General features: G+C 45.8%; 4 protein-coding genes across 6 annotated transcripts in view; 1 reads left to right on the plus strand and 3 right to left on the minus strand.

Moving 5' to 3' along the window:
• The window catches only part of NLE1 (notchless homolog 1), a gene marked incomplete at both ends in the record, with an annotated part of 7,951 nt that extends 3,790 nt beyond the window's left edge, over positions 1 to 4,161 (minus strand). Inside the window, 7 exons of the mRNA XM_084237943.1 lie at positions 59 to 251; positions 494 to 591; positions 718 to 794; positions 1,869 to 1,948; positions 2,813 to 3,030; positions 3,870 to 4,013; positions 4,147 to 4,161. Coding sequence (XP_084094069.1) covers positions 59 to 251; positions 494 to 591; positions 718 to 794; positions 1,869 to 1,948; positions 2,813 to 3,030; positions 3,870 to 4,013; positions 4,147 to 4,161 — 825 coding nt within the window. The remainder of the gene's footprint in view (positions 1 to 58; positions 252 to 493; positions 592 to 717; positions 795 to 1,868; positions 1,949 to 2,812; positions 3,031 to 3,869; positions 4,014 to 4,146) is intronic.
• A 2,207-nt stretch (positions 4,162 to 6,368) lies between these two features.
• Positions 6,369 to 32,123, plus strand: UNC45B (unc-45 myosin chaperone B; the record flags this gene model as incomplete). 3 transcript variants are annotated; one of them, XM_084239083.1, is made up of 19 exons in its annotated part: positions 6,369 to 6,633; positions 7,157 to 7,193; positions 8,283 to 8,458; positions 10,867 to 10,956; positions 12,105 to 12,272; positions 12,807 to 12,975; positions 15,055 to 15,225; positions 15,682 to 15,853; positions 17,542 to 17,842; positions 19,230 to 19,324; positions 19,493 to 19,640; positions 20,568 to 20,708; positions 23,136 to 23,263; positions 23,945 to 24,011; positions 24,813 to 24,926; positions 25,281 to 25,396; positions 26,499 to 26,616; positions 28,906 to 29,061; positions 31,863 to 32,123. In XM_084239083.1, the coding sequence occupies exons 1-19, from the start codon at positions 6,466 to 6,468 to the stop codon at positions 32,121 to 32,123; spliced, it is 2,796 nt and encodes a 931-aa protein (XP_084095209.1). In that variant the 5' UTR covers positions 6,369 to 6,465. The 3 variants fall into 3 exon arrangements, with proteins under 3 accessions (XP_084095209.1, XP_084095210.1, XP_084095211.1); XM_084239084.1 differs by having other exon boundaries at positions 19,493 to 19,634; XM_084239085.1 differs by lacking the exons at positions 19,230 to 19,324; positions 19,493 to 19,640.
• Positions 32,124 to 40,758: 8,635 nt separating this feature from the next.
• On the minus strand, positions 40,759 to 48,208 carry LOC311173856 (schlafen family member 13-like; the record flags this gene model as incomplete). Its single annotated transcript, XM_084237944.1, has 4 exons — positions 40,759 to 41,590; positions 41,796 to 42,519; positions 46,138 to 46,257; positions 47,164 to 48,208. 4 exons carry the CDS (start codon positions 48,206 to 48,208, stop codon positions 40,759 to 40,761), a joined length of 2,721 nt encoding a protein of 906 aa, XP_084094070.1.
• A 22,892-nt stretch (positions 48,209 to 71,100) lies between these two features.
• Positions 71,101 to 71,246, minus strand: part of LOC311173538 (protein SLFN14-like) — a gene marked incomplete at its 3' end in the record, with an annotated part of 8,164 nt that continues 8,018 nt past the window's right edge. The window contains exon 4 of the mRNA XM_084237561.1: positions 71,101 to 71,246. This exon is cut by the window's right edge and continues 686 nt beyond it. Within this exon, the coding sequence (XP_084093687.1) occupies positions 71,101 to 71,246 (146 nt within the window).

Below are 71,246 nucleotides of genomic sequence, written 5' to 3' on the forward strand. Positions count from 1 at the left end.
TCCTTCCAGGCCATCTCATGACCTGGGATTCCCCAGGTAGGCTTCTCCCAGCTCTTACGTCATGAGCCCGCCAAACTTTGATAGTGCGGTCCTGGGAGGCAGAGTAGAGAAGCCCGTCGCCTCCCCACAGGAGACAGGTGACCGACTGCGTGTGCCCGGTGAGGATGCGCTCACAGCGGCCCGCCGTTGTGTCCCAGACCCGCACGCTCCCGTCCTTGGAGCTGCTGGCCACGTACCGGCACTCAGGGTTCCTGGAGGGGAAAGGGAGGTATGACCTCATTTCTGACCTGTCAACTTCTGTCTTCCCATGGTACCTTCCATTCCCAACTGAAGGCCAGGGACAATCCAGACAAGCTCCTGACCCCCAGGAGTGGCTTCGTTGCTAGGAGATTCTCAGCCCTGCTCCCAGGCAGCAATGCACGGGAAGACCTTTTCCCATGCTAGTCTTGAATTCCTGGCTCCCATCTGCCCCAGTTCCGTGAGTGTCACTTACACGTGAAGGGGCTCCCAGCTCAGGCCTGTGATCCACTTGCTGTGGCCTGTGAGGGCTCTGCCCACCTGCTTTCCCGTGCTTGGGTCCCAGAGGAGAATCTGAAGGACAGAAGCTCACCAGATAATCATCCCCAACCTGTCCCTGGTCCCCTGGCCCCTCCCCACCCCCACGAATTCTGTCCCATCACCCAGGAAGAGCACCCAGAGTCCCTGACCACCATCTACCTGGCCATTCTTGCAGCCTGAAGCCAGCTTCTTGCCATCTGGGGACCAGGATATGCTAAGTACCCAGTGTCTGTGCCCTAAAAAGCAGGAGAGAAAGGAGGGACGCCTTCTATCTTTCTCCCCAGGGATTAGTGATGCATGGCACAGTGCAGGAACTCCTAAATAGTTACTGAATAAATGAGTGCCCCAACAAGAGAGACAAGGCTTTCTCGGTAAAGGGGGATCCACCTCAAGGGCTAGAGCTGTGCGTATTGCTGCATAGGTAATACTGCCTCTCTCTAACTTTTTAAAAGATTTATTTTTGTGTACAAGAGCTGGGGTGTAAGCCAGAGGTGCAGGGGGTGAGGGGATTCACCAGAGACAGAGTAGGGAGCAGAACAGGTGGATCTACTGAAATACACTGAGGGGAGCAGGGGGTGAGACAGGAGACATCTGCTGTGCCATGTGGGTTAGCTCCCTGGCTGGGGATCAAACTCAGTCCATTGCAGTGATAGCGCTGAGTCTTCACCCCTAGGCCACCAGGGAGGCCCCCCACTTTCTAACTCTTTACACAACACATAGTTTAAAGTGTTTTCACAGAAATCATTGCTTGTAATTCCCACAATAGCTGTAAGGTGTGCAGTAAAGCAATTATCACCCCCTTTTCCAGATGAGAAAACTGAAGCTTAGAAAGGAGCACATCCTACACACGCAAAGCCACCCAGTTAGTGTGTCCTACAGTGATTCTGCAGGAGTGGTCCCTGGACCAGCAGCACCTGGGAACTTGAAATACAAATTCCCAGGCCCATCCCATATACTTAATGAAAACAAGAAATTTGGGGGGTGGAACTTAGTAATTGCTATTTTCACAAGCCTTCGGGTGATTCTGATACATGCTCAATGAGTGAAAAGCACTGTTTCTGTGTGTGTGGGGTGGGTGTAAGCCAGGCTCCCCTTGCTGCCAGCCAGCAGCTTTTCCCCACAATTGCCCACTGACTCTAAGGTTCAGTCTTTTCTCATTTGCAAGTGGTGGTTTGGACTCAAGGGTACAGTCTCTACCTGGGAACTGCATTTTAAGGAGTTGGGATCGGCTCTGGGTATCTCCAGAGGCTAAGCAAATCATCCACCCACTTAACTAACCAACAAGACCCCTTAACTAACTGCATACAGACCCTGGCACGTGAAATGCGGTGTTTCAGTGCTGAGATCCCAGAAGCGCACTGTGGTGTCTCCAGAACCACTGGCCAGGTACCTGGGGAAGAAAAGAGGCCATCTGAGCTCTACAGTGGGGCCACAGGTGATGCCCACCCCAAGACATGGTGCTGTGTGTTTCTGCTGCCTGTTGGAACTTCTGTGAACAGTATCTGGACTGGATCTGGTATCTGGACAGTATCTGGAATGTAATACTGATGTCATCTGGGAGAACACCCCGAAGGCCATTTCTCAACTCTTTCTTCCTAAAAGGAATGGCCACAGCAATAAGCAGATTTCAAACCTCTCATAACCCTCATACAATTGTGAGAAACAAATAACCCAGTTTCACAGAGGAAGAATTAACTCAGAAAGTTAAGTGTCTAGCCCACATCAATAGCTAGGAAGAGTTCAAGTGAGTGTATGGATCAGATCTCCTGAGAGTCAGTCCAGAAAGGCTCTTCCAAGCTGGTGTCCTCAGCTTCTGGGGACCAAGTCTCACTGGGGAAGTCCTATCCTTGCAACCTGAGCCCAGAGCTTGAGTCTAAGATAGGTAGACCAAGACCCTACTGGGCCTCCCCGGTGGCGCAGCAGTTGAGCGCTGGGTTGCAAAGCTGCCCGCAGCCTCTGCAGTGCCGGTTCGATCCTCAGCTGCTCCCCAGCCACCAGAGGAGAGTCCCGCATGGCGCACAGACCTCTCCTGCCACCTGCTGCTCCCCTCAGCAGTGTACTTCAGTCCTTCTGCCTGCTCTGCTCCCCGCTCTGGCTCTGGTGAATTCTCTCACCCTCCCGCGCTTCTGACTGTACCCAGTGCTTGAATAAATAAATAAATCTTAAAAAAAAAAAGGACCCTATTGACACAATCTTGGGGGTACCCTCCCCACCCCAGCCACACTCTCCTCTGCAGTTCTGCAACTGTCCTTACTTTCCTGTGGGGCTGAAAGCCACAGAAATGACTGCCTCGCTGTGACCTTCCAAGGAGCTGGTGCAGCGGGTCACAGCTCGGACCCTGAAGATAGCTTGTGGCTGGTAGATGATGTCGAGAACCTTCTCTGTCTCCACTGCCTGTGACTCCAGCGTCCTCTCCAGTGAGGAGACGATCTCAGCATCGTGGACATAGAAAGCCAGTGGCAGGGGATCCTCCTGCAGGGCAGTGGCAAAGGGCAAGTTCCCTCATCAACGGATGGAAAGGGATTGCTTCTGCAGGGTGGAGTGTCCTTTTTTTTTTTTTTCAGTCACCCGGCTTGGAACACCTCCATTATCCCCCTTTCGAGCAACATCTTTTCCACCGCAAGCAGCAACTGTAGGATGCTTACACTGCACTTTAAAATCCTTTATCTGCCTCCCACAACATCCCCAAGAGGTAGGCATCAATGTTCCTACTTCATCAAGAAAAAACAGTAACTAAGTAATGAGCCCAAAGCTCTATTTATTGCTAGTGGTTAATTCACCTTCTTTATTTAGTGTTCCTCAAAAAGAAAATCAAAGTCCTGGATTACGGTTAATAGAAGCAATGTTTTCTAAACCACCACACCATCTTGTACAAAGTATAAGAAGCATCCAAAAAGCTAGTTGAAAATACAGACTTTTTGATTCACACCCTCTCCGCCGTGGTGTAGCCGAGTCTGGGGCGGGGTCCAGCGTTGCATTTTTAATAAACACCATCACCCATCAAATAGAGGGCAGCACTTTTAAAACACTGGCTTGTAAAGTAAGAGATGGGTGTAGCGAAATGGGGGTTATGAATGAAGGGCTATGGCAAGGAACTTGACAACTCACCCACTGTGTCCAAAACGCGAGCCCATTGCCGAGGGGACCGGCCGGATGGTTGGCGCTAAAAGCCCCGAGGGAGGGGGCCCCGCGACCAAGGCGCCCCGGGTCTCTCGCCCACCTTCCGCGAGCAGTGGGGGGCCCCTGACCCCTTCCGGCTCCCGACCGCCTGGGGGCCCCACGCGGGCGGCGCCGCCGTGCCCACCGCCTACCTGGGCCAGCAGCGCGTTGCACACGAGCTGCAGCTTGTCCGGGGTGATGTCCACGGGCACATCAAAGGGGGCGCCCAGCAGCTGCCCGCCCTCATCCTGGAACTGCACCAGCAGCCGCTGCACGTCGTGCGCCGCCGTCTCTTCCTGCGCCGGGAAGCGAGGCGGGCATCAGCCTCGCCGCCCGGCGGGAGGACCCCGCTGCCGCCTCCCCTGCCTCGGGGACCCCGCGCCCGAGCGCCCAGCCGCGGCGCCCCCGCCCCCACTCACGCACACCCACCGCCGCCGCGGCCATCCTGCGTCCCCACGTGGAGGAGGAGGGAGACTCGGGGATTCGGGGACGAGCGCCGCCCCCGGGTCCGTGCGGGGCCGCGGCCCGCGGCGTCGCCCTCTGGCGTTGCGGAGGGGAAGTGTCCCGGCCCCGGCCCCCAGCGCGGGAGGGCCTGGGGTTCCGCCTCCCTTGGACTGTCGCTACCTCGCTTTCAGCCCCTCCCAACGCCGTACAAGATACCAGTAGCTTTTGTCTCTTCAGAACAGGGATTCCTTCTTTTCTTTTTTCAAAGATTTATTTATTTATGCAGACAAGAGCTGGGGTACAGGCCAGAGATGTAGGGGGTGAGAGGATCCACCAGAGACAGAGTGGGGAACAGAACAGGCAGACTGGCTGAAACACACTGCTGAGGGGAGCAGCGGGGGAGTCCGGAGGGGTCTGCCTCACCGTGTGGGTTGCTCCCTGGCCGGCTGGGGATCGAACTCGTGCTGCAAGGGTGCAGATTGCTTCATAGTGCGGTGCTTAATCCTTTGCGCCACCAGGGAGGCCCCAGAACAGGGATCCTTGTCCCATTTTATCGAGGAAGAATTCAAGACCCTGAGGCGGTAATTGATTTTCCAAGCTCACCGAGGTGGGAAACAGCAAAAGACTGAAAGCTGGATTCCAGGCAGTGGTGTCCCTGCAGGGAGTCGCTTCCAAAGCCAGAACCTACTGGGTTGAGGGCAGAATGTACTGCCTCAAATCAATGAATACTTAGTAAGTACAAAAGCAAAACATTCTCGTAGTTTTCAACACTGTAAAGCAGTAATAATAATAATAATAATAATAGGCCTCCCTGGTGGCCTAGGGGTTAAGTCTCAGTGCTGGGGTTGGATCCACAGCCAGGGAGCTGACCCACATGGCACAGCAGACCCCTCCTGCTTGCCTGCTGCTCCCCACAACAGTATATTTCAGTTGTCCTGCCTGCTCTGCTCCTGGCTCTGTCTCTTTGGGTCCTCTCACCACCCCCCCACCTCTGGCCTAACACCCCAGGTCTTCTACTCAAAAATAAATAAAAGTCTTTTTAAAAAATAATAATGACCATGGCCTCCCTGGTGGCGCAAGGGGTTAAGCACCACACTATGAAGCAATCAGGAACCTCTGCAGCAGGAGTTCCATCCCCGGCAGGCCAGATAGAAACCCACATGGCGAAGCAGACCTCTCCTGTCTCGCCTGCTGCTCCCCTCAACAGCGTATTTCAGTCAGACTGCCTGTTCTGTTCCCCACTCGGTCTCTGCTGAATCCTCTCACCCCCCGCATCTCTGGCCTGCACCACAGCTCTTGTATGCATAAATAAATAAATCTTAAAAAGAAAATAATGACCAGGAGAGTACTAAACTGAGTCAGCAAGTCCAATGGTCTTCTGAAAAAGGACACTTTCAACAATTAAGGGGGAGGGGAGCTTTGGACCCATGGGAGAGGGGCTGGAAGGTTCCTCTCTGCTTCCTTCTCTCCGCCCTCCTGAGGGCTTCTGGAAGTCTCCAGTTGGTCTGAGATGTGGGCAGCTGCTCAGTGTGTCCAAGTCTGTCAGCCCCTCAGCTGTCACTCTGCTCCCAAAATAGCAGTGGCTGGGGGGAGGGGTAGGGGAGGAAGAGGAGGTTGTTTATCCAGGATAGAGGTGGAGAAGGGGCATTATAACTGTGTCTGGGGGTTCCCATCCCTTCTGCCTCTTTCTCTCATCCTTTGGGGTATGGAGTATCCCAGGCCCTCAGGTCTGCCCTTGAGCAGAGTGCTGGGTAGAGGTCAGTGGCCATCCAGACAGGGAAGGGGAGGGCCCTGAGTATCAATGACAGACTCCAGGGCCACCTGCCCCTGTGGCCAAATATGGTGTGGAGCCGCAGGCAGAGGTAATAAAGTCTCCTGGGTAGGCCTGGGACAGAGGACTGAAACTGGCTGGCTGAGTTCTTCAGAGAAGACACACCACAGGACAGGCGGCCTACTGGGGAGCATTATCCTCTTGAGAAAGTGAGCCAGGCTGAATGTTCCTTGGACTGAAGAGGGAGGAGAGGAATTGAGAAGTTTTAAAGCCTGCAACAAGAGCTCAAGCCTTGGGTGTGGAGGGAGGGACAGACCCGGGGCTCTGAGTGCCTCTCAACTCAGACTGTGCTTCAAGCAAATGCTGTACCCACTTTTGGATGTGGGGGTGTTAGGGATGGGTCCATTCTAGGTAGAATCCTTACCTTCCATCCTGGTGGGGGCCAGGGAGGAGAGCTTGGAGCTCTAGATCTCAGACCAGGCGCCCAGTGCTGGGCCTGGAGTAAGAGGCCAGAACTGTCCTTGTCCTGACAGATGGCTGAGAAGGAAGCGGTGCAGCTGAAGGAGGAAGGGAATCGGCATTTCCAGCTCCAGGACTACAAAGCAGCGACAAAGAGCTACAGCCAGGCTCTGAAGCTGACCAAGGACAAGGCCCTGCTGGCTACGCTTTTCCGGAACCGGGCAGCCTGCGGCCTGAAAACGGTTGGGAGCTGGCAGAGCGGGAGGTTGAGGGTGGCACTAGGCTCCAGGGGTGTGGAGGCAGCCCCCCTTCCTCATAGACAAGGTCCATTGTCCCTGCCCTCTGGCCTGGAGCCCCCAACTTGGAGAAGGGCAGCTCCCATCACTTTCCTGAATCTACCTCTTGACCCCTCCTTCAGAGAGCAGAAATTCCTCCACATGGGAATTAGCCTAGTGGAGACTGGCATCACTCTGGGGGCTTTTCATATGTTATTTTGTGACAGTTTAGTAACAGCCTGTCAGGCTGTATTCATGTTTCCCAGGCCATTTTGCAGGTAAGAAGCCCAAGGATCACAGAGCTCAATAACTTGCCAGGTCTCTAGGTAGTAGCAGAGCCAAGCTGAACCCCAGTTTGCTGATAGCAAAGCTTGTCCATTTTTCCATCCCCAGGGAGGGGTGCTCCCAGCCCTCTCCCCGCATGTGGGAACCCTCTCGGTCTCTGTGTGCTGGATCCACATTAACATTCTCCTATTTCCCCATCTCACAGGAGAGCTATGTTCAAGCAGCTTCAGATGCTTCAAGAGGTGAGGCCCCCTCCACTCCACTTTGTCCTCCCCCCACACACACATAGTATCCCTGTTTTGTCCAAGAGACTCTTGATATTCACAGGAATTATAGACTGTGTGAGCACCATCCTAGGCTTCATCATCCTTAGTTAATAGAAGAGTTCCAGAAAAGTCATCCCCAAGTCTCCTTTGTGAGTGTTAAATATGTTAGGGCAGCTTTTTAAAAGATGCTTTCAGAACTCCTTTTGTCATGCTATGAGTTGGGCTATTGCTTAAGCTCCCCAGGGTAGGGGCTTCAGCCTGTGCATGGAATTCCCTGAGGGGAGGGAGGAGGTACTAGGAGGGAGAGAGACTGGCACCTCTGCATGGAGTTGAGAATTTAGGCTTAAGTGTATGATCAGAATAGAAGGCAACTCTGGGCTGCATTTTAGGGAGATAATGTGCAGAATGAAGGGAACTCTCCATGTAGTCCCATGTTGGGTTTTCATCTGGTTGCCATTCTTTTAGGAGAAACATGGATAGTCTGGAGTGAGTTCTAAAAGAAGAGAACCCTCCTGAAGAGGGGCTGGAAACACCCTGTGAAGAGCAGTGGAGGGAAATGGCAATATTTAGCTCAGAGAGGTCAACTCCCAGGTGGGGTAGGTATGGAGAGCTGCCTTCAATCACCTAAAAGGCCATCACAAAAAGGAAGGATTGGATTTCATCTGGGGGTTCCAGGGCAGGACTTAGGATACAGGGCAGATTTACAGGGAGATAGATACCAGGTAGGAAGGGGGCTTTCTGATGCAGCTGCCTGGCTGCTATCAGAAGGGGGTGTTCCCCACCCCTGGAGGTTTGCAAGCACCAGCTGCATGAGTGCTTGGCAGGGGTCATCATGTAGCAGAGAGGGAACTATCAGGAGTTGGATGGCAATGACCCTTGGGCTCCTTTCTAACCTTGAGACTATGATGCTTAGTCTCTCCCTAACAAGGGGAGACTTGGGGCAGAGTCTAGAGTGCAATGGGCGACCTCCAGTGAAGACACAGAAGTCCTGGAGTTGTTGATGGAGGTGGGAGGAAGATGGTCCGCAGCCCAGCAACTTGAGACCCTGCCTGTCTCCCTCACCAGCCATCGACATCAACTCCTCTGACATCAAGGCTCTGTATCGGCGATGCCAGGCACTGGAGCAGCTGGGGAAGTTGGATCAGGCCTTTAAAGATGTGCAGCGATGTGCCACCCTGGAGCCACGGAACCAGAACTTCCAGGAGACCTTGAGGAGGCTCAACACCAGCATCCAGGAGAAGGTGAGCCAGGACCCTGCCCCACAAGCCTTGACCATCTCTCCCTGTTTCTTTTTTTTTTTTTTTAAGATTTATTTATTTATGCAGACAAGAGCTGGGGTACAGGCCAGAGATGTGGGGGGTGAGAGGATTCACCAGAGACAAATTGGGGAGCAGAACAGGCAGACTGACTGAAATACACTGCTAAGGGGAGCAGCGGGTGAGACAGGAGAGGTCTGCTGCACCATGTGGGTTGCTCCCTGGCTGGCCGGAGATCAAACTCATGCTGCAGAGGCTGCGGACTGCTTCATAGTGTGGTGCTGAACCCCTTGTGTGCCACCAGGGAGCCCTCTCTCTCCCCATTTCTATAGGCACAAGTTAGGAAAGTGGGACTTGAGGGCAGGCCTAGTCCTACGTCCACACTAGAGAGGGAGAGAGCAGGAGCCACAGAACAGCCGGGCAGGTGTGTCCATCTGTGAGTGATCAGAGAAGCCCCGATGCTTGTTTGAGGCCAAGCAACCAGGACTGAAAGCGAGTCTTTTAAATTCCACACGGAGGTTTAAAAAAAGGAGGTTTAAAAAAAAAGTAACTGTAGTATGCCTGTAACATGATCTTCCTCTACTTCTAGAAGGACAAAGAAGCATGAGATGCCAAGGAATCAGGAAGGGCGGGTGTTTCTGGGGTGTAGAGGAGAAACAGGAACTGGTGTGAATGTGAAATCTTTTCTGGGAAAATGGAGCGGGGAGGAGAGATCTTGGGCCAATTTTCTGAGGGTGTTAGTTTCCTGTTTGTAAAAGCAGGAGGGTAAATGACCACTCAGCCCCTTGCTCCAACATGCCTGCATGCCTGGGGCAACCTCAAGGTAGGACCCCAGCATCCAGCGCACAGACTCAGGGCTAAGGAAATACAAAGGAGTGACTGGAGTCCAGGCGGCCAATGAGGCCCCTCCCTGCCATGGAAGGAAATGAGCCCAGGGTGGAAATAGGTGGGACTGTGGACCAGCAGAACAGAGTGCAGGGAGACCAGAGGGAGCTGGAGAGAGAGGGGAGGGTTGGGCTGGTGGGGTCACTTTATGAGTGCTTCAGAGGATTGGGACTGGGGTGGGAGTGTGAGGGGTGAGACTGCTGAACAGAATGTCTTAGAAAAGTAATTGAAAATTGTTGGGCCTCCCCGGTGGCGCAGCAGTTGAGCGCTGGGTGGTGAGGCTGCCCGCAGCCTCTGCAGCGCTGGTTCGATCCCTGGCTGCTCCCTGGCCACTGGAGGAGGGTCCCACATGGCGTGCAGACCTCTCTTGCCGCCCGCTGCTCCCCTCAGCAGTGTACCTCGGTCCTTCTGCCTGCTCTGTTCCCCACTCTGGCTCTGGTGAATTCTCTCACCCTCCCGCGCTTCTGACTGTACCCAGTGCTTGTATAAATAAATAAATAAATAATATATATTAAAAAAAAATCTCTTTAAAAAAGAAAATTGCTTCAAGTTTCTGGCACTGGAGACCTATTTCTGTCTAATAGTTAATTGTTTATGAGACTCCAAAATTGGAGTGATAATCCCTTGGCTTCTAAAACTTGTGATGGGGCCTCCCTGGTGGCACAGCTGTTGAGCGCTGGGCTGCAAAGCTGCCCACAGTCTCTGCAGCGCCGGTTAGATCCCTGGCCACCGGAGGAGGGTCCCACATGGTGTGCAGACCTCTCCTGCCGCCCGCTGCTCCCCTCAGCAGTGTGCTTCGGTCCTTCTGCCTGCTCTGCTCCCCGCTCTGGCTCTGGTGAATTCTCTCACCCTCCCGTGCTTCTGACTGTACCCAGTGCTTGTATAAATAAATGAATAAATCTTTTTTTTTTTTTTTTTTTTTTTTTTTTTTTTTTTTTTAAAGATTTATTTATTTATTTATACAAGCACTGGGTACAGTCAGAAGCGCGGGAGGGTGAGAGAATTCACCAGAGCCAGAGCGGGGAGCAGAGCAGGCAGAAGGACCGAAGTACACTGCTGAGGGGAGCAGCGGGCGGCAGGAGAGGTCTGCGCGCCATGTGGGACCCTCGCCCGGTGGCCGGGGAGCAGCCGGGGATCGAACCGGCGCTGCAGAGGCTGCGGGCAGCTTCGCAACCCAGCGCTCAACCGCTGCGCCACCGGGGAGGCCCTAAATGAATAAATCTTAAAAAAAAAATAAAACTTGTGATGACTAAATGGTGTGGCAGATTTTATTAGACTCTAAGTTTCATGAGGCAAGGACTTAATTTTGTCCATCATTCTATCCCTAACAATTTGAATGGCATCTGGCATGTAGTAGTTGTTTAGTAAAGTTTTGTTGAGTGAAAAACAGTGGTGGAGGAGGGGTAGAATAGATACCCTAATATTTACAGAGATAAACTTTATATGAAGCTGACTGAAGTGATGTGGACCCCGCCTGCCTCATTCTGCACTCTCTTCCCTCTCTTCAGCTCCGTGTGCAGTTCTCTACAGACTCCAGGGTACAGACAATGTTTGAGATCCTCATGGATGAAAACAGTGAAGCTGATAAGCGGGAGAAGGTGAGTGCTGCTAGGCAACCGCGCAGAAGACGAGGTGGGGACCCGCCAAGTAACTGCTGCTGCAGGTCCTGCTCCTGTCAGTGGACTCTGGGATTTGTTATACTAGCTGGAAGTCCAGCCCTGAGGCATCTCCTTAGACAAGGTGGAAGAAAATAGGCCAAAGGTTAAGCTTTTTAGAAAACAAAGTAAATTATAAGAAGGGACACCATTGAGGAGAGTACTTGTGGCAGGGTTGGATCTGTTCTCTTTCTCTATTTTTTTCTTTAGATTTTTTATTTATTTTTGCTTAGACCTGGGGTGTAAACCAGAGGTGGCCAGAGAGGATTCTGTCTCACCGGAGACAGAGTGGGGAGCAGAACAGGTGGATCTACTGAATTATACTGCTGAGGGGAGCAGCGGGGGAGAAAGGAGAGGTCTGCTGCGCTATGTGGGTCAGCAACCTGGCTGGGGATGAACTTAGGCCATCGCTGTGGTAGCACTGAGCCTTAACCCCTAGGCCACCAGGGATGCCCTCTATTTATATTTTCAATATTTTGTTCATGGTGGATCTCTTTTTGCATTGCTTTTTGACTTAAAAAATATTGCATTCAGTATTAATTCATTAATTACTGAGGTCCTGGGTGCCCCTAAGCGGTTGTACCCTGGTCTAGTGCCTCACTCTAAATTTAACCTTGAGAAACAATGACCTCTTAATGTTTTATTCCTTTTCAAAATGTTACAGAAAGTCATTCTGAAATACGAAAATGTTCACTCACGATCCCATCTTGTTAGCTGAATTTATTGCATTTTTTTCACGTTCCATTCTAGACCTTTAGAGAAACATAAGTGCAATCAAATTGAATCTACGATTCTGATTCTGCTTACCAATGTTTTCTCCAAGTTGTTCTGTGGTCTTTTTATTTACAACTTTAATGGTCAGTACATTTCATCAAGTTAGTCTTTGTACGCATTACTTTGTTTCTTCCTTTGGATTTTGTTTGTAGGTTTTGTTTCCAGGGATAGTAGATCATGGGGGAATTATTACAGAGTGAAAGAATGTGAAGACGTTTTGAAACCCTGGACGATGTCCAGCCCTCACACTGACTCATGGCTATGGCATCCACAGCCAGACCTCTCACTTGACCCTTATTGTCTCCTCCCTCCTTCAGGCAGCCAACAACCTCATTGTCCTAGGCCGTGAGGAATCGGGGGTTGAGAGGATCTTCCAGAACAATGGAGTGGCCCTGCTGCTGCAGCTGATGGACACTAAGAGGCCTGAGCTAGTACTGGCTGCAGTGCGGACCCTGTCAGGCATGTGCAGTGGACACCGAGCAAGGGTGAGGGCTTTTGACACAGATGGCTGCCTTTCCAAAAACCTGGAGGGTGACATGAGGGCAGGGCTGTGGCTGGCATAGAGATCCTGATAAAAACTCTAAAGTGCCCCCCTCCCACCCACGCCAACCTGGTTTGTATGACCTCAGGTTCAACAGATTGTTCCTCTCATTTTTCCTTTGAGCTGGAAATGGGCCTAAACAAAAATAAGGGTATTGAAAATGGTTTATGAGAAAGGGCTGTGATAGGTCATATTTTTCATACTAACTTTTCAAGATCTAGCGCGTGTCTTATGCTCTCAGCACACCCCCAAGTGGGCCCACCTCAGTGCAAGTGCTCCGTGACTGCTGTGTTGGAGGATGCTGCTCTAAGCCTCTGGAAGGCGGCCTGGCTTGTGTCAAGGGCCTTCCCAGAGCATGGGTCCCATGAGACATGGACTGTCTGAGCCCATTTCGCAACTGGGAGTCATCTACTCCCCAGCCAGTTGGCAGTTGGCAAGGAGGGGCAATAACTGATGGTGGTTCTTGCTGGGAGTCTAGGCCACAGTGATTCTCCATGCAGTCCGGATAGACCGAATCTGTAGCCTGATGGCTGTGGAAAATGAGGAGATATCCCTGGCCGTCTGCAACCTGCTCCAGGCCATCATTGACTCTCTGTCTGGGGAGGACAAGCGGGAGCATCGAGGCCAGGAGGAGGCCCTGGTTCTAGGTAGGAGACATGTTTCAATATGTTGTTTTTTTAAGATTTATTTTTTTATGCACACAAGAACTGGGGGACAGGCCAGAGATGCTGGGTGGTGTGTGTGTGTGAGAGAGAGGATTCACCAGAGTGAGTGAGAAGCAGAACAGGCAGACTGAATGACATATACTGCTGAGGGGAGCAGCAAGTGAGGCAGGAGAGGTCTGCTACGCCATGTGGGTCAGCTCTCTGGCCAGCAGGGGGGCAACAAACTCGTGGCTGGTGATAGCTTGATAGTGCTGTCTTTAACCCCTGCGCCGCCAGGGAGGTCCATGTTTCGGTTTTGGTTCAAGAGGATCAGGACAAGGAGAGGCAGTTATCACCTCAGACTGGGCATTCCCTATCTGTGTATTATTACTTATTTTCTGACTATAAAAGTGACAGAAGTAGAGCAGCCTTATTTACGGTAGCTAAAAGGTAAAAGCAACTTCAAATGGATGAATGAATAAACAAGGCCTGATATATACACACAATTGAATATTACTCAGCCCTGAAAAAGAAGGCAATTCAGCCATATGCTACAACAGACATAAAGTTGGATGACATTGTGTTCAGTGCAATTAGCCAGTCACAGAAGGACAAATATTGATTCCACTTCCATGAGGCATCTGAGATAGTAAAGTTCATAGTCACAGAAGATAGCATGGCAGTCTCTGGGGTTCTTGGTGTGAGTCTGACTTTACTCCTTTTTTTTAACTATTTATTTATGCATACAAGAACTGGGGTACAGGCCAGAGCTGTGGGGTAGTGAGAAGATTCACCAGAAACAGAGTGGGGAGCAGAACAGGAAGATATACTGACATACACTGCTGAGGGGAGCAGCGGGAGAGACAGGAGAGGTCTGCTGTGTCATGTGGGTAGCTCCCTGGCCGGGGATTGAACTCGTGCTGCAGTGGCTGCGGATAGCTTCACAGGCTGCATCTTAACCCCTTGCGCCACCAGGGAGGCCCCAGACTTTACTTTTGTAACATCACGGTCAGTTACCTGGAGATACTGCAGCCTCTCTGAGGCAGTTTGTGTGGCCGTGTGACCTGGTGGCTGCATTCTCAAAAAGCCCCGATGTACACATGTTTTTTAAGCACCATAAGACACATGACCAACCTAGGGCCAGTGTGGGCAGTGACTCCCCAAGTATCCGAATGCTGAGAGGTGTGATTCACTGGGGGCCACAGCTTCCTTGGGAGGTAACGAGCTTTTGGGCATGTCTGCTAAAGAATTCTTCCATATATTGATGTTCCTATATGGAAGCTCTGGCCGCTTCCCCCCACTGATGGTCCCCATTCTGCTCTCGGGATCCTCGCAGAATAAATCTGTTATCTCATCCTCACGACAGTCCTTCATCTAAAATCAACTTAGCAAGTCCACCTATGTCTTTCCTTCTCCACTGAGATAGCCCCCATCCCTCCATCCTTTATATGATATGCTTTTGAAGTCTTCCTTTTCTACCTGCCTGTGGGCTTCAACTTAGAATGAGGACAAGAATCCTGCGTCTCAGAGGGGCCCAATAGGGCAAAAGCAGGAAATGACTGTCTTGCCTTTCAGAGATGCAGTGGGCGGGGGAGAACTGGCACCCCAGGCAAAAACTGGAATCCAGGCTGCCAGCGTGAATGCAGGGGAAAGTGGGAGGGAGATAAGATGTCAGTAAGGAATATAAATTTTTTTTTTTGGAAAACATTGTGTTAGATTAGTTTGTTTAAAACGACATGACATATTCCTGGATCCCTGCCAATCACTGAAGGACTTTCTAAGAACCAGAGCTGTTCAAGGCTGGAATTCAGTTGTAGAAGGCAGTGCTGAGTGGCTGAAGGACCCTGGCAGTATTGAGAGTGGCTGAAGGCTGAAGTGTGGTTTAGGGATTTCCCTCCTTTTTTTTTTTTTTTTTTGGATGAAATAAGCAATAACATGCTCTTTTGGGAAATTCTATTTAGTATCCAGGGAGCAAGGGATTTGATATTTCCAGAGTCCTTCTAGAAGCCTCAGTTACTTCTGGCTCTATATATCTGAGACTCCATAGTCCTCACTCCTCACCCATCTCCTCTTCTTCCTCAGACACCAAGAGGGACCTGAAGCAGATCACCAGCCACCTGCTGGACATGCTGGTCAGTAAGAAGGTGTCTGGCCAGGGCAGAGATCAGGCTCTGAATCTGCTCAATAAGAACGTCCCCAGGAAGGACCTCGCCATTCACGACAACTCACGCACCATCTATGTGGTGGATAACGGTGAGGGCGTGGGAGACTCAGCCTTCCACGTGGGCACCAGACTATTAGGCACTGAGCACAGAGGGGATGGGGTGCACTTCCTGTCCTGGAGAAATCTTCATACCCAGCTGAAAAGCGAGGAAAAGGCATTAGCCTCAAATAAGGAAACTGAGGCCTGGGGAAAAGAGAATATAAAAGAGTATTTGAGGAAGATAATATATCATCCCTGAGAATGTGAGCACTGGTAGAGTCTCTGAGATCAAAAACATGAAAATAGAGGCCCATGGTGGAGGTGAGTTGTCCGCATGGGAAGGGTCAGGGTAGAAACTGTGTCTCTTGCCCATTCTGTTGCTGTGACTCCGGATAAGCCATGCATGGACTCACGGCAGGCTGGAGAGAAGCTGGTGATAATCTATGACCAGCGTGGGGTGTTTGTGAGGAGAGTCCAGCAGGGCCCTTACGCTTCCAATTCTGCAGGCCTGAGGAAGATCTTGAAGGTGGTGGGGCAGGTTCCGGACCTGCCGTCCTGCCTGCCCCTGACCGACAACACCCGCATGCTGGCCTCCATCCTCATCAACAAGCTGTACGATGACTTGCGCTGTGACCCGGAGCGCGATCACTTCCGCAAGATCTGCGAGGAGTACATCATGTGAGCTCCAGGGCAGCCCCCAGGGCCCGTGCCTGTGTTGGGTATTGGTGTCATGTGACACGTTTACAAATTCTAGCAGCTTAAAACAATAATCATTTCCTGTCACAGTGCGATGTGACAGGAACTTGGAAGTAATCTGGCTGGGTGGTTCTGGCTTATCTTTCGCCCCAACTTAGAATTTTCTAACTCTAGAATTCTCGGCAGGCTGAGGCTTTATGTGACTGTGTTGCAGCCCGCGCCTCCCACGCCCTGTCTTGCTTCTCCCCTTCTCTATCAGCTGTGGCTCCCAAGAGCTCTTCCTAATAAACTTCTTGTCAACCCCTATCTCAGATTGTGCTTCTTGGGGAACATCACCCCAGCACATCTGTTATATCATGTATCCTTTATCCTCGCTGTGACTCTGAGAAGTCGTCATATGTTTCTCGGTTTCCAGATCAAGAAGCCAAGGTTCAGTGAATTGCCCAAGATAACACAGCACATGGGCTATGCGTCCAGGATACAAATTCTAATCTGTCTGTGCCGCGGACCAGCACAGCAGTAGGCAATGAGGCCGTCTCAGGGTTGAGAGACTGCGCAGGGTGGTCAGGGATTCGGTTAAAGAAATGACAAACAGACACACTTCAAGAGAGTGTAAATCTGAGTGCGTCTTTATTAAGCTAGTGGTCAGTATATATATGTTTTTCTAAAAGCATAGGAACAGTGAACATTAAAGAGATCAGTTTGCTCATAGATTTAGCTTAATTGACAGGACAGTGATTTATGTCCGAAGTTACATCTGTACCTAGCCTCATTCCTAATTGGACAGGCTATAAATTCTTTCTACTGTTTTATATAATTATTTTCTAGTTGCACTAACTATTATTTTTACTCATAATTAATTGTCATGGGTGAATTTATTTTATAATGCAGTTAATATCAAAGGTACTAAAGTTAAGCACATAATAGAAAGATTATTAAACTAACAATTCTATTATAACACAGTGTTTAGTAATGTTTCATTTGCATTAGCCTAATTATTAAATTATGTATGTTTTTTAATTAGCAATCAATGACCAGAAAAAGGAAAGATTTTAGAAAGACAGTTGTAGCAGAATAAAGTTTGTGGGCCTTGAGAAAGCGAGATAAGGTTCCAAGTGGTCAGCATTTCTTTTAATCATCTTTGTGGCAGCTTCTGGTGGTCATTATTTCTTGACAGGCATTCGGCTTCTCTGCATCTTAGGGAGTTTGCTGTTCTCCCCCTGCGCGCATGGTTCCTTGCCCACGCCGGACCTCAGGGACCATGGCAACAGCCATTAGCCCTGAGGGTCACTGCAGGGGGGGGTGCAGCAGTCTGCTTCCAATTCTCACACTTTTTTAGAAAAAAATTTATTTATGCATAAAAGAACTAGGGTACAGGCCAGAGGTGCAGGGGGTAAGAGGATTCACCAGGGACAGAGAGGGGAACAGAACAGGCAGACTGACTGAAATACACTGCTGAGGGGAGCAGTGGAAGAGTCAGGAGAGGTCTGCTGCACCATGTGGGTTGCTTCCTGGCTGGAGCTCGAACTCATGCTGCAGTGGCAGCGGATAGCTTCATAGGCTATGTCTTAACCCCTTGAGCCACCAGGGAGGCCCCCAATTCTCACACTTTTTACTCTTCCCTTTTCAGCCTGGTTGATTCTCTCGATCATGCTTACCCTCTGTTTCAGAGGCAAGTTTGACCCCCAGGACATGGACAAGAATGTGATTGCCATCCAGACGGTGTCAGGGATCCTGCAGGGCCCCTTTGACTTGGGCAACCAGCTGCTGGGGCTGAAGGGTGTGATGGAGATGATGGTAGCGCTCTGTGGCTCCGACCGGGAGGCAGACCAGCTGGTGGCCGTGGAAGCCCTCATCCATGCCTCCACCAAGCTCAGCCGTGCCACCTTCATCATCACCAATGGCGTATCACTGCTCAAAGAGATTTACAAGACCACCAAAAATGAGAAGATCAAGATCCGCACACTGGTGGTGAGTAGGCCGGGGCTTAGAAACTGCCAGGCATTGGGGACACCAGGATGGACGGTGTGCAAGGAGGGGGACACCACACTCTTGGGGGCATCCAGAACCTTCCACAGACCCCTGCGGAGAGGGTGATAATCAGGGAGCTACAAGAACGTAGTCAGGATGATGGACCTACTGTTTAGTCCTAATGGCATTCACCTTGAATGACATTAACACTGATTAAATTTTTGTCCAACAAGTGTTTTCAGATAAAACTTCAAAAAGTCAGGGCCTCCCCGGTGGCGCAGCAGTTGAGCGTTGGGTTGCAAAGCTGTCCGCTGCTCCCCTCAGCAGTGTGCTTCGTCAGTCTGCCTGCTCTGCTCTCCCCTCTGGCTCTGGTGAATTCTCTCACCCTCCCGCGCCTCTGACTATACCCAGTGCTTGTATAAATAAATAAATAAATAAATAAATCTTTAAAAAAAAAAAAAAAAACTTCAAAAAGTCAGTTTCTTTTTCTTTTTTTTTTTTTAAAAAGATTTATTTATTTATACATACAAGAACTGGGGTACAAGCCATAGTTGTGAGAGGCGAGAGGATTCACCAGAGACAAGAGTGGGGAACAGAACAGGTGGATTGACTGAAATACACTGCTGAGGGGAACAGTGGGCAAGACAGGATGTGGGTAGCTCCCTCACTGGGGATCGAACTCGTGCTGCTGTGGCTGCGGATAGCTTCATAGGTTGCGTCTTAACCCCTTGAGCCCCAGTTTGTTTTCTTAATCAATTTGTGTATGACTCTGTCAAATCTGTCTCATTTTTTCCCCATTTTCATTTTACAGGAATTATTTTTCATTGATCTTTTCCTTATAAGTAGCTACAGTGAAGATCTGAGACACTGATCTACTTTTTATTCATATCAAACTTTTAGAAACTAATTTTACCTTCTGTCATTGTGAGTTTTCTCTTATGAAAGATATTTTTTGTCCTAACAAGGGTCCAGTTTTTCTTGGATAAAATTCTGCACATCTAAATTTGTTACCCACAAGCTGTGATTTCTCCACCAATTTTTTGCTATAACAAGTTTTGTTTGTTTGTTTGTTTTTTTTTTTTTGCAGTTGCAGATATAATTAATGTTATCTTGTGCTGATTTTTCAGAATGGCAGACAAAAACATTTGTGGGTTCAGAAGGGTGGGGGGAAAGAGCAGGGTACAAATCTCTTGCCCTGTAGGCATCTACCCTAACCTGGAAGCCTCAGGGAAGGCATCTTGGAAGAGGTGACACCTGAGCTGAGTTTTGTAGCATGCATAGAGGATTTTCCAGGAAAAGAAAAAGGAACAAAGTGTTCCACTCACCAGGACCTGTTTGAGCCATGCCTTGTGGCTGATCCTGCAAGTGTGCCCATCTCTTTCCACAGGGACTCTGTAAGCTGGGCTCTGCGGGTGGCACAGACTACGGCCTCAGGCAGTTTGCTGAAGGGTCAACAGAGAAGCTGGCCAAACAGTGTCGCAAGTAAGAGGTCCTATATCCCAGCAGGCCTTCCATCTCCTCTGGACTGCACCCTCGAGGCTGCAAGGTGTTGGAAGGTCTCTCTCCTGCTACCTCCCCTACCCTGGAATGGCTTCACTCTCTTGACCTGAGCCTGATGCTGCCCCCGCGCCTCTCCTTCCCCATGTCTAGGTGGCTGTGCAACGCGTCTATTGACACCCGTACACGGCGATGGGCAGTGGAGGGCTTAGCCTACCTCACGCTGGATGCTGACGTGAAGGACGACTTTGTTCAGGACATCCCTGCCCTGCAGGCCATGTTTGAGCTGGCTAAGGCAAGTGTGGGCCTCGCCTCTGCTCTGCGGAAAGGGCCACTGGAATCTGGCCTTCCACCAAGCCTGGGAAATTGGCCCTGTGTGTCCATGTGCTGGTTCCCGAACTCCCCTTAGCTCCTTATACCTTCTGGGCACAGAGAGGACCAGGAGGATGATATTTTTTCCTGGGATCCTCAGGAAATGAGGTCTTGAGGGACCCAGAGGCACTACCTCCCTCTTCTGGACCCCTCCCGAACTGACCTCCTCTCAGACTTCCCTCCTCTGCTGTGCCAGCCCCCTGTTTAACCTCTTGCTCTTCCCCACCACTAAAGGGAGGAACTATAGGAAGGAGTTTCCACCAGGCCAGAGAACCCAACCCCAGGTCACTCCAGTCTGATGGGAAAGTGAATTGGACTGGACTTATTTTTTTAAAGATTTATTTATTTATGCATACAAGAACTGGGGTACAGGCCAGAGGTGCGGGGAGTGAGAGAATTCACCAGAGACAGAGTGGGAAGCAGAACAGGCAGATGGACTGAAAACACTGCTGAGGGGAGCAGTGGGTGAGACAGGAGAGGTCTGCTGTGCCATGTGGGTATCTCCCTGGCCAGCTGGGAATCAAACCCGTGCTGCAGAGGCTGTGGACAGCTTCACAGTGCTGTGCTCAATCCACTGTGCCACCAGGGAGGCCTGGACTGAACTTTTGAAAGAGGCTCAAAGCAAGGGGGACACCAAGAGGACCCCCATTCCTCCTCTCTGGGCTGCCACCTTTGTGAACAGAGCCAGTCCTTTTCGTCTGGGCCCAAGTCCTCCTCCAAACTGAGTCCCACCAGCCACATTCCTCCAAACCAACTTCCTACCGTGTATGGGACTATTTTAGAAGCAGAGATTTGTCCTAATATTTCCACCTTTCCTCACTTTTTGGTACCTCTCCTTTCTACCCTGTACTCCCAGACCGCTGACAAGACTATCCTGTACTCGGTGGCCACTACCCTGGTGAACTGCACCAACAGCTATGATGTCAAGGAGGTCATCCCCGAGCTGGTGCAGCTTGCCAAGTTCTCCAAGCAGCATGTGCCCGAGGAGCATCCCAAGGTGGGGACGGGGACGGCCAGGGGTTGGGGGCCTGTACCACCAGCCCGCCAGAGGGGCAGAATGGAAAAATTAAGGCTGGCTGGATGTAGAGTGTGTGTGTTTAGGAGGCTTAGCTAAGGTATGAACTACAGATACGAGCACCTCCAGCAGGAGGTGCTCAGGTATTTTCTTAGTTTTAATTCTCTATTTTGGGATAGAAAATAGAACAATTTGTTGTCTGAGAAAACAAGTGAATGTTCTGCAATTAATGTTGATTTTATGGGTGCCAGACAGTTGTATTTTATGTTTCCAACACTTGAAAACACTTCATTTTTTTTTGAAGTAAACTTGCATTCTAACAATTGCATTATATAAGTTTCAGAAGCAAGTCCTTGAGAATCAACATGTGTAATTTTAATATACACTTTTTTTCCCTGGGATATCTGGATTCTGGGATATGGGTCCTAATTAGGAATAATGAGAGGAGGGACATGGGTGAGCATTACCCCAGATGAAACAAATCGCTCTGGGGCCCTCCCCAGTGATTCCCTGCAGCAAGTGTACACTTTTGTCTGGATTTGCATGTGAATATATGATCATACTTCGATTCACTAAGGCAGTCAGTTTTTCCAAATGATCAAAGCAATATTATCATCTTGCAAAGTAAGCAAGAAGCTGGATAGTAGAGGAAAAAAAGTCTATTGCAATTATATCATCTCCTCATGACCATGATAAACCTTTTGCTATTTTTTAAAAAAGATGTATTTATTTACATATACAAGAACTGGTGTAGGCCAGAGGTACGGGAGGTGAGAGGATTCACCAGAGACAGAGTAGGGAGCAGAACAGGCGGATCTACTGAAATACACTGCTGAGGGGAGTAGCTGGTGAGACAAGACAAGAGAGGTCTGCTGTGACATGTGGGTCAGCTCCCTGGCTGGGGATCGAACTCGTGCTGCAGTGGCTGCCGATAGCTTCATAGTGCTGTGACTTAACCCCTTGTGCCACCAGGGAGGCCCTCTTTTCATAGTTTTTTTTTTTAAGATTATGTATGCATACAAGAAATGGGGTACAGGCCAGAGGTGTGTGGGCTGAGAGGATTCACCAGAGAGAGTGGGGAGCAGAACAGGCAGATGTACTGAAATACACTGCTGAGGGGAGCAGTGGGCGAGGCAGAAGAGGTCTGCTGAGCCATGTGGGTTTCTCCCTGGCTGGGAATTGAACTTGTGCTTCAGTGGATGGCTATAGCTTTGTAGTACTGTCTTTAACCCCTTTGCCACCAGGGAAGCCCTCTTTTCATAGTTTTAATCAAGATATAGTTAACATTTTGTGCTCAATTTTGGGGAAATGCTTTATGTGTTTTCCATCTTGCTTTGTCATTCTCTAAATATTTATTTATTATTTAGACAATTGACATAACTTTGTATCCACTATAGATATACAGTATAATGGTTTACCGTATGTGGCATCATTTGTAAAAGCTGCCTATTTCCTGCTGGCAAGGCTGTATAACACACTACTGCTGTAAAGTCCAAATGTAGCTTCTAGAGTTTGCATTTGACAGTCAGCCTGTTCCCAGTCACTCCAAGGAAGTGTCAACCCTGGGGCTGACTTTGGGTTTCCAGCAAAAACCAAATCCATTGTTCTGTTGGCTTTAGCTGCTCCCTGCCCCTTCTAATTCCTGCCTACATCTGCCTATTCTCCCTTGGCAAGCGTGCACTAGTGAAAAGCCAGCCTTTTGCAAGAAAAGTAATATATGGGTCATTTGATGTTTTGGTTCATCTTTTTCTTTCACTCCTCTGTGATCTTTGAGATTAATTCTCTTACCATATCAGCTGCTGTGGCTCTGATTAGGAGTGGGGAGGGCAAGAAGGAAGTGGTAGGTAGTCTAACAGAGGAGGCACCTACACCCCCTGGGCCGGAGGAGTATACTAATTTCCTTTTGCTGCTGTAACAAATTGTCACAAACTCAATGGCCTAAAACTACACATATGTATTACGTTCCAGTTCTGGAGATCCAAAATCTAAAAACAATCAGTCTCCCTGGGCCAAAGTCAAGGTATTAACAGGGCTACTTCCTGCTGGAGGTTGTGAAGGGACAGTATCTCCTCAACCTTTTCAGATTCCAAAGGCCACGTTCCTTGGCTTGTGCCCTGGAATATCTCCAACTTCTTGGCGGTGTTGTCGCTTCCACAACTAAGTCTGACCCTCTTGCTTTATAGAGGACTCACAGGATAATCCAGGATTATCTCCTGTCTGAAAACCCTTAACTTAATCATATCTGCAAAGTCTCTTTTGCACGTGCGAGGTGACGTGATCCAGGGGTTGGGATGTGGACACATTTGGGACACTATTCAGTCCACCACAAGAATTCAGAAATGCACCATCTTGAGTTCCAGTGCAGATGGGTGTCCGCTCCCTTCGCCATTGCCACCTTTCATCTCCCAGGACAAGAAGGACTTTATAGACATGCGGGTGAAGCGGCTCCTGAAGACCGGTGTCATCTCTGCGCTGGCCTGCATGGTAAAGGCGGACAGTGCCATCCTCACCAACCAGACCAAAGAGCTGCTGGCCAGGTGCAGTGGCAGTGGGCAGGGCTGGGGTGAGGGATAGAAAGGGTGGTGGAGTAAATGAGGGAATGATTTCCTGCTGCCTAATGGGGGCAGCAGATTCAGAGTTACAATGCAGCCCTACGGGTCCTGTGATGGGGAAAATACAGAGGGTTGGTGAGAGCACAAGCAGTGGGACCTAACCAGCCAGGAAGGTGGGTGAGTAGGCATCCAGGAAGGCTTCCTGGACAACTTACCAAAGCCCTGAAGGAAGTAAAGGAGCCACCCAAATGCAGGGGAGGGAAGGGCTCCTGGCAGAGGGAATAGCATTTGCAAAGACACTGAGGATGGAGGGAGAATAGCAAATGGGGGCTTGTCCCATAATATTTCTGGAGTGTAGAATGCACAGATAAGTGATGCTAGATGAGACCAGAGAAGAGGCAATGGACAGATCATGGAGGTCCTGGGGTGCCTCATGTTTAAGAGGTTCTCCTAGATGGTAGGCAACGCGGAGCCATTTGTTGTCTCCCTAAATAAACCTCACTTGGCCTCTTCCTCCCCAGCCGCCATGTCTATGGCAGTATCCTCCCAAGGTGGCTAATTCTGGGGCACACACTCTGGTCGCACTTATCAGGGGTCTGATGACTGTTCTGCTTGTTCTGGGGAGGGTGTGCTGGCTCATTCAGTGTTCTTTATCTTGCCCTGCAGGGTATTCCTGGCACTGTGTGACAACCCGAGAGACCGAGGCACCATTGTGGCTCAAGGTGGTGGCAAGGTAATGGCGGGATAAGGTCTTCCCATCCTAGAAGATGCCCCCTGGGGGAGGAGCACACGCATGTGTCTGTGGGAGGTGCACACATGTGCATGTACCCCCTCTGTCCAACCCAAGAACACTACCCTGTGCCATGACCCAGCCACCTGGGTTATGGTCATTCAAGCATCTGTGCTGTCTGTGTTCACAGGTCCAAACCAATTTCTGCCTCATTTTATGATGTCAGGCATCAAATGATGCCTCATTTGATGTTGGTGCAAATACAGACTGTGAATGTTGCTGTAGACTAGCCGTTGAGTACTTGCTCTTCCCCCTCTTTAGCTGTGTAACCATGGGCAAATTACTTGACCTCTCTGAGCTATAGTTTCCTCTTCTGTAAAATGGGGGTTGGCCAGAGGCAGAATCACAACTGACTTTGCAGAATGTCACACGGATGAAAGTATTGGCTCATACAAGGCACTCTTTAAATGTCATTAAATGACTGCTATTTTGATTAGGGTTAACTTGGGCAGAAACTAAAAAAATTAGGGTATCAATCTATTTTTCCCAAAGCAGAGCAAATGTGTGGATGGGGAGGGAATGGGGAGGTAGACCTCCATGTGCGCTGGGAACCAGGGGGACCAAATCCATGATTAAGAATGAAATTGTTTTCTATGATGCTCAAGAGCTGATATAGCTATGTGATGCTCACATAGTCTTCCTGAACCTCTGATGGACAGACAGACAAACACCTGGAAAGGGAACATGGGGAGAGAAGCCGGTGGATGGTCTGTGACTGAGGCATGACCTTGCCCTTTCTTGCAGGCCCTGATTCCCCTGGCTTTGGAGGGCACAGACGTGGGCAAGGTGAAGGCAGCCCATGCCCTCGCGAAGATCGCCGCTGTCTCCAATCCTGACATCGCCTTCCCTGGGGAACGGGTGGGTGTCTGCTGGGTGGGATGGAGGAATGGGAGGCATCTCCTCTGCTCCTGAGGGCATTTCCCTCATTGCCCTGCCCCCAGCCTGGAGGCAGCATGGTGCTGTCTGTCCCAGAGAGGCCATGGATTGGAAGCACCTGGATCCCAGACCTGGCCTGACTGACAGTGTTTGCTCAGAATCTCAGTCATTTTCACCCCAAACTAGAGGAAGCAATCCTGCCCCTCAGGAGCATTGTGAAGACTGGCTTAAAGAGTGGGTGGGCCAGTGTTTTGGAAATTGTAAAGCCAGGCACCTTAAATGTTAGGAACTGGGAAGTGTGGACCCCACTGGACCCACGTCTTGTCCCTCCCACAGGTGTATGAGGTGGTGCGGCCCCTCGTGAAACTCCTGGACACACAGAGGGATGGGCTGCAAAACTACGAGGCTCTCCTAGGCCTCACCAACTTGTCTGCACGGAGTGACAAACTCCGGTGAGTGAGACGTGAAGGGCACAGGGGTAGGAGAGGTGTCCCATAAAGTGTTGGATGAAATTTCATACACATCATGTGTGAAAAGTGGTCTTCTCTGAGGACAGGCCCAAAGGCATTCAAAGAAGGGCCTCCCTGGTGGCACAAGGGGTTAAGATGCAACCTATGAAGCTATCTGCAGCTGCTGCAGTGTGAGTTCGATCCCTGGCCAGGGAGCTACCCACATGGCGCAGCAGACCTCTCCTGACTTGCCTCTCCCCTCAGCAGTGTATTTCAGTCAGTCTACCTGTTCTGTTCTCCACTGTCTCTGGTGAATCCTCTCACCCACGCCCCACCCCTCTGGCCTGTACCCCAGCTCTTGTATGCATAAATAAATGAATCTTTTTTAAAAAGGCATTCAAAGAATGACAGTAGGAGGGATTTTTGGGAAAAACCACATAGCAAGTATATAAAGCCACTGGAGATTGTAAGGACACTTCTTTCTGAAATAGTAAAAGAGCTGAAGTGTACTCCTTCTTGGAAGCAGTGGGGTGGAGTGTATTGGATTGAGAGTCTTTTGTTTGTAAGTGCAGAGAAATTAACCCCAGCTGGTGGGAGCGTAAAAGGAACTTGTTGGCCTATGGAAATGAAAAGTCCTGGGCATCCAGATTCAAGTGTGGCTTTAGGCCAGGGCAAGAGCTGTCCCAGGGCCTTGTTCTTCCCTCCTCTCTTGTCTGTGTCATCCTACTCTGCGGATGCCTTCTCCTCTCATGGTCACAGGGAAGCTCCAGACCTCGCACCTTCTTGGCCTCACAGTCATCAAGAAAGAGACACAGAGAGAACTTAATTCCCTAACAATTAAACCTAAGAATCTCCAGTTGTCAGATATTCTTTCTGGAACCCATCACTACGGCCAGGATGCTCTCTATGCTCTGTCGTTTAGTTCATGCCCATTGGCACTCCCGCTGGAGTTGGGGGCTGGACCTATGCCATCCATGCCTTGCTGAGTGGGGTTGTGGGAGGGATGCCACCAGGATGGAAAATGGCCCCTGGGGCGACCCCCAAGCCCCAAATATGCACTGTGGGGGACTCAGTGGCCTCTCTTCCTCTATCTTTCCCACTCCAGGCGGAAGATCTTTAAGGAGAAGGCCTTGCCAGACATTGAGAACTACATGTTTGAGAACCATGACCAGCTACGACAGGCAGCCACCGAGTGCATGTGCAACATGGTGGTGAACAAGGAGGTGAGGGGGCTCAGGTGGGGACCGGTCAGGCCTGGGGTGAGACTTTGGGCTGTTACAATGATAGTAAGGTAGCGTTTGTCAGAGAAGCCAGGAATCCACTCTTTCCTGGACGATAGCCCCCTCCTTGTAGGGGCCCTTAGAGGTGACAGGGAAACACACACAAAATAACATTATTTATGCCTGATTGGGGCTTTGACCCCAAAGCCTGGGCTGGATGAGGTAGAAGATACCACTAAATGCTTCTCTAAATCATTTAGTTCTATATCATCTCATAGTAATGCAGGATATGAGACCAGGGACACACGGAAGTAAAGAGAGGCCAGTAGACCACTTGCATTTATTGGAGTTCCACATAAAGAACTGAAGAAATTCAAAAATAGTTATACACAATTTTAGAACACTCAGTGTTAACATTTAGTGAACTATCCCGGTTTCCATAGAAACTGCAATGCCTTCTAACTTCACAGAATAATCCCAGGATTTATTTTTTATTTTTTTTTTAAAAAAAGATTTATTTATTTATTTATACAAGAACTGGGGTACAGGCCAGAGGCATGGGAGGGTGAGAGAATTCACCAGAGCCAGAGGGGAGAGCAGAGCAGGCAGACTGACGAAGTACACTGCTGAGGGGAGCAGCGGGTGGCAGGAGAGGTCTGCGCGTGCCATGTGGGACCCTCGCCCGGTGGCTGGGGATCGAACCAGCGCTGCAGAGACTGAGGGCAGCTTTGCAACCCAGCGCTCAACTGCTGCGCCAGCGGGGAGGCCCATTTTATGTTTATAAACATAAAATGAATTCAGAACATGTCAATGAACTCATGATCCAGTAAAGGGATAAATTAGAGTCATATGATGCTGAAAGTCTCCTTTCTGTCCCTCTAGTATCCTGCTATGGCTGTAGGCATAGCCTCATCAGGGATGACCAGAGGGTATAAATTGATGCCCTTCATGACATGACAGGCCAATTGTGAGACCACTCTGTTCCCTCTCAGCACTTGACTAGAGTCCTGGATCTTCTCTGTTATAGGGGGAAAACCCAACCCATGAAAGCCTGTTAAATCAAAAGAAATAATGCTACCCAGGCCCTCCAGGAGATTAGCCTGAGCCTGGGCTGGGGGTCTACCAGCCATGTGGGAGACAGAGAGAGTATGTCCAAGGAAAGGGGAGGACAGAGACAATGGGAGGGGGTGCAGCCTTCTCCCCCCTGCCCTCAGGTGCACCAGCTGCTGCAACAACCAGAATCAAAATATAGAGCAGCCCCAGCAGGATAGAAGTTCACTTCTCGCCTACATTTGGACCACGTGGCTCTCTTCCAAGTGGTGATTTGGGGATCCAGGCTTCTTTGGTTGATCCACCCTGGGAGTGGTCTCCTTTGGTGAGATGGTGACCAGAAGAGAGGCTATGGGAACGCGCCCATGGTACCCCACGGTGGCCTGGAAGTGACAGTCACTCACGCTCACATTCCATTGATGAGAACTAGTTCAAGGTGCAAGAAGTGGGGGGATGTAGTCCTTCTAGGCAGCTGCTTCCCAGTCACCACTGTGCCCCCAGGAGAAGGGGACTGCACTGACCACCTCTCAGGACCTCTGCTCCAGCTTTAGGGAGATGAAGTGGAGTGTCATACCATGGGCAACTGCAACCTTTGACCCCTCTTGGAACTTCGCCTCTAGGAAACTTGACCCAATAAATCACCCTTAAACTTAGAGACCAGATTTTACTGTAGAACACGGGGATCAGTGTGCTGAGATATGTCAGTATCCTGGGCCCTGGACAACTCTCCTGGCTTCTGCATCCTGGGGAGGCCTCATCCCTCACCTGGTGGAGACTGCAGCAGTTTTTTAATACCAACACACTACCCAGACGTCTTTACTCCTGCCCCATTCCTTGTGCTTGCAGGGGCTGCAAAGTCATTCTGTGGCAGATGCTGAAATTCCATCTGTTATAGGAGAAACATTCCAGAACTCCCCAAAAGGAAGTAAAGCATTCTTTTCAGGCATCTTTTACCATCCAGGAGTCTGTGCCTGCCTCTTTGCCTCTTTTCCCTGCTGTGGAGAGCTGAATGCAAACAGAGGTGGAGCCTGTTGTATGGGGAACCCTCTAATCTCTTTAATGTTTTTAGTAAGAGGAGCTTGTAGCCCCTTTATCCATTCATCCATCCAATCAGGGAATACTTCCTGGGAGAGGTGGCATGGGTGAACTGCTCAAGGGAATATTCTGCGGGATCCTGGATCAGAGAACATGGCTTCAGACACAGTTTCCTCTCTGGGCTGAGGCTTGTGCTGCCTCCCACAGGTACAGGAGAGGTTTCTGGCTGATGGGAATGACCGACTGAAGTTGGTGGTGCTGCTCTGTGGGGAGGATGACGACAAGGTGCAGAATGCAGCGGCCGGGGCCCTGGCTATCCTGACAGAAGCACACAAGAAACTGTGCATCAAGATGACCCAAGTGGTAAGAGTGGGTCCTGAGGGACCATGGGGCTGGGTGGGCTCAGAGAATCCCCAGGCCACATTGGCTGGCCCTCTGGGCAGAGGCCAGTCCCATGGTATCCCCTGCAAGCCCCTGGGTATCTGTTGCTACCGCTTAAAGACAAGAGAATCTATACCCTTCAGCCTCTTACATCCATTCTTTGGACTCCCCAGGTGTGCCAGCTCAAGTCCCTGGCAACTATCGTTTCCTCCATTGCCTTTGCTTATTACTGATCACTTAAGAAAAATAATAACACTGACTGCTGCTGTGAAGTCCCTGAGATCTGCCAAAGCAGCATGGACATGTTTGGTGCCAACAAGAGCTTGTGGTTTGGCCATGAGACCATAGATTTTCTTAATTGGGCATGATGGCCAGCTCCTTTGGTGGGACTGTGGCCACTGCAGTAGATGTAATGGCAGTGATATTTACACAATCATGGACATGGGGCTGCAACATGACACTTTCCTCATTTTATCAAACCAAAATTAGTCCATGGTGTCATCTTCACAGAAGGTAAAAAATGTACACATCTCAATTTCAAATGTGCTCAAATCTGCTTCAAAGGCAGGCTCTTTTAGACAGTTGGTTTAAGGGGTGTGTTTGCATGTGTGTGTTTTCTAAGTTGCACAGGGCTTATGTTGTCCTGGAATGGAGATGGGGTGGGCATGGGGTGGGGGCCTCTACTGGGTATAGCTCACTCTACGTAGTTGTTGGGCTTCAGTCTTTCCCTTAAGCTTCTCAGAACTGAAAGTTGTGCAGGAATCACCTGCAGGACTCGTTGAAACTTACCCCCAGACATTCTGATTGAGTAGACTGGGGGTGGGACTTACTGTGTCCCTGCATTGTTCTGCAGGTTCACATCTATTAAGTCATTTCATCCTCCTAACCCTGTCTGGTGGTGTGATTATTGTTATCCCTACTTTACAGATGAGGAAATTGAAAGCAGAAAAATAACTAGCTCAAGGCCACACAGCCATTAGTTGGGAAGGGTTTAGAACCTTCAGGAAAGCTAACCCTCTAGGGGCTCAGAAGTCTCCACTGCATTCGCATCTTCGCACTGGCATCTGGGGGACTCTGTGAAGCTGCTCAACCTAACATGTTGGATACTGGACCTCTCTATAGTCTCACATAGAAATACACCCTGGGAAGCCGGGCATCTGTCCCTCCAGCCCGGGATCCTAATTCAATAGGATCTATCACCTCTTCCCTTAGTCCCCGGTCTTCCCAGGAAATGATGGGCACTGGACCCATTATCGTAAGTTACCCACCAGCATTCAATCTTGCCCTGAATGCTACCACAGATAGTGGAACTTTCTTTTTTATTTTTTTTAAGATTTCCTTATTTATGCATACAAAAGCTGGGGTACAGGCCAGAGGTGTTGGGGGGGTGGGGTGAGAGGATTCACCAGAGACAGAGTGGGGAGCAGAACAGGCAGATTGACTGAAATACACTGCTAAGGGGAGCAGTGGGTGAGACAGGAGAGGTCTGCTGCGCCATGTGGGTTGCTCCCTGGCCGCCCGGGGATCTAACTCGTGCTGCAGAGGCTGTGGATTGCTTCATAGTGCAGTGCTTAACCCCTTGCGCCACCAGGGAGGCCCAACTAGCAGAACTTTCATTTTCTTTCCTTGTGGTAGGACACTCAGTGCAGTTTACAGAAGTCCACTTAGAAGCTCAGAAGCCAATAATTCTCCTTTTCTCCTCCTCTGTGTCTATCTCTCCAATTTGAGAGCAGTGCATGTAAAAAGGGGCTCCCTGGTGACAAATGGAGGGTGAGGGTACAGGTATGAGGAAGCAAAGGGGACATAAGTGTCTGAAATCATCATCATCCCTATTCATTTGTTGAACTCTTACTAGCTCAAGCCTCCATGTGAAGCTCTTTCCATGAATCATCTCCTTAAACTACCACAATGTTAAGAGGTAGGCATAGCAGGACAGATGAGACACCTGAGGCTTGGAGAGATTAAATATTGTAACTCAGCTAAGGTCATGGGTGAGCACATAGAGACCTGAACACTGCCTGCTCTCTCTGACTCCAAAGCCCACGTTGATAACCATTCTGCTCAGCTGCCCATATGTGTCTGTTGGATGATGTAAGAGCCTAGTCTCTTGGTACTAGTCTTGGTTCCATCTCTGTCTCTGGAATGACTACAGTGGTCTAGAGTCCTGTACTCCCATGCATAGTAGTTGGACTGCTTCACATCTGGCAGTGGTGGGGAGAGATGGAGGATGGATGGAGAAGACATACTCCTGACACCAGTTTTGATTCCAGTTGAAGTCAGGGCTGGAACTCATGTCTCAGAGGATACTTGGGTGGGCAGGAGCAGGCATTGCCATTGTGCCCAGAATTAGAATCCTCCTTTCTGAATACTCTTGATAACCATTACACTCAGGCATGCGGTGGGCCTGTACCTATGCTCCTCAAGACACTTAAAACATAAATGGAGTGGTGGATATTTGGCTTTTACTATTTCCAGATGTATGACCATGGCTAATTCACTTCCCCTCTTGACCTCAGTCTGTCCACTTTAATCCCAATTAAATGGATTGAATTACTGCAAATTCCCTCTAGTTCTCTGATTCCTGCCTTGGTCCAGATAAGGAGATAGGCTAGTCCCAAGGGTCTTGGAGGCACCTGTCAAGTTCCATATGCAAATAACCAGGTCTGTATTTGACTCTTTAGAGAACAGAATCTGGGCCTTCTGCTCATCTTGTCCAAAAACTCTTCTCTCTGTCTCTCCACTGATTCCTCTCATCCTTCCTTCTCCCCCACCCCAACCTCCAGACAACTCAGTGGCTAGAGATCCTACAGAGGCTTTGCTTGCATGACCAGCTGTCAGTCCAACACCGAGGCCTAGTCATTGCCTACAACCTGCTGGTGGCTGATGCTGAGCTGGCCAAGAAGCTGGTGGAGAGTGAGCTGCTGGAGATCCTGACTGTGGTGGGCAAACAGGAGCCGGATGAGAAGAGGGCAGCAGTGGTTCAGACAGCCCGGGAATGTCTCATCAAGTGCATGGATTATGGCTTCATTAAACCTGTGTCTTAGGGGCCCACAGGATGCTGGGGCTGATCCTGTGCTGTGCAGAGTCCTGAGCTGCAGGCTCCGGGGGTGTCAGTTCAGTTAAGGATCATAGCAGTGATCATGATGTCTCCACGTGAAAGACTTGATTGCTCCCTGAGCTGCAAACCCCTTTGCCCTAGGAAAGTTTGCATGTGTCATTGACCCTCTTATTCCCTGTCTCCCTATATCTATCCTATTCCAGAAATTACTAGAATAATTTTCATCTGTGATTTTGAAGTAAGGTTGGATAATTTTTTCTGTACTCATTCCAAAGGCCAGGATGATGGGCTGAAGTTCTGTATTTTGGAAAATGGATTGAGTGGTAAGGTAGAACCTAACAGGTGTGTGAATATAAAGGTTGTTGATGTTGTACCTGGATGTGCTGGTTTTTATACCCTCTTTCCCACACTGTTTGAACAAGGCTGCCCAGAACTGCATGTGTCAGCTATCCCAACCCCATGCCTAGTAACATATCTGTGATGGAAATACAATTTATGTCCAATGGGTGATATGATTTTTGCAATCTGAATGGAAAAAGTCTTTAAAGCAAGACGGACATAATGTATATCAGATCAACTCAAAGTAATTTAAACCCCCCAGAATTCATTAGTTTACATCTTGGCTCTCAGGGGAAGGTCTGACATTGCTGGAGCCAGGGTTCAAATGTCACCAATATTATTTTCCTGTGGGTGTCCTTATCACTCTCATGCCCCTTCCCCATATACTGGTTTTGATTTCCTCTGCATTGGCCATATTTTCTGGCAGGCTCTCTCCATTTGGTGGGAAAGATAGTGATTAGAAGCTTCATTCTTACATAGGTGTCATAACTCATAATTATGGCAGAGAAGAGAGAACCATTTCCAGTAACCCAGCAAAATTCCCTGGGCATTTTTCATTCTGATATGTCTAATTTTTATCACATTTCTATTTCAGATTAAAGTATATATCATATTTTCATTTCTCATTAGTGGAGTAAAGATGAAAAAATAATGATTATTTCATAGTACAAGGAAAACACTTGATAAAAATTCAACAATTCATGATAAAATTTTTCAGTAAATTAAAAATAGGAGACTTCCTTAGTCTGATCAAGATTACCTGCGTAAGGTCTACTGCCAATGTCATATTTAATGACCCCCTAAGATTAAGAATGAGCCAACAATACTTGTTATTTTCAATTCTATTTGACTTTGTACTGGAGGTTCTAACTAGTGTAGTAAGACAAGAACAGGAACTGCAAAGCATAAAGATTGAAAATCAATAAATAAAAGCTTCAAATAAGTCACACAACAGGATTTTACAGTCTGAAAAAAACTACAGATAAATTCTTGGAAGTAATAAGTGACTTTAGATACCATTTACAAAAATCAATTGTATTTCTGTATACCTGTAACAATTAGGAAATTAGCATTTAAAAGATTATGCCATTTATAATAGTATAATACAATCAAATGCCTAGGAATAAATCAAATGAAAAATGCTAAAGGACTTTTCATTAGAAAACTATAAAATGATTGAGATAAATAAAAGAAAACCAACATAAGTGAGAATTATTCCCATGTTCATGGACTGGATGACTCAACACTAGACATTTAAATTCTCCCCAAACTGACACATCGAGCCCATGAAATAACAATTAAGCTTTGAGTTTTGGGGGTGACAGAGACAAAAAATTGTTTCTAAAATGTACATGAAAATGCATATTCAAGAATAGTAATGCCTATCCTGAAGAAGAATAAAGTTGGAGCAAATCAGGCACTTAATAAAATAGGTCAAAAAGTATATGAAAATATAATCAACCTAATTATCAGGAAAAATGTAAAAATTATTGAGATACCCTACAGATCCACAAGAATGGCTAATATTAAAAAAAAAAAACTGACAAAACCAAGTGTGGTTGATAGTGTGGAGTAACTAGATGGAACTGATGCACAGAAGTCTGGAAGGTAGATTGCTACCACCACTTGGGGAAATGTATTTGGCAGTATTCCCTTAAAGTGTTTGGCAGCCACTAAAGTGGAATCTATGCATAGCCTGCCACTCCTAGGTACACAACATAAATATGTACTCATGTGCACCCATAAACATGTAGGACAATCAAAGGGAACATTTTTCATAACACCCAAGAGGAAATAACTGCAAAGTCCATACAAAAAGAACAATTGTTACCATATTTATTCAGGAGCAAATGATATACCAGTGTAAGTGAATAAACTATGCTACATGCAACAATATGGAACTAGCTTACAAAACATAATTCATTGAATTCATAACATATTTAGTGAAAGAAGCTGGACCTAACAGAATAGACTATATACTGAGTGAATGGTTCCACTTAGCATCAAAACCAGACAAAACCAATCTATGATATTAACAGTCAGGATACTATTACTATAGAGAAAAGGGAATGAGGAATGAAGGGGATATGAATGAATTTTACAGCCTGGGTGTTTTCACTTTCACTTTCATCAAGCTTATGATTGGTGCATTTTTCTGCACAATGCATACAAGAACTGGGGTACAGGTCAGCGATGCAGGGGGTGAGAGGATTCACCAGAGACAGAGTGGGGAGCAGAACAGGCAGATCTACTAAAATACACGGCTGAGGGGAGCAGCGGGGCGAGACAGGAGAGGTCTGCTGCGCCATGTGGAATGCTCCCTGGCCTGCAGAGGTTGTGGATTGCTTCATCATTCAGTGGACCACCAGGGAGGCCCCATGAATAGTCAGTATTAATTGTTCCCTTCCTTTAATCTGCTTGATATTCCCTGTTCTTTAGAGCCGTTGTGATGTGACACCAGGATGAATTCCCCATTCAAGGATCTGTGTTTCGGTGGTCTCCCAGGGCTGGGGGACTGGGAAAGAAGCCCTCGCAGTTCACATTTGCAGTTACCTCTACCAACTGGTCTCAGTGTGGTGAGGAAACTAAAGGGTGCTGGAGAGGGTACTTGGCAGTGGCAAAATGGAGAAACACCTGTTCCCTGGGATTCCAAGGCACAGTGGCAGGAGGGTGGCCTGCAAAAGTAGCAGCTGGAGCAGAGGTTGGATGCTCATTAGAGTCAGCTCTTCCAGCACCTCTGGCTGAGTCCTTCCCCTTCTTGGGCCTGTTGACTCCAACTCATCTTTCTCCTTCCCTCCTGCCTTCCCCTGACCATTAGCTCAGTCACGACTCTGATTTGTTGTGGTCTCACTGGCCTAACACAGAAACTTTGGGGCCCCTTTTGGACAACCCCACCCAGGGGTGCTGGACCTGGCTAGGGTGTTTAAAGGTTGGGTTAAAGCTAGTGAAAGAGAATAGAAGGGCTAAAGAAGATACTAATTAGGCCCACCCAGGAAACCAGTTCCATCTCATTTCCACTGTCTTCCTTAGCCAGCTTCCTAGCAGTTACAAAGCATTACTTTTTCTCCATATTTCATCACATCCCCCAAACAGATTGCCCTCAGATTACCTAGACAAAGGTCAAAATGATTTCCACTAACTGGGGGATTGGCAAGAGAGAACCTTCATAGAGAAGGCACCCCAGTCTTTCAAAGAGAAGGCTGTCAGCATTCTACTGTAAAGTACAATATTGGTGGGAGTTTTGAAAGCATCAAATCACAACAAAATCTATACCATTTTGCCTAGGAAGTGAACAGAATATCGAGGTAGAATACAGGAGAGAGATATATTGGGAGAAGAAAATGGACAAATAGTGTCTATATAATACCACTTGCTCTCAGGTTTCTCTTTGTTAGATGGCTTAAGGAGACTTAATATAAAAATCTTAAAAATTTGTCCTCCCCTATTATTTCCCTCTCTTCTAATAGCATCATGTTTCTAATGCTTATCTTTGTACTTTTAAATATACTTAACTTGGGCCTCCCCTGGTGGCGCAGCGGTTGAACACTGCGCTACGAGGCTGCCCGCAGCCTCTGCAGAGCCGGTTCGATTCCCGGCCGCCAGGGAGGGTCCCACATAGCACGTGAACCTTTCCTGCCGCACCCGCTGCTCCCCTCAGCAGTGTATTTCGTCAGTCTGCCTGTTCCGTACCCCGCTCTGGCTCTGGTGAATCCTCTCATCCTCCCGCGCTTCTGACTGTACCCAGTGCTTGTATAAATAAATAAATAAATCTTAAAAAAATATATATATATATATATATACTTAACTTTCTACAAGTAGAGTTATCAGTTTGAAATGGTAATCTTTTTGTTAGATATGACCTATGATATGGCCACACAAACTTTCCACCTTGTCGTCTTCTGTGTTTTCTCCTCATGGGCATGCAATTTCTGTATTGTCACGGTGCATGTCATTTACAAATCATGTACACAGCTTTACCTCCAACTTTGTTTTCAGCTTTAGATCTTTAGGCAGTCTTCACTGATGACCTTTCTGCCAAAATCCCTACAATCATTTATGGTTGGATGAAGCTCATACTCTAATTTAGTTTGTCAGGAATGATAATTTAGTTTCAAGGGAATGATCTTCCCTGAGTTCTTAATTATACAAAATGCAAAATGTTTGTCTCTATTCTCCACTCATGGAAGACTGAGTGACTGCATAGAAAAACTGACATACCATGGCTCACACTTTCTTTCCAGGGCTCTTGTGCTGATGTACCACCACTGTTTTCTGCATGAAACCTTCTGAGAAGACCAATGCCAATCTGACCCTCTTTTTCTTGTTATTTTTAAAAGATTTATTCTATTTATTTATGCATACAAGAACTGGGGTGTAGGCCAGAAGTGCAGGGGGGTGAGAGGATTTACCAGAACAGAGTGGGGAACAGAACAGGCAGACCTACTGAAATACACTGCTGAGAGGAGCAGTGGGCGAGTCAGGAGAGACCTGTTGCACCATGTGGATCACTTCCCTGGCCGGGGATCAAACTCAGGCCACAGTGGCTGGCGATAGTTTGATAGCCATATCTTTAACCCCTGTGCCACCAGGGAGGTCCCCCTTATTTGCATTCCTTTATTGCTGATTTGTGATATTCTTTTTTTTTTTTTTTAAAGATTTATTTATTTATTTATTTATTTATACAAGCACTGGGTACAGTCAGAAGTCGGGAGGGTGAGAGAATTCACCAGAGCCAGAGTAGGGAACAGATTAGGCAGACTGACGAAATACACTGCTGAGGGGAGCAGTGGGCATGGCAGGAGAGGTCTGCGCGCCATGTGGAACCCTCCTCCAGTGGCCGGCCGGGGAGCAGCCGGGGATCGAACCGGCGCTGAAGAGGCTGTGGGCAGCTTCGCAACCCAGCGCTCAACCGCTGCGCCACCGGGGAGGTCCGCTGATTTGTGATATTCTTTTGTAGTTGCAGTTGTAGTTGTTTCATAATATTTTTTAAAGTTCATGTGAAATATCATGTGGCAACATTTCTCTGCTTCATGGCCATACTTTTTTCCTGGTGAGTATTGTGTTTTTGTTAATATATTGCACAAGATATTGAATCAGTTTCAGACAAATGAATATCAAAATAGCTTTTGACTTGGAAAAGTGGTCTTTCAAGATAACTGAGTTATGTATCAGTTAGTAAAAAAGGTAAATATTAGTTTTGACCAATTAAGTAATTTAAATAAAAGTTTACAGTGTTCGGGCCTCCCCTGGTGGTGCAGCAGTTGAGCGCTGGGATGTGAAGGTGGCCGCAGCCTCTGCATTGCCGGTTCGATCCCCATCCGCATGCGAGGGTCCCACATGGCGCAATAGACCTCTCCTGCTGCGCCCGCTGCTCCCCTCAGCAGTGTATTTTGTCAGTCTGCCTGTTCTGTTCCCTGCTCTGGCTCTGGTGAATTCTCTCACCCTCCCGTGCTTCTGACCATACCTAGTGCTTGTATAAATAAATAAATAAATCTTTGGGGGAAAAAAGTTTAGTGTTCTATTCTAAAATATTTCCTTTCTATTGTTTAAAAGTATTTTCTCTTTCTAAAAATATTGTGGCTGAGAAAAAGGCACACCAAATTTTTAGGGCACGGTTTCAGCTATGTAGTCATGTCCTAGAGCTGACTTGTACTCCTCACAAGAGCAACTGTTCAATGTTCAGGGAAGTTGGGAACATGTTGATGTCACAGAGGCAGCTCAAACTTGGTCACAATGGGAAAGTTCACTATGAAATCAGCACTCATATTAATGGTACAATTTAACAAAGAGTTCGATTTAACAATGTTAATGAAGAGTAAATTTAAAGGGTCACAGATTCTTAAACTCTGTATAGAGAAATGTACTGTAATTATATCTCTTGTTGCCTTTCCAAGTGTAGGAAAAGGAGGAAGGCTCAAGAAGTCTCCTCTGATTTAGAAAAAAAAATTAATTTTCAGTTAAATAAAAGAATGTCCATATAAATATGAATAGCAAGACAAAAAAGTATTAATGATAGAACCACTCACTTGATTGTTTTTAAATTTTCTTAAATTTTATATATTTTTTACATAATTTTTCATTTTTGCACAATAAATGCATTTTCATCTTGGTTATAGTACCCATACAATTCCCACCACCCTTGTTTTGATCCTACTCCCTTCTCCCCACCCCCGTAGTGTGCCCCTGGTTTATAGTTGCTTGTTGATTTTGATTTTTACTTTATTATAGTCTTTTTCCTGGCCCCTTATCTAGGTTCTCTAAATTCCTGCTATGAGTGAGGCTATCCTGTATTTTTCTTTTTTCTTTCTGGCTTATTTCACTGAGAATGATCCCTTCCAGCTCCAACCATTTTGCTGCAAATTGCATGAGTTTATCTTTTTTGATTGTTGAGTAATATTCCATGGTGTATATGTACCACATCTTCTTGATCCAGTCATCTATTTTTGGGCATTTGGGCTGTTTCCATAGCTTAGCTATTGTAAATAGTGCTGCTATAAACATAGGGGTGCAGGTGCCCTTTGGAATTAATGTTTCTGTGTCCTTTGGGTAAATATCTAAGAGTGGAATTGCTGGATCATATGGAATGCCATCTTTAGCAGATTGAGGAATCTCCACACAGCTCTCCATAGCGGTTGGACCAGTTTGCACTCCCACCGGCAGTGCAGGAGAGTTCCTTTTTCTCCACATCCTCGCCAACATTTGTTGTTGCTAGTTTTTTTAATATGTGCCATTCTCACTGGTGTAAGATAGTATCTCACTGTAGTTTTGATTTGCATTTCCCTGATTACAAGTGATGTTGAACATTTTTTCATATGCCTGTTGGCCATTTGCATTTCCTCTTTGGAGAAGTTTCTTTTTTTGTTCAATAAATGGTGCTGGAAAAACTGGGTTGCTACATGCAAAAGAATGAAGCTTGACTACTACCTCACATCATGCACAAAAACCAACTCAAAATGGATTAAAGAACTAGACATAAGACCTGAAACCATAAAATATATAGAAGGAAATATAGGCGAAACACTATATGACAGTAACATCTTTAAAGACACATCACCCACAGCAGTGATAGTGAAGGCAAAGATAAACACCTGGGACTACATCATATTAAAGAGCTTTTGTACAGCAAAATGCCACGGACCAGCACAGCAGTAGACGATGAGGCCGTCTCAGGGTTGAGAGACTGCGCAGGGTGGTCAGGGATTCGGTTAAAGAAATGGCACAGAGACACACTTCAAGAGAGTGTAAATCTGAGTGCAACTTTATTTTTGTTAGTGGCCAGTATATATGTTTTTTCTAAAGGCATAGGATCGGTGAACATCAAAGAAATCAGCTTGCTCATAGGTTTAGCTTATGATTGACAGGGCAGTGATTTATGTCCAAAATACATCTGGACCTAGCCACATTCCTAAATAGACAGGCTATTAACTCTTTCTTATATTCTTGTTGTACTAACTACTACTACTATTGCTTACTCATGTTTACTCATAATTAATTGTCATGGGTGAATTTATATTATAATGCAGTTAATATCAAAGGTACTAAAGTCAAGCACATAATAGAAAGATTATTAAACCAACAATTCTATTATAACACAGTGTTTAGTAATGTTTCATTTGCATTAGCCTAATTATTAAATTACATATGTTTTTTAATTAGCAATCAATGACCAGAAAAAGGAAAGATTTTAGAAAGACAGTTGTAGCAGAATAAAGTTTGTGGGCCTTGAGAAAGCGAGATAAGGTTCCAGGTGGTCAGCATTTCTTTTAATCATCTTTGTGGCGGCTTCTGGTGGTTGTTATCTCTTGGCAGGCATTTGGCTTCTCTACATCTTAGGGAGTTTGCTGTTCTCCCCCTGCGCACATGGTTCCTTGCCCACGCCGGACCTCAGGGACCATGGCAACAGCCATTAGCCCTGATGTCACTGCAGGGGGAGGTGCAGCAGCAAAAGAGACAGTAACCAAAACAAAGAGACACCCCATGGACTGGGAGAAAATTTTTGCACACAACACTAATGATAAAGGACTGATCACAAAAATCTACAAAAAGCTGACGAGACTCAACAAAAACAAAGTAAATAATCCAGTCAAAAAATGGGCAGAAGAGCTAAAAAGAAACTTCTCCAAAGAGGAAATCACTCGATTTTTTTCAAAGTGTCTTGAACAGGATAGAGCAACAACTCAGAAGCCAGTTATACCTTTTAAGATTTCATTGCTAGAAAGAGCAGTTTTATGCTGCAGAATATAATTCCTTTAGAAAACTGAAGGGACAGAGGGAATACTTTATCATGGCTTCTTAGATTGAGGTCTTTGCCTATTAGTTAAAATATAGAGATGTTTCTTCGCCCTGGAAGCCAGACAGAGCAGAAGATTGTTGGTAACAGCTCGCTCATTTGGCTGCGGATTGATCCCAAACACGATGGTTCTTTCCAGACCTGAAAACCTACGAACACTGTCCAACACGATGCAATTGTCTGTAATATGCAACGCGTCCTCGATCTGTACCAGCACATTAGATTCCTCATCCAGTTGAGAACTGCTTCTCCTTCTCATTGCTCTTCGAAGATTTTCTTTATATTCATCCACTACCTCAAATTTGCTGAGAAGCACAGCAATATGTTTGGGGGAATAACCATTCTTCAAGAAAAACCGGCATTTCTCTGCAACACAGGTCACCACCTGTTCTAAGCTCCTGAAGTTCCGGAACTCAATGTTGCCTGAAACACCCTGAGCCCAAGTGGCTTCACTGAGCATCGCCAGGGACCCAGAGGGGATGCTAGGTGGGGGATTTTTTCTGACCTCCTCAATTTTTTCTTGTAGGTAGTTGGCTATTGGATCTGCATTGCGGACCACTGTGTCAAGCATTTCTCTTGAGTTCTGATCTGAGGGAGCAGGAAGGCCACTGTAGAACATGTGGGTGGTCTGGAAGTAGTCTAGAAAGATCCAGAGAATTCCTCGGTCATCCCTTTTTCTCCAAGTGATGCTTTTGGCCTTATCATACCACTCCCCATCTTCAGTACGAAAATTCTGAGCTTCATCAATAATGATGTGCTGAATATCTTTAAAGTCATCTTTCATGAATGTTTTCCGGGTCACTGCCTCACAGATATTTTTGTGACTGTGGAAATTAAAACAACACATTCAGGTTTCTCCAATATATAAAAGGAATAAAAGAGGAAAATTATCGTGCTTCCCTGAATACAGTACTATTGTCACAGATCATTTTACCATCTAACTCTTAAGAAACAGGATATTTGCTTTGAGAAGTGTGGGATAAATTCACATTGAACCTTATTTGGTGACAATAAGATCCAACTGTTTACCTGATAAAATCCCTCAGAGGCTGGTTCTCACAAATGTAGAGAATGTTCTTTGTTTCACAATGAAACATATTCCTGATCTTCTCCATGATCTTTATGGCCATGATGGTCTTCCCCGAGCCAGGTAAGCCATGGACAAACAGTTCTCTGGTCTTGTAGAGGTTTTTTGACAAGATCTCATACTGTTGGTGCGTGAGCAGATTTAAGACCTCACAACCGAGCTCATCACTCAAGAATGACCTGAAGCCAAGCAAGACAATCACAAGGGACTGCAGCAAGTCTTCCATTTGCTGTTGGTCTGCCAGTTTATAGGACTCAGGGTAGTCAATTGAAGAATTTGAACTTGCCAAGAGCTCTGCATTGCCCTCAGAACCCAGGTAGAAGGTCTTGGTCATGATGCAGAGCTTCCCGGGGTACCCTCCCTTGTTTACCAGCTTCTGCTTCAAAGTAAAGGCAGTGTGGGTGTGATCGAACTGCCTTTCTTTACCCTTCTCTCCCAGAATAGTGTAGAGAATGGGGTAGCTGTTCTGTGCTATTAACAGAGCATCACAAATGACTCCCTGCTCCTCTGGCAAGCTCAGGTCCACAGCCCAGCTTCTAGAAAGGATCAAAATTCCCTGGCAGATAGGTTGCATTTCCATATTTATTAATTCTTTTAGTCCTTTGTGCTCTGAGCACAGCTCCTTCCAGAGGGATTCAGGAGTATATTGCAGAGGTCCTGATGACACTAGGCATGGAAAAAATAGAAAACACTTTAAAAACAATGTATTATTTTGTATAAATCACATATTACATTTAAGAGGGAGCTCCTCCCAATAATTGGAGAACTCATGGGAAGTTCCTTCTAATTCATGTCTCTTTTTTTTTAAGATTTATTTATTTATGCATACAAGAACTGGGGTATAGGCCAGAGGTGCAGGGAGTGAGAGGATTCACCAGAAACACAGTGGGAACAGAACAGGCAGATTGACTGAAATGCACTGCTGAGGGGAGCAGTGGGAGAGACAGGAGAGGTCTGCTGCACCATGTGGGAAGCTCCCTGGCCATGGATCAAACTCGTACTGCAGTGGCTGCAGATAGTTTAGTAAGTTGTGTCTTAACCCCTTGCGCCACCAGGGAGTCCCCTAATTCATGTCTCTTTAACCCATCAGGTGACATCAATGAAGTCAACCTTTTATGTAATGGAGAAGCAGAGAATGTCAACCAAAATGGAATTTATTGATCCTGAGAAAGTAAAATACAAGTATTCAATTACTCTTGCAGCTTATATTTTAAAAACTATCTGATAATGGGCCTCCCTGGTGGCACAAGGGTTAAGATGCAACCTATGAAGCTATCTACAGCCTCTGCAGGATACATGTTCAAATACATGTATCCAACTCCCATCCCTGGTAATTGAATGTTTCTTCAGCAAGAGTTTGATTCCCGGCCAGCCAGGGAGCAACCCACATGGCGCAGCAGACTTCTCCTGACTTGCCTGCTGCTCTCCTCAGCAGTGTACTTTGGTCAATCTGCCTGTTCTGTTCCCCACTCTGTCTCTGGTGAATCCTCTCACCTCCCCACGCCTCAGGCCTGTACCCCAGCTCTTGTATGCATAAATAAATATTTCTTAAAAAAAAAAAAAGCTTATCTGAAAAAAAAAGGTTATCTAAAAAAAAAAAAGCTTATATTAGCTTATCTGATAAAGAAGCTCTTTGATTAAAATGTGATGTAAGGCAGACCTAATACATTTAATTATTTGGTCCATAATGAATATTCAGACATATAAGGACATTTGTATATCATATCCCACTGTCAGATCTCATCTTCAATATGTTCAGTTCATGAAGTTAAATAAGTAATTTACTTCCCTTAGAAATCTAGATTTCCTTTTCTAAGTAAAAATTCCTAGATAAAACTTAGCCAAAAATGTTTGTGGAGTAGAGTTGGGATGGGGCGTGTTACCTAATATTGTGTTTGGTCTTGAATTATTATTTTGTGCTACCCCTGGTGGCTGACTCCTCACACCGGTGACTCATGTCCTCTACCATCTTCCAAGAGAAATTACTCACTCTGTTGTTTTTTTCATATTCTATCTAAAATGAAAATGTAATTGTTTTTATAGGTCTAGGTTCTCCATCTCTAAAAAGCTGTCCAGAGGTGGTCAATTACTCCATTGCCTTCTCCTACCCTCTCCACCCCCAACCTAATGCTTTGCCTGTAGTTGTCCAAGTTTAATGGCTTCCAAACCCAGCAAAACATCAGACTCACTTGAGAAGCTTCTTCAAATACATGTATCCAACTCCCATCCCTGGAAATTGAATGTTTCTAAGTTCTTCTTTTTTTTAAAGATTTATTTATTTATACAAGTACTGGGTACAGTCAGAAGCACGGGAGGGTGAGAGAATTCACCAGAGCCAGAGCGAAGAGCAGAACAGGCAGAGTGACGAAATACACTGCTGAGGGGAGCAGTGGGCATGGCAGGAGAGGTCTGAGCACCATGTGGGACCCTCACCGGCGGCTAGGGATCGAACCGCTGCTGCAGAGGCTACGGGCAGCTTAGCAGCCTAGCGCTCAACCACTGTGCCACCAGGGGAGGCCCTGTTTCTAAGTTCTTAGTGGTGGCCTGGGATCTTCATGTTTAACTACTGCTGATAGTATTTCTGATAATCAGCCAGATGTGGCAACCACTAAGCTAGAAGGCCTCTAATAAGGCTCCTTGATACTCATTCTTTTTTTTTTCTCCATTTAAAAAAAAGATTATTTATTTATTTATACAAGAACCGGGTTATAGGTCAGATGTGCAGGAGGGTGAGAGGATTCACCAGAGACAGAGCGGGGAACAGAACAGGCAAACTGAGGGCCTCCCTTGGTGGCGCAGCAGTTGAGCGCTGGGCTGCAAAGCTACCCGCAGCCTCTGCAATGCTGGTTTGATCCCTGGCCACCAGAGAGGGTCCCACATGGCACACAGACCTCTCCTGCCACGCCCGCCGCTCCCCTCATAGTGTGTTTCATCGGTCTGCCTGTTCTGTTCCCACTCTGGCTCTGGTGAATTCTCTCACCCTCCCATGCTTCTGACTGTACCCAGTGCTTGTATAAATAAATAAATAAATAAAACTTAAAAAAAAAAATTTAAAAACAGAACAGGCAGACTGAGGAAATACACTGCTGAGGGGAGCAGCGGGCGAGACAGGAGAGGTCTGTGCTGCGCTCAACTGCCTGCGCCACCAGGGGAGGCCCTCCCTGACACTCATTCTTAAGAGGTTTATGGCTTTTCCTCTACTTGTACCTGGATTTACAAAACATAACCTTACATGGATTTTTAAAAAAGATTTATTTTATTTATTTACGCTTATAAGAGCTGGGGTGTAAGCCAGAGGTGTGGGATTCACCAGAGACAGAGTGGGAAGCAAAACAGGCAGATCTGCTGAAATACACTGCTGAGGGGAGCAGCAGGCAAGAAAGGAGAGGTCTGCTGCGCCATCTGGGTTAGCTCCCTGGCTGAAGATCAAACTCATGCCACAGTGGCTGGCGATAGCTTGATAGTTCTCAGACTTAACCTCCTGTGCCACCAGGGAGGCCCCCATGGATACTTTTTTTTCTTTTCTTGTTTAATTGCCCTAACAAACCTATAAGGCCAGCATTTTCAGGGTAAGGAAGCCTAGCACAAATTAAATCACTTGCCCAGAACAACAGCCAGTGAGCAAATACTCTGGTTCCAGAATCTCTACTCATAATTCCTTCCCCTCCCCCACCATCATCCCTTATACTCTTTGACCCTTTTTTCTTTCCCCCTCCCTCTTTCATAACCCCAGAAATCTCATCTCATTTATTAATGTCCACTAGTTTTTATAAGTACTTTGGCTTTGTCAAATTGTCCACTGTGTAAATGTCCAATATTTGTATTTCTCAATCTGACTTTGCTTATGACACATAATTTCCTCAGACTCCTTCTGTTTTGGTGTAAATGGTAACATTTTGTCTTTGTGGCTGAGTAGTATTCCACTGTGTGGATATACCATATCTTCTTAATCCAATCCTTTTCAAGTGGGCACTTGGGTTGTTTCCATAAACTATCTATTATAAATAATGCTGCAATAAATATTCTAAAGCATATAATTCTTTGAGTTGATAGTTTCATGTTTTTCCAGTAGATGCCCAGGAGTGGAATTGCTGCGTTATGATATTTCCATCTTTTACTTTTTAGGGTTAATCCAGATAACTTTCCAAGATGGCTGCCCCAGTTTACATTGCCAAAATTATGTATTAAGGTTCCTCTTTCTCCACATGTGGTTTGCTTTTTTTGTTTTTAACCCAAATGTGTTAAATTCTCTCCCTTTCTCCTAATGTAAAAATTGGTTTGTACCTGGAAATAAAGCTTTTTGGAGAGCTTTTTTATGGTCAAGACCTTTCCTAGAATACACTGGCCTGCAACTTGGAGGTTTTTGGGATAAATCCAGTTGATTGTTGAAATCTTCAGCCAAATCTGAAAGAAAGAAAACTCATCTTACCTTATATGATTTCATTCCTCTCCCCTGAAAATGCAGTATAAGTTAGTGTCTATGTTCCATTTAACATGATACAATCTCTGGGCATACAGGCAGATGCTTTCAGTAGATGCCCAGGAGTGGAATTGCTGGGTTGTGATATTTCCATCTTTTATTTTTTATGGTTAATCCAGATAACTTTCCAAAATGGCTGCCCCAGTTCACATTCCCAATAATTATGTACTAAGGTTTTTCTTTCTCCACACGTGGTTTGCTTTTAATCAAATGCGTTAATTTCTCTCCCTTTCTCCTAATGCAAAAATTGGTTAATACCTGGAAATTTCTCTTAACTCTATGTCAAGTTTCCCAAAAACTCACCACTGTAAAAGCCCTCCTTCTGAATCTTGATTTCTCCATTAAATACAATGCTCCCTCTATTAGGTTGGAATAATTATTTGCTTGAATTGCAATGGACTTAAAACACTGTCTTTTGAAATTTTTATCACCACATACACATGCACCTCCACTAATTACAACCAAAACAGACCTCACCCAACACTGACTCCTGTCTCCCAGAGCTGATCTCAGGCCAAATTGAGGTAGAAGGTAGTCATTATGAGATTGCAGCAAATTCTAATAAGATCTAAAATAATGTATACTCAACTGAAAAATACAGTTCCAAACTATTATTTCCTTTCCTTCTTTTGGTGGGAAATCACCATTCACAAAATACCTGATTTTAACTTTTCTTCACTCAATAAAAGCTTCGCTTATGTGCAAGACATGGAGACTTAGAGAAAGCAAATTTTAACGTGTGTAAGGAGTTCAAAATTATAGAGAATGAAGAAGGACATGGAGAAGCTACAGAAGGAGAAAAAAACAGGGAAGAGCTTTCACTCTTTTACCTGGGCCTGTGTCCACCATCTTGTCAACCCATTCCTCAGTTGTTAGACAACAGACTTGCTTCTCCTTCACCACCCAAGAACTGGGAGCTTCTGAGAACACCACACAGCAGAATGGCTTCACTTTGATCATACAGAGATAACCGTACAGATTTCCATCCTTATGCACTTCTGCAATTTTTTTCTCAAAAAATTGATGATTGATTGATGGATGCCCCAATAGTCGTAAAGAGCAAAAGTGGAAAGTGTGCAACTTGGAAATGACATTTTCTATTTTGTATTCCAAAGAGTTAAGGTCAACATTTTCTTTTGCACATCCCCGGACTTCCCTGCTCTTATCTTCCACTCCAACAAAAAGATAACCTCCCCTGGAGTTTGCAAATGCAGATACATACTCTGGAATTATCTCTTTCAGGTATTCTTGGATGCGTTTTGTAGAGAATTGCTTAAATTCTGCTAATTCGGACTCAGGAAAAGGCAGGACTTCACCAAATTCAAACCTGTTTCTTTGGAAGACAGAGGTCAGATGCTCATTTCTGGGAATGTTAGTAGGTGGAAAGCCTTCATTGATTGGACTACGTTCTACATTCATTTTCTTGGTCTTCAGGAAATTGAATGCTTGTCTTGAATCCATGCAAAGTGTAGAGGTGCCAGATCTACAATATAATGAAGAACTCAGACTGCAAATAGGGGGCTTTAGTGTCGAGGAAGTGTCACTGGTCCATGATTTAACAAAAATATAAAAACAACTCTTTAGTTGTACTGTCTCAAAGAAAGCATGCAACTCTGGAGACTGAATAAGGTCTCGCAAAGCCTGTTCTAAATCCAGTCCCATCTCGGATTGATTTTTCTCATTTGCCATTTCCACCAGAATCACTCCTCCTCCTGAGTTTAATAAAGCACATGCAGCTTGTTTGACTTTGTCCTTCTCTTGCGTTCTCTGGTTTTTCTGCAATTGCTTTCTGTTTTCTTCACCAATAGTTACTTTTCCCACATTGATGACCAAGTCTGGGTAAAATGGCTCCACCTCCAGCAGGTAGTGATTCATTCTGATCTTGCAGCTGAAACTATTAAAATGTTTGCTTTATTTTGACTAAGAAATATACAGCCCCTTGCACACAGTTCATTCATCCATTTATTAGAAAATATTTAATTGTGTCTAATATGTGCTGGGGGAAGACACTAGACCAGTCAGTAAGATAGGAATAATCCCATCTCTTTAGGGGCTCTCTGGCAAGAGAGGGGACTAATTTGATGAGCATTTACAACCATGTGTGATGTGGGTTATCATAAGGGAATTATAGTAAAGGGATACCTGAAATAATCTGCAAAGCAGAGTTCAGTAAGACTTTCAGGAGGAGGTGATATTTTAGGTAAGACCTAAAGGATACACTGGAATTGGCCAGGTGAAGTCATCTGCAGTGAAGCAATGGCAGCGGGTGGTATCACATGCAGGTGCGTTTGCACGTGTACTATGAGAGGAGACTATGTCAGTTTAGAACAAATGTCCAATGAATATCAAATTTAGGGAATGAATAAAAAAAGAAAACACTGCAAAGAGGATAATCATGAACAGAAGCGAGAGAGGCAGGAGGAAAACCAAGGAAATATGGAATCAAGGAAGGCCAGAACAAGGCCACCGACTGAGATTTTAAGGTCTGATGCTGCTGAGCAGGTGCAGCTTGGTGATGACTTGAAGGTGAGTTATCACTGAAGAACCTACAGGACCAAACATATGGTAGAGAGAGACAGCAGAGATTTCCTGGGTTCAAATCCCAGCTCTGCCAAGTGTTTGTCTTACTTTCCTTTCTCACAAAGTCCCATTATACCCTAAGGGCTTGGAATGGCAAGTCTAACTGGTTAGTAGGTTCAAGTAACTCTGGACACATGAGGTAGATGTTGAAGCAGTTGACAGAAGGAAATAGATTACTGAGCAGTGAAGACATTTAGGAGAAATTTGTCAGGTAAAAATGAAGGCTGGAACATTCACAACCTGACCTTTTTGCCTAATTTAGATCCTTGTATAGATACTTCTTTTTTTTAAAGATTTATTTATACCACGGGAACTGGAGTACAGGCCAGAGGTGTTGGGGGTGGTGGTGAAAGAATTCACCAGAGACAGAATGAGGAACAGAACAGGCAGACTGACTGAAATACAATGCTGAGGGGAGCAGCAGGTGAGTCAGGAGAGGTCTGCTGTGCCATGTGGGTCACCTCCCTGGCCAGGGATCGAACTCTTGCTGCAGAGGCTGCGGATAGCTTCATAGATTGCATCTTAACCCCTTGCGCCACTAGGGAGGCCCCATATAGATGTTTCTATTTGTAATTCTCTTTTGCTTTCCAAGACCAATGAAATATCTTTGTCAAGATATTTGTTAAATGTTCCTCCAGATATCTGGGGATTTCAAAATTAATTTTTTCCTTGTCCTATACACTTTAGTGTCAAAACAATGCATGGGGATAGTTTTTCATTGGTAACTTTTCAAAATGGCAACTGTATCTATTTAGATTCTTTGGCAGGCAGAAGATGCTCAAGAAGATCTCTTAGGTTTAAAGGAAAATTATCATCAATGACTTTTGCCAATTGTTTATAATGTTCCATATACATGGAAACACCTAGTAAAATAGAATAAACAAATAAGAAATTAATACTTCAGCAGTAAAAATCAGGGGGCTTATCAAGAAACTTTTAAAAACTCACCTGATTCTATTGGATTTATAGAAGTTTTCAAAGCTCCAAATGGTTTTCAGTTCCCAGACTTCCTACCAAGTCAGTGAATTAGTACCACCTGCTATCTCCTGCCAGTAAAATCAGCTCTGAAGGACAAACAGAAACACAGGAAGGGTGGGGGACAGGTAACAGAGCTCAGTCATTACAATTCAATTCCCTGAGTTTAACTATGGAAAGCTGTGTGGAAGACCTTCAAATTATTAAAAATGGATCTACCACATGACCCAGCCATTCCACCCCTAGGAATCTACCCAAAGGACACAAAAACATTAATTCAAAAGGAAATCTGCAGCACTATTCACAATAGCTAAGATATGGAAACAAAATAGAAGCCCAAAACAGATGACTGGATCAGGAAGATGTGGCATATATATACAAAATGGAATATTACTCAGCAATCAAAAAAATAAACTCATTCCATTCACAGCATAATGGATGAAGCTGGAAGGAATTACAAATCCCCAGAAATAAGTAAGAAGGAAAAAGAAAAATATCAGATGGTTTCACTTACAGGAGGAATGTAGGGAAACCAAACAAAGGGTTAGAGGGAAAAAAAGACAAAACTAGCAGGCAAATTATAGATCTGAGACATACAACAAAGGAGGGGGAGGAAGAGGGATCAAAACAGGGGAGGGAAGAGCACAAGGGACTCTGATGACAATTCACAGGTGAGGTGGTGATCGGAGATATATGGGTATTACACCTGAGGGGAGAAATAAAATATCATACAAAAATGAACAGCAATGTAAGAAAATTAAAGTAAATAAATAAATAAGACAAATTCCTTGGGTTTAAATCCCAGCTCTATTACCTATAGATGATGTGATTAAATATACTTATTTAATCTCTCCTGTGCCCAAGTAAAGTAATGATGACAATGGAAACTCCCTCATAGAGGTGTTGTCAGAAGTAAATAAGGTAGTATTTGTGTCCACAGTATATGACAAAGGAAGTCTATACTAGACTTTTCTAGATAAATATAAAAAGAAACCCAGGAAATGTGGGGTTGGAATGTGAGGGGCCAGGGAGAAACAGGTATGGGTGGGTGAGTAACCAGCATAATTGAATGAGAATAACCAGAGAAATTGGAAGCAACATCTCAGACCTCTAATACAGATACATCTGTTAGGTAAAATTGGGACAGTGCAGATCACACTCTGGGGCAAAGAGTTATGGGTAAATGAGTGGGGACTGTCTAGCCTTGGGCAGAAACTAAAAATATGAAACGAACTGAGATAGAATTGGCCTCTTGGGAAACTAAAATGAAGGAGAACTTAACCCTTCTTGCACTTTTCTCTTTTGTTTTGCACATCTTGTTGGGAGGGAGAGGTTTTTCTCATTTCTCCCTTCTTTAAGAATTATAACTTTTATGATAGTTCATGCTAATGGATTGAAAGAATCAACATTGGTAAAATGGCCATCTTACTGAAAGCAATGTACAGCAAAGCAACAGTACAATCCCTAGCAAAACCCCAAGTGCATTCTTCACAGAGACAGAAGCAAAAATCATGGAATTTATTTAGAACTACAAAATGTCCCAAAACAATCCTGAGAAAAAGGAACAAAAATGAAGAGATCACACTCCCCAACTGCAACGTATACTAAAAAGCAATAATAGTCAGGGCCTCCCCTGTGGCGCAGCGGGTTGAACCCCTGTGAAGCTGTCTGCTGCCTCTGCAGCGCAGGTTTGATTCCCAGCCAGACAGGGAGAAACCCGCATGGTGCGGCAGACCTCTCCTGCCTCCCCTGCTCCTCCCCTCAACAGTGTCTTTGGTCCTTCTGCCTGTTCTGTTCCCCGCTCTGTCTCTGGTGAATTCTCTCACCCTCCTGTGCCTCTGACTGTACCCCAGTGCTTGTATAAATAAATAAATCTTTAAAAAAATCAATTTCTACCCTTTAAAAAAAAAAGCAATAATAGTCAAAAAAAGCATGGCCTAGGAATAAAACCAGACACAGATCAATGAAACAGAATTGAGAGCCTATAAATAAACTCACACAGGGCCTCCCTGGCGGCTCAGGGGTTAAAGACAGCACTATCAAGCTATCTCTAGTCAGTGCAGAACAAGTTCAATCCCTGGCATGCCAAGGAGCAACCCACATGGCGCTGCAGACCTCTCCTGCCTCACCCACTTCTCCCCTCAGCAGTGGTGAGTTTCAGTAGATCTGCCTGCTCTGCTCCCCATTGTGTCTCTGGTGAATCCTCACACCCCCTGCTCCTCTGGCTTACACCCCAGTTCTTGTATGCATAAATAAATAAATATTTTAAAAATATATACTCACACATATAAGGACAACTAATTTTGACAAGGGAGTTAAGAGCTTACAATTGAACAAGGAAAATCTCTGGACAAACACATGCAAAAGAATAAAACTAGGCCACTATTTTACACCATACACAAAAGTTAACTCAATTTAAATTAAGGATTTGAATGTAAGACCTGAAATCATGAAATATATAGAAAAAAGCTTAGGTGATATGCTTTTAAACACAGGCCTTACAGATATGTTTAGGGACTGGATTCCAATGACAAGGGAAACAAAAACAAATATAAGCAAATGGGTCTAAATTAAGCTAAAAAGTTTCTTCCCAGGGGGAAAAAAAACTATTATCAAAATGAAAAGCATTCTATGAATAGAGGATATTTGCAAATCATACATCTGACAAAGAGGATAATATGCAAAATGTATGAAGAACTCAAGTCACTCAACAGCAAAAAAAACAAACAAACAAAAAAAAAAAAACCCTGATTTAAAGATGGGCAGAAGATCTGAACAGACAATTCTCCAAAGAAGATATATATGTAAACCACAGGCACATGAAAAGATGTTCATCTCTTATTATTAAATAATTGGAAATCAAAACAATGGGATATCACTTCCCATCCATGAGAATAACTGTTACCAAAAAGATAAGACATAGCAAATGTTAGAGAGCATGTGAAGAGAAGGGAAGCCTTGTACACTGCTGTGCAGTCATTAAGGAAAACAGTTTGGAGAGTACTCAAAAAATTAAAAATAGAAATTTCTTATGATCCAGTTACCCCACTTCTGGGTATTTACCTGAAGAATATGAAAACACTAATTCAAAGAGATAATGAATCTGGAGGATATTAATTCTCCAGAAGTCAGTTGGAATAAGTCAGATGGAAAAGACAAACACTGATTTCACTCATATGTGACATGAAGTTCTTGTCAAAAGAAACGAAACTAATGAACAAAACAAAACAAAAATGAACTCTAGACTTTATTCAGGAAATAGTGGTTACCAGAAGGGAAGGAAGAAAGGATGTGGAGGAGGGTCTCCTTGGGGACCCAAGAGGTTAAGCACCTGCTGTGAAGCTATCCACAGCCTCTGCAGCACAAGTTCGATGCCCGGTGGGCCAGGAAGCCACCCACATGGTGCAGACCTCTCCTGTCTCCCTGCTACTCCCCTCAGCAGTGTATTTCAATCTGCCTGTTCTGTTCCCTACCCTGTCTCTGGTGAATCCTCTCACCCACCCCACCTCCCGCTCCTCTGGCTTGCACCCCAGTTCTTGTATGCATAAATAAATCTTAAAAAAATTTTTTTCTCTAGTAATCTCTAAAATCTGGGCAGTGGGGCCTCCCTGGTGGTGTAAGGGCTTGAGTGTCAGCATTTTGAAGCAATCTGCAGTCACTGCAACATGAGTTCGATCTCTGGCCAGGGAGGCATCCAACATGGCTGGCAAACCTCTCCTGTCTTGCCTGCTGCTCCCCTCAGCAACATGTTTCAGTCAATCTGCCTGTTCTGTTCCCCACTCTGTCTCTGGTGAATCTGCTCATCCCCCACACCTCTGACCTGCACCCCAGCTCTTGTATGCATAAATAAATAAATCTTTTAAAAAAAGAAAAGAAAGGAGGCAGATGAATTTTGTAAAAGGGATCAGTAGTGATGTCTAGAAACTAGACTTTTGGAGGGAAATATAGTGTAGTTTATACAGATGTTGATTTATAATGTTGTACACCTGAAACACATATAATATGGTAAACCCATGTTACTTCAATAAAAAAGAAAAAAATTATAACCACTGCATCTGCTAATGACAATTCCAATTCTGCTTTCTAGCTCCTAAAGGACAATCCTTTACAGTGATTGGTTATGTGACCAACAAATAATTTGCCAACTTGTTTTCAAACTTTACAATTCCCAAAGCTCTGGAACCCCATGAAAACTGGCTGTGTCATTAGCATCTCCCTAGCTCCCCTTCCCAGCCCACCGGTAGGGAAGTGAAAAAAGTATCAGGCTTTTCTGCTCTCCCGCCATTAGGATAGATGATGGATCCTTGCGGTCCTGAATGCATGCCTGATGGCGGGCACCTGGAGTGGGGTGTGGGCATGCATAGGTGGGCATACATGGGCTGAGACTGGGCTTATAAGGACAGCGTCACCGAGACGCCAGGAGAACCACGAGAGGAGCAGAGAGCAGAGAAGCAGAGAGAATGCTGGAAAGCCTAGAAAGAGTGAAGACTTGCTGGGGTGGGAGGCCTGCCAGCCTCCCTACCCCCCCCACCCCCGCCATCCCCCTCGCCTCCCCAACCCCCCCGCCCCCTCTCCCCCCTGCCCCCTCCCCCCAACCCCCCCCCCCCCCCGCAGCCCTGCCAGGTGCCTGGTAAATCCCATGAAAAGTCACCGAGGGCCCCAGGACTTCTCCTTTGCGGGTCTGCTCAGGTCAGAGAGATCCTGCTCCGTGCCCTCCTGCCGCTACACCACCCCAGCCCACCTCTTCCCCGCACCTCACCCTCAAACCGCTCCCCTCGGCTTCCAAAATCCACCTTTTTGGCGATTAGCCGTTCAATCTGAGCCAGCAAGCCGGGTCTTCTTGGCAGGACAGTGATGCACAGGTGTCGCCTGAGTTCCAGGCTGCTCCGGTCCCTGCCTCGGCGAGATTGGGTCGGACCGGGGCCCTCGGGAAGGAAGAAACGGGAGTTCTGAGATCCGAGCAAAGGAACCGAGACGCTCTCAAGTTCGAAAGCCGGGATCGCTGTCCTGCGGGGCGCCGCGCGTCCCGCCTTATATACCCGCGGTTCGCGCCACCCGCGACTTGCGTCACGTGCCAAGTAAACTGACCAATAGAAAAACTGACCAGAGGGGCCCCTGGTGACGCAAGGGGTTAGGAACCAACCTAAGAAGCTGTCCCAGCCACTGCAGCACGAGTTCACTCCGCAGGGACCTGCCCACAAGGCGCGGCAGACTCCTCCTGCCTCCAGCTGCTCCCCTCAGCAGGTTTTTCCCGTCAGTCTGCCTGTTCTGCTCCCCACTGTCTCTGGTGAGTCCTCTCAGCCCCCGCATCTCTGGCTGCACCCCAGCTCTTGTGTGCACACATTAATAAATCTTAAAAAAAAAAGGGGGGGCCTCCCTGTGGTGCAGCGGTTGAGCTCTGGGTTGTGAAGCTGCCCGCAGCCTCTGCAGCGCCGGTTCGATCCCCGGCTGCTCCCCGGCCACCAGAGGAGGGTCCCACATGGCGCGCAGACCCCGCCTGCCGCCCGCTGCTCCCCTCAGCAGTGTACTTCGGTCCTTCTGCCTGTTCTGCTCCCCCCTCTGGCTCTGGTGAATTCTCTCACCCTCCCGCGCTTCTGACTCCACCCAGTGCACGTATAAATAAATAAATAAATCTTAAAAAAAAAAATGCTGACCAAGGGGTCTAGTAGACTGCCGCGCAAGCGCCACACTTTCCAATAACTTCTGAGAGTTTTTGATTCTTTTCTGCTTCCTGCCCCGCACCCCACCCCCGCCCCCGCCCTGTCCTTCTCCGCCTTCGCGCGGTCCCCTCTCTTGTGAATTACACTTTGACCAAGAATAAAATTCCTGAAAGGAGTAAAGCGCTGCCCTGGCCCCGCGCAGCCGTGGGACCCCGCGGGCGCGCGTCGGTTCTTGAGCCGCTCACTCCCCACCTGCTGCCCGGCCCGCCCGGCCTGCGCGAGACTGGGGGGCGGGGCGGCTGTGACTCCCACCGCCCCGAAAGCGGGTCTTGGAGACGGGGTAAAATATTGAGCCTCTGTTCGGTTCCCTGGGCTGCTTTCGCTGGGGGGTGGGTTGGTAGTTGAGCTGTGAGCTTGGTAAGGTCCAAGAACCGACACAGTGCGGGTTTCCTGATCCCATGCAGACCGGGTAAAGGAGGAGTCAGAGTCCTCAGTGGGTTTTTGCAGGTCTTTTATTGGGATTTACCGGGTACACAGCAGGCAGGGGTGCTGAGGGGTCGGGAGGCTGGCAGGCCTCCCAGCCCCCAGCAAGTCCTCACTCTATCTGGGCTCTCCGGCCTTCTCTGCTTCTCTCTCGGCTTCTGCTACTTCTTTCTCGGCTTCTCTTTTGGCTTCTCCTGCTGCTGGCATCCCCGTGACGCCGCCCTTAAAAGCCCAGTCTCAGCCCAGGTGAATCCCATCTACCTAAGCCCACACCCTCCTCCAGGTGCCCGCCATCAGGCATGCATTCAGGACTGCAAGGATCCATCATCTATCCTGATGGCGGGAGGGCCGAAAAGCCTGACATTTTTCCTTACCCTACAGGGGTCCTCAGGCACCCCCCACCCCGCCCCCGGGGCTGTGGGGTTTGGTGGTGGCTGCGGGGTGTGGTCGGGTGAACCTGGTAACACGGGTGCTCTCGTGGTCAGAAAAAGAACCCACCGTCTGATCTGATCTGCCCACCACACGCCTGCGGCACACTGCCAGGTTTTGTCTGGTTATTTGCCCTTTGTGTATCTCATCCTGGGGCAGGGCCCCGCGCTGCGGACGTGGATCACTGGGGTCGGCCGTGCCCCCGCCAGCTCCGCTGCAGTGTCTGTAACTACTGTGCAGTCCCTCTGGTGAGGCGTCTTCCCAGGGCAGGAGCAGTCCGTAACACTGGGGTAATCGAGGCAGTGAAAATGAGAAAATAAAGCAGCTCAGGGCAGCTCTTTTACCCACCCCACCCACCTGCGACTCTATGCAGGTGTCTCTGTTTCTGAATAAAACTGACCCTTAAAAAAAAGCTCAGCACCCACTTATAACTGATAAGACAGAGAAGGTGTCTGGAGTGCTTACATATATTTGCTTGGATAGAAAATACAAGATCAGCCCCATCTGAGCACATAGGGTCCTGTCACACAGGTTTTAGGATGAAGGAACTGGAAGAAGTCCCCAGGGATCAGCCGCAACTGAACTTTTCCTCCATATTCAGGAACAGGTGGCACAGGTGCAAGACTAGGCTGTCCTATAGGTAAGATTCTTGCTGACTGCAATACCCCTGGACCTAAAAGGGTGGGTTGCATTCGTTTTAGAGAGGGCCACAGTGGCAGCAGTGTCAGAATGCACTACCTGGGGCAGCATGATCAGTGACTGCCCAGGCGTCCCAGTGAACCTGACAGGAGAATCTATCAATGGCCAAGAGTAGATCTTTCTTTCTTTCTTTTTTTTTTTTAAGATTTATTTATTTATGCATACAAGAACTGGGGTACAGGCCAGAGAGGACTCACCAGAGACAGAGGGGGGAACAGAGCAGGCAGACTGACTGAAATACACTGCTGAGGGGAGTGGCGGGTGAGACAGGAGAGGTCTGCTGCAGATTGCTTCATAGTTCTGACACTTAACCTCTTGTACCACCAGGGAGGCCCCCCAAGAGTAGATCTTAAATGATCTCACAGCAAAAAAAAAAAAAAGAAAAGAAAAGGTAATTCTCTAATGGATGGAGGTAATGGTAATGGTTATGGTGATAACTTTACAATATATAAAATAGATTGAGTTGATATATTGTGCACATTAAATTTACACAGTGTTATATACCAATTGCATATCAATAAATCTGAAGAAAAAAATTGAAGAATAAACCTCTTAAAGAACAAACCTACAGAAAAGTCCCATTGGCTACATATCAAGTTTTTAAAGATTTCCTTCTGGTAAGTGGAATTGGAGAGGAAGCAGATGGAGAAGACAGTAGAAATTGTTGTTTTGTGCAAGTTTGAGTTATGAAATATTTAATAAAACAGGAAAGCAATACTGGACCTGGATAGGGAACTAACCAATGCATCTGACTAATTTTCTCATTTCATTTTTCTAGTAGGGGCCTCCCTGGTGGCACAAGCACAGAACTGTGAAGGTATCCACAGCCGCTACAGCAAGAGTTCAATCCCTGACCAGGGAGCTACCCACATGGCACAACAGACCTCTCCTGGCTCATCCACTGCTCCCCTCAGCAGTGTACTTCCGTCAATCTACCTGTTCTGTTCCCCACTCTGCCTCTGGTGAATCCACTCACCCCCACACCTCTGGCCTGTACCCCAGTTCTTGTATGCATAAATAAATAAATCTTTATTTTTTTAAGAAATGTGGAAAAAAATTTGAATTGATTTTTATTTATTTATACAAGCACTGGGTACAGTCAGAAGCGCGGGAGGGCAAGAGAATTCCCTAGAGCCAGAGCGGGGAGCAGAGCAGGCAGAAGGACCGAAGTACACTGCTGAGGGGAGCAGCGGGCGGCAGGGGAGGTCTGCGCGCCATGTGGGACCCTCCTCCGGTGGCCGGGGAGCAGCTGGAAATCGAACCGGTGCTGCAGGAGCTGCGGGCAGCTTCGCAACCCAGCGCTCAACCGCTGCGCCACCGGGGAGGCCCAATAAATAAATCTTTAAAAAAAGAAATTATCAATATTAGATTGCTACACAAATCTAGTTTGTACCAAATCTAGTTCCAATATGGTCAGTATTATCACTTCAAAACTTTGCCCTTATGTGACGAACAGGTGTTAATTATCTGACTGCAGAAAAATATTACAAACAAATTACCCAGGATACCAACATTTAAAAAAAAATTAGACTAGAAAAGTGTACAATGAGAAAAACCAGCCGAGTCCAGGGTATGTCCTAATAGTCAAGGTTCACTGAGCAGTTTGTGTTGTTTTTAATTGCTAAGCGTTTCATTATATCCCCCTACCTGCAGGAAGAAACTCAGTTAAAGAAAAGTTAAGTAACAATGTTTTTAAAGTAACTTCTCCCAATCAGTGAGTGTCCACATAGCAGGCAATGAGAATTTAGCAGTGGTTTAACTGCTATTGTTTGTTGATACTTTGGTTCTTTTTGCCAAGCATCTGAAACAAAGCATTTAATCTTTGTTGTTATTCTTTCCATTTTACATAAAAATGATCCCTTAACCTGCCCAAATCAGATTTGAGTGCCTGAGGCCATTTTGAACTTTGTCTCGACTGATTCTGAACCCTCACACAAGTATGGAGGTGTCCCAAAGTTCAGAATGCTTCAAGTTCTGGTCTTTCCCGGGTATCACTCTGAGCAGTGGGTATGTTTCTTCCTCTTATCCAAGCACCAGTCCTACCCATTTCAACACTCAACAAAATGTTTCCCAGATGATCTCCAAGTGACAGTCTCAGACCTCTGTCCTAGGGCTGAGAGGGACTCAAGAATCTGGGAGTTCAATGATCCCACCAAGTGATTGTAGAGTATTCATAAGTCCCTTTAAAGCGCGCGGGTGAGGACCCACAGCCAGGAACCCGTTTAATATCGGGGTTGCTCTATAACAATTCCTTTCAGGAAAATTTGGAAAATTCTGTTTGGATGCCTTTAGACAAGCAGAGGGGTATTTAACTTCCAACCTGAGGTGTGCACTGGCAACTGGCAACCTCAGAAGAGCACAACCACCAGCTGAATAACAGCTCCTCACAGTGACCTGTGGAGAACTGGGGGAAGAAAAAGGCTTCCGGTCCATCTGTGTTTCTCTGTTGTTGACTTCTCTATTGTTGACTTCTAAAATAGCTACACTGGGAGGAGGACCGGGCGGGCCCCTGAGCTCGAGGGCTCTGAGGAACTTCGGGCCTCAGTTGGCCGGAGGCAAACTGCACCCAGCACCCAGCACCCAGCACCCCTCCCTGGGGCCAGCTTTATCCATTTAAGGGGCGCTGCTTTACATGGAGCTGTGAGCGGTTACCTGAGAGGCCAGCAAGCTCAAGATGACCATCTTCTTTCCATGAATAGCTGCCTCTGTGCCCCAAATTTGTGACTGGAGGCTATAGAGCAGCTCCACAGACACCAGCTTGAGAAGAAAAGTCAGTAGATCTGAAGGGAAGGTCTGGATTTGGAGTCACAGAGACTTTTGTAAGCCAAGGCGTGGTGATTGGGACCCTTTCACAAGCTCTTAAGGAGTTTGATGCTCTATGTTGGCAGGACAGGCTGGCAAGAGACAGTGAGGTGCTGGTTTCGGAGTGGAAGGGAAAGGCAGTGCCCGGTGCTACCAGTGGCTCCTGAGATTTCTGTCTTTTTTCAAATCGGCTCTGTTTAATCTTCTGCTTCAGAAGATGAAGAACATTTTCTGCATTTTTGGAATCTAGTTTAAAGTACATAACTCAATTTTTGCAGCAGGGACCTTTCTTGCTGGAGACTGTGTGAACCCAGCAGAAGGCTCACCGAGGAGACAGAGGTAAGCTGGGAGGCTTGCCCATGCTGGGCGCCTTCTAGCCTGCAGTTCCAGCCCAGAGGGGAGCAGCACCCACCGCTGGGGCAGACCGGGCGTGCAGGGGAGCTCGTTCCCGCATCGCCATTTTGCAGCAGGGACCTTTCTTGCTGGAGACTGTGTGAACCCAGCAGAAGGCTCACCGAGGAGACAGAGCAGGGACCTGTCTTTGCTGGAGACTTGTGAACCCAGCAGAAGTTCCCCAGAGGAGCCAGTGGTGAGCTGCGAAGGTCACCCAAGATGCTGGCCAGTACCAGCAACACAGTGTCACAAGGAATACGGCAAATTAGAAAACAGGCAGTAGGGAGTAGAAAAACAACATGCAACCCAGCAACTCCTCAGCAAAATAGCACACCACAAAAAGAAAACCATCCACCAGATTGCAACGACAGTAACTTGGAAGAACTTCTGAGCCTTCCAGATAGAGAATTTAAAATTGCTGTGATTAAAAAACTGACAGAAGTCATAAAGGAAAACAATGATAAGGGGAAAATAATTAATGACCAGAAGAATGAAATTGAGTCCCTAAAGAGGGAAGTAAAAGAAATGCAGGAGATCAGAGAATTAATGGAGACGCTTAAGAACTCTGGGAAAAGCAATGAAAGCAGAATAGACGAAATGGAAGAACGAATAAGTACTCTTGAAGACACAGAAATAAAAAGAACTAAAACAGAAAAGGAAGGAGAAGTACGAAGGAAAAAGACCGAAGAAAGACTTCGGGAACTATCTGACTCCATGAGGAAAGGAAATATAAGAGTTATAGGAATCCCAGAAGGAGAGGAGAGAGATGTAGGAACAGAGAAAATATTCATGGATATAATTGAAGAGAACTTCCCAAACGCTAAGAAGGATCTGAAAATTGATATACAAGAAGCAAGAAGAACACCAAACTTCCATGACGAAAGGAAAAATACAGCAAGACACATAATAGTAAAGCTCCCAAGGGCCTCCCCGGTGGCGCAGCAGTTGAGCGCTGGGTTGCGAAACTGCCCGTGGCCTCTGCAGCGCCGGTTCGATCCCTGGCTGCTCCCCGGCCACCGGAGGAGGGTCCCACATGGCGTGCAGACCTCTCCTGCCGCCCGCTGCTCCCCTCAGCAGTGTACTTGGGTCCTTCTGCCTGCTCTGCTCCCCGCTCTGGCTCTGGTGAATTCTCTCACCCTCCCGCACTTCTGACTGTACCCAGTGCTTGTATAAACAAAACAAACAAACAAACCACCAAACAAATAAATAAAGCATGCCTCTATTAAAAAAAAAATAGTAAAGCTCCCAAGAATCCAAGACAAAGAAAAAATAATGAAACTAACAAGAGGGAAGAAACAGATAACATTCAAAGGGAAACCAATCAGACTGACATCAGACTTCTCTGAAGAAACACTACGGGCAAGGAGAGAGTGGAGGGACATAGTCAACAGACTCCAAGAAAACAGATGCCAACCAAGAATACTCTATCCCGCAAAGCTCTCCTTCCTCTTTGAAGAAAGAATATGGACCTTCCCAGACAAACAGAAACTCCGGAATTTTATTACGACTAAACCCCCACTCCAAAAAATACTACAAGGAGTCCTAAAGCCAGAACCTCAGAGGGACGAATAACAACAAAAGAAGGCCAAAGAAAGTTATTAAAAGAATAAATAAATAAAATCAAAGGAAAGACAAACACAATGGCAAATACAGATGCTAACATATCAATACTAACTCTAAATGTAAATGGACTAAATTCTCCAATAAAAAGACACAGAGTTGCAGGCTGGATTAAGAAACAAAACCCAACCTTTTGCTGTCTCCAGGAAACACATTTAGCTGCAAAAGATAAAAATAGACTCAAAGTTAAAGGATGGAAAACAATTCTACAAGCAAATGGACCAAAAAAGAAGGCAGGAACAGCTATACTCATATCAGATAAAACAGATTTCAAACTTAAAAAGATAAAAAGAGACCCCAGTGGTCATTACATTATGATCAAGGGGATAATACTTCAAGAAGAAATAACACTCATTAACATATATTCACCAAACGAAGGAGCACCAAAATATATCAGACAACTATTGGCATCTCTGAAAACAGACATCAGAGAAAACACATACGTAGTGGGAGACTTCAACACACCACTATCAACAATGGATAGATCAACAAGACAAAAAATAAGTAAAGACACTAAAGCTCTAAATAAGGATCTAGAGTGCTTGGGCTTAACAGACATATATAGAACACTAAACCCAAAAAAATCTGAGTATACATTTTTCTCAAGCGCACACGGATCATTTTCTAGGATCGATCATATACTGGGGCACAAGACAAACATCAACAGATACACCAAGATTGAAATCATACCAACCATCTTTTCTGACCATGAAGGCATCAAACTAGAAATAAACCATAAAGAGAAGGCAAGGTATTCTCCTACCTCGTGGAGATTGAAACCCACACTACTGGAAGTCCACTGGAGTAACGAGGAGATAAAAGAAGAAATTAAAAAATTTTTTGAATTGAATGACAAGGAGGACACCAATTTCCTAAATGTATGGGATGCAGCAAAAGCAGTAATAAAAGGAAAATATATAGCAATAGATGCTCACATCAAGAAACAAGAAAGAACTCAAAGAAACAACCTAATCTCGAAACTCAAAGATCTAGAAAAAGAACAACAAAAAAACCCCAAAACCAGTAGAAGAAAAGAAATAATAAAAACCAAAGCAGAAATAAATGAAATCGAAACTAAAAAAACAATCCAAAAGATCAATGAAACCAAGAGCTGGTTCTTCGAAAAAATAAATAAAATAGATAAACCCCTAGCCAGGCTCACAAGGGCAAAAAGGGAGAAAGCACAAATAAATAGGATAATAAATGAAAGAGGAGAAATCACAACGGACACAGCAGAAATCAAAAGAATTATTAATAACTACTATGAACAGTTATATGGAAACAAGTTCAACAATCTAGAGGAGATGGACAAATTCCTACAACTCTACAATCACCCAAAGCTAGATAAAGAAGAAATAGAACACCTAAACAGACCAATTACAATTAGCGAAATTGAAATGGTAATCAAAAACCTCCCCAAAAACAAAAGCCCAGGACCTGATGGATTTACAAATGAATTCTACCAAACATTCAGAGACGAATTGGTACCTATCCTTCACAAACTCTTCCAAAAAATTGAGAAGGAAGGTATAATACCTAACACGTTCTATGAAGCCAACATTACACTAATACCAAAACCGAACAAGGACAACACAAAAAAAGAAAACTATAGGCCAATCTCCCTAATGAACACTGATGCAAAAATCCTCAATAAAATTTTAGCTATCAGAATCCAACAGTGTATCCATAAGGTTATTCACCACAACCAAGTAGGATTCATTCCAGGGACACAAGGATGGTTTAACATCCGAAAATCAATCAACGTTATCCAACACATCAACAAAAAGAAATATAAAAACCATATGATAATATCAATAGATGCTGAGAAAGCTTTTGACAAAGTGCAACACCCATTCATGATAAAAGCCCTTGAAATTCTTGGGATACAAGGAACGTACCTCAACATCATAAAGGCCATATATGACAAGCCAACAGCCAATATCATTCTCAATGGTGAAAAGCTGAAAGCAATTCCATTAAGATCTGGAACAAGACAAGGATGTCCACTCTCACCACTGCTTTTCAATATAATACTGGAAGTCCTAGCCAGAGCAATAAGACAAGAGAAAGACATCCAAAGAATCCAAATAGGAAAAGAAGAAGTCAAACTATCACTCTTTGCAGATGATATGATAATATACATAGAGAACCCCAAAAACTCCACAGAAAAACTAATTCAACTCATCAATCAGTTCAGTAAAGTGGCAGGATACAAAATCAACACGCAAAAGTCAGTAGCCTTCCTATATACAAACAATAAATCTGAAGAAGAAGAAATCAAAAAATCCATCCCTTTTATTATTGAAACAAAAAAAATCAAATATTTGGGAATAAATCTAACAAAAGAGGTAAAGGACCTATACAAAGAAAACTATAAAACACTGTTAAAAGAAATAGAAGAAGACACAAAGAAATGGAAAGACATCCCCTGCTCATGGATTGGGAGAATAAACATTATTAAAATGGCCATCCTACCAAAAGCAATATACAGATTCAGTGCTATTCCAATCAAAATTTCAATGTCATTCTTCAAAGAAATAGAACAATTATTGATGAAATTCATATGGAATCACAAAAAAACCCCGAATAACCAAAGCTCTCCTGAAAAAAAAAGAAGGGAATGGAGGCATCACACTCCCAGACTTCAAACTCTACTACAAAGCCATAATCATCAAAACTGCATGGTATTGGAACAAGAACAGACATACAGACCAATGGAATCGAATAGAAAATCCAGAAATAAACCCACAGATTTATGGTCAACTAATCTTTGACAAAGGAGCAAAGACTATGCATTAGAGCAAAGAAAGTTTGTTCAATAAATGGTGCTGGGAAAACTGGGTCGCTACATGCAAAAGAATGAAGCTTGACCACTACCTCACACCATATACAAAAATCAACTCAAAATGGATTAAAGAACTAGACATAAGACCTGAAGCCATAAAATACATAGAAGGAAATATAGGCGAAACACTATGTGATTTGCATATCAAAGACATCTTTACAGACACATCACCCAAAGCAGTGATAGTGAAGGCAAAGATCAACAGCTGGGACTACATCAAATTAAAGAGCTTCTGCACAGCAAAAGAGACAATAACAAAAACAAAGAGAAACCCCACCAACTGGGAGAAAATTTTTGCACACAACACTAATGATAAAGTACTGATCACAAAAATCTGCAAAGAGCTGATGAGACTCAACAACAACAAAGAAAATAATCCAGTCAAAAAATGGACAGAGGAACTAAAAAGAAACTTCTCTGAAGAGGAAATGCGAATGGCCAACAGGCATATGAAAAAATGTTCAACATCACTTGCAATCAGGGAAATGCAAATCAAAACTACCATGAGATACCATCTTACACCAGTGAGAATGGCACATATTAAAAAAACTAGCAACAACAAATGTTGGCGAGGTTGTGGAGAAAAAGGAACTCTTCTGCACTGTTGGTGGAATGCAAACTGGTCCAACCACTATGGAGAGCTGTGTGGAGATTTCTGGACCTACTAAACATAGAGCTTCCACAGGATCCAGCAATTCCACTGCTAGGTATTTATCCAAAGGACACAGAAACATCAATTCCAAAGAACACCTGCACCCCTATGTTTATAGCAGCACTATTTACAATAGCTAAGCTTTGGAAACAGCCCAAATGCCCAAAAATAGATGACTGGATCAAGAAGATGTGGTACATATATACCATGGAATATTACTCAGCATTCAAAAAAGATAAACACATGCAATTTGCAGCAACATGGATGGCGCTGGAAGGGATCATGCTCAGTGAAATAAGCCAAAATGAAAAAGAAAAATACCAGATGGTCTCACTCATAGCAGGAATCTAGAAAACTTAAATAAGGGACCAGGAAAATGAATAACTATAAGAAAGTGAAAATCAAAATCAACAAAAACTATAAACCAGAGACACTTTTTGGGGGGTGGGGGTTGGGAGGGGAGGGATTGGGGTCAGAATGGGGGGATTGCAATTGTATGGGGAATATAAAAATAAAATTTATTAATTAAAAAAAATAAAAAAAATAAACTGAAAATGAGGAAGTTAAAAAAATAAAATAAAATAAAGTACATAACTCAAGAATGATGGATTATTTTAATGGTCAGTGAGGAGGGGGACTGCTCAGTGTCCCATGTGTTTTATTGGAGAATTAAGCATTTAGATCAAATTCCATATGCATACTTTGGAAAATTCCCTTTCTGTCAAAATTTCCTTCTCAGCCCAATTGAGACAATTTATCAAAAGTAAGCAGGTGAATGACTTCTAGCTTAGAATTATACATTCTGCCCATTCCCACCCACATTTTTAATATAAATGTGACCTTATCATGGAAAGTGTTTAACCTCAGTTGGTTGTACATTCTTATTTTATGGTTTGCTGCAATGACATTATTCATTGCATCCAGCAAGGCTTCAGAGGACTGTTTAGAACCTCAAATGGCTCCAAAGGATCTCAGGCAACAAAGAGAGAAAAAGGGAGCATGGGTGCCCTGGGGAAAGAAATTCTATGGAGACTTAATCTGAGGGGGTGGGGGAAGCAAATGTTGTCTAAAAAAATGTAAAAAAAAAATTGATAAATGTTAAAATAAAAAGAAAAAAATTTAAAAAAAAATAAAATAAAATAGCTACACTGTACCCCCCCACCCTCTTTTACGTAGTTTGGAGAAGAGCTTTTGCAACTTTTACTAGCCCATTGCCCTCTTCTCTGTGGGCCTGAGTTCAGGTGGGCCAGGCAACAACCAACCCAGCTGCACTGTAAGGCACCCCTCCCTAGGCCGCAACGTGGAGAATGTCTGGTACCATAGGGAGACTTCCCTAGTGAGAAGGGGCCTCCAGAACAATCGACCCACACAGGATACACAAGGAATGTACCCTATGATTACAACACTGCTAAATTAGGTCTGCCAATGGACTGACACTGCAAATGAATAAGCAAAAATGAAAACAACTGTGATGTGGTAGTAAGAATGCATATGGACTGTTGGTCATTCTTTAGTTTTTAATCTTTCTGTAATGTCATATAGACCTTTCAATGAAAGGTACGTGCTTTAAGTTTCTTGTAAGAAATGTTCTTCCCTAAAAATTTCTGCTATGTCAGTCATTTAGTTTTAGTTTAGATAATGATTTTGTGGAAAATTTTTAGAAGCTAAAAATAACCATGTTGTTTAATGTGAAAAATATTCCAAATACATCCTAGTCTCAACATCAAATCAGTTACTTTCAACATGGATTTTCGTGCCTAAAACACTGATGTACAGGGAGGCAGAAAAGCATAGAGACTAAAATGGACTTTGGGGTCAGGCAGACATGGGTCAGAACTTACTCTGTGATCTAGCACAAGGTATTATTTTTTCAGGCATGGCTTCATCAACTATAAATTAAAACTAATAAGGACTGTGTCTCCTAGGTGGTGCAAGGGGTTAAGTCTCAGCACTATGAAGCTATTGGCAGCCATTGCAGCATGAGTTCAATCCCACTGCACCATGAGTTCTAACCCTGGCCAGGGAGCTAACCTGGAACAGCAGATCTCTCCTGCCTCGCCTGCTGCTCCCCTCATCAGTGTATTTCAGTAGATCCTCCTGTTTTGCTCCCCACTGTCTCTGGTGAATCCTCTCACCCCCCACATGTTTGGCTTACACTCCAGTTCTTGTATGTATATATAAATAAATCTTTTAAAAAAGTAAAAATAGGGCCTCTCCAGTGGCACAGTTGGTTGAGTGCAGCGTTGTGAAGCTGTCCGTGCAGCCTCTGCAGTGCTGTGGGTGTGACTCCTGGATGGCCAGGAAGATACCCACATGGTGCGGCAGACCTCTCTTGACTCGCCCACTGTTCCCCTCAGCAGTGAGTTTCGATCAATCTGCCTGTTCTGTTCCCCACTCTGTCTCTGGTGAATCCCCTCACCCCCTGCACCTCTGGCCTGTACCCCAGTTCCTGCATGAATAAATAAATCTTTAAAAATAAAATTAAAAAAATACATTTTGTACAATGTCTGATACTTAATATATGTTGGCTGCAGTCATATGACAGAGGAGAGGTGAATGAAGCTATAGAGTTATTTTGAGGTATTTTCCTTTGATAGATGTGGTTTATTTATTATATCTGGCAGACTTGGAATGGAGCCTCTGCTTCCCTCACGGCAACCACTCCCCTACACACACACACACACACACACACACGCTCCCCCACCACATACCTCTTCCAACCTGTGAGTTTGGGCAAAGAAGACAACCTTCCCTGACTAATGCATGTTTAATATGGACTTTAAATGCAAATGGCCTGAGATAATTCTGAAGCAGTAAGCAATAATAAGAGAAAGGGGCTATATCCTAATTCCTCATTCTTCATTTCCATTTAGGCTGATAATGAACAAGGAGCAAAAAATTGAAAACAACCCCACTTACTTAAAAATCTTGTTGCTTCTGTCAAGAAAAAATATTGAATGAGACAGCATAAGGTTTCTTCTTCTCCATGTGGGTAAGGAAGATTCAGAGGAAAAACAGTCTCTGAAACTCTCTAAATGCCCATTTCGTTTGATAAACAGCCAGTAGCCAGGAATGTGTAGGGAAGGCATGGGGGTAGAGTTGTCACCCAAGCTCCCTGTAAATTCTCAGAGTTGGGTTATAAAATTAATACCCAATCATAATGGAAGATATGAAGATTATGCAAAGGCTCATTATAGACAGACTATTTCCTGGGTCAGCAGCAGGGGCACACAGTTTTTAGTTTATTTATTTATTTATCTATTTATTTATTTTAAAGATTAATTTACTTATGCATACAAGAACTGGGGTAATGGCCAGAGGTTTGGGGAGGGGGTTAGAGGATTCCCCAGAGACAGAGTGGGGAACAGAACAGGCAGATTGACTGAAATACACTGCTGAGGGGAGCAGCAGGTGAGTGAGGAGAGGTCTGCTATGCCATATGGGTCACCTCCCTGGCTGGGGATCGAACTCGTGCTGCAGTGACTGTGGGCAGCTTCACAGTGCTGCATCTTAACCCCTTGTGCCACCAGGGAGGACTCAGTTTCTAGTTTAGATGGATGTGTTAACATGTGGAGAATTAATTTAACAAAATACTCTGTGTTGGGCGAGATCAGGAAATGTTAGTGATCAACCTGTAAACTTTAGAAACTAGGAGAGAAAAAATTTTCTTCTGAGTCAGAAAATATGGAAGAAGTAGTCACCCTTAGCATTCTAAATTTTCTTTCTCTTGCAAACCTGACCTGTCTAGTCCTTGTGGTGGAAATATCCCTAGTTTTTGTTGTGCCCAAGGTCAGCAGACTCAGGGATCATAGCCTCCATGAACCCAAAGACAGTTGATGCAAACACAAAAGGGAGTTTATTTCAGACTCAAGTCCGCATTCACAGCACCTACCAACGCAGTGGCAGATACCGAGAGCCCCGAACAAAGGAAGCAGGGGTCTTTTAATAACGTTAAATTATGCTGGCAGTTACTCATTGGCTACAAGGATGGATTCTCCAACTTTGCCAGGCTATCATTCTAAGCTGACTGGCCAGGCCAAGATGCAGCTCCAACCTGCAGCTCCAATTACAGCAAGTTCACCCTCATTGGTGACCAGAGAGTAAGGGTGGAGTGAGTTCCCCAGCAAAACCTAAAATTCTAAAATGGCGTTACACGCAAAATGACAAAGCAATGGCTAAGAATACTTATGCTTGGTTCCACAGTTTTGAGATGATTTCAATAGCCTAACATAGCCTAAAGACTTGATACATTTGAATCAGATTACCATCTCCCCTTGCTCAAAAGCTATGCTTATGTAGTTGGCTTCCTATGTTACTATTGAAGGTACTGGTTTGCAAGAGCATCAGGCCCACTTATTACTATAATATTCACTGTTGGGCCTCCCTGGTGGTGCAGCAGTTGAGCGCTGGGCTGCAATGCTGCCCGCGGCCTCAGCAGCGTCGGTTCGATGCCCGGCCGCCAGCGAGTGTCCTATATGGCGCGCAGACCTCTCCTGCTGCGCCCACTGTTCCCCTCAACAGTGTACCTTGGTCTTTCTGATTGTTCTGCTTCCCACTCTGGCTCTGGTGAATTCTCTCACCCTCCCGCACTTCTGACTATACCCAGTGCTTGTATAAATAAATAAATCTTTTTAAAAAATTCACTGTTAATTAACAGAGTGGCATCGTCATTTATGCATTGATTTTTTGTGAGTCTAACTAGCATATAGTCAAGAGAGTGATCCAGACTTGGTGCAAAGGGAAGATCAAGTTATAGTCGTATAAAGCTTGAGAGGCATAACCAGTATTAGATGCCAACCAAAGTGCCAGCCTAGATATATAAGGGGTCTGGAAGACACACAACCCCCACCCCCAAAATAGGCCAGCAAAGCTGAGTGTTTTAGAAACATTGGGAGAAGGGCCTCCCCGGTGGCGCAGCGGTCGAGCGCTGGGTTGCAAAGCTGCCCGTGGCCTCTGCGGTGCCAGTTTGATCCCCAGCTGCTCCCCGGCCACCGGAGGAGGGTCCCACATGGCACGCAGACTCTCCTGCCGCCCGCTGCTCCCCTCAGCAGTGTACTTCGGTCTTTCTGCCTGCTCTGCTCCCTGCTCTGACTCTGGTGAATTCTCTCACCCTCCTGCGCTTCTGACTGTACCCAGTGCATGTATAAACAAACAAACAAACAAATAAATAAATAAATAAATAGAAACATTGGGAGAAGAAGGTATAATAAAAGAGGTCTTAGGAGAGTAAGTCGGGGGTATCATGGAAAGCTTTAAAAACTGGTTTAGTTTGAAGATGATAGACTTTAGCAAGGAGTGTCACAAAAATCAGTTTTATATTTGAGAATACTTCTGTGGTTGACAGAATGGACTAGAATGGACTGGAATGTACTCAGAAAACTAGAGGCATGAGCAATTGTAATTTTGTTGTAATTGTACAAGGAGAAGGTAAAGTAGACTGGGGAAAGGACAGTGAAGGGTGACATGGCAAAGAGAGTTAAAAGGTCAGTCCCAAGAGACATTTCTGTGGCCATACTGATCATGCCTTGATTTTCTCACTTGTAATATGTAAAAAGGAGCAGCCAGCTGCCATCTGATTGGGAGAAGGGACTCTGCTCTTTTTGGCTTTCTGGATTGTTTGAAATACTTTTCAGAATGCTCTCTTTTCATAAAGCAGGTAGAGATGTTTGATGGCTCTTGAGGCAAAACAGAGTTTATGAACTCCCTCTGACAGGGCATATTCTGGACTAAGTGCAAAGACGACATTTCTCTCCAGGCCTGAAAACTGCTCAATAC

Source organism: Talpa europaea (assembly GCF_964194135.1).
Source record: "Talpa europaea genome assembly, chromosome: 7".
In the NCBI taxonomy this organism is placed as follows: Eukaryota; Metazoa; Chordata; class Mammalia; order Eulipotyphla; family Talpidae; genus Talpa; species Talpa europaea.